The sequence below is a fragment of the Rana temporaria genome, chromosome 1, assembly GCF_905171775.1.
Source record: "Rana temporaria chromosome 1, aRanTem1.1, whole genome shotgun sequence".
Taxonomy (NCBI): Eukaryota; Metazoa; Chordata; class Amphibia; order Anura; family Ranidae; genus Rana; species Rana temporaria.
This window is the reverse complement of record NC_053489.1, coordinates 64,066,874-64,138,962: the sequence shown is the minus strand read 5'-3', so window position 1 is coordinate 64,138,962 and position 72,089 is coordinate 64,066,874. Positions and strand designations below refer to the sequence as shown.

The following is a 72,089-nucleotide window of genomic DNA, read 5'->3' as shown; positions in this document are numbered from 1 at the left end:
CATTTGACCTCAGAATCTTCAAGGTGCGTTTTGGCAAAGTTGAGTTGTGACTGCATGTGGCCTTTTTTTGAACAGTGGCTTTTTCTTGCAACCCTTACACGCCACATTTGTGGAGAATTTGTGATATTGTTGTCACAAGCACACAATGACCACTCTTTTTAATAAATTCCTGCAACTGCTTCAGAGTTGCTGTAGGCCTCTTAAAAGCCTCTCTGTCCAGTTTCCTCCGGGCTTTTTCATCCAGTTCGGACAGAATTCCTAACCTGGGGAGGGTCTGTGTTGTACCAAATAACTTCCACTTATTAATAATAGACTTCACTGTGCTTCTAGGCATTGATAAAGCCTTTGAATTTTTTTTGCATCCATCTCCTGACTTGTGCCTGTCCACAACTTTATCCTGAAGATCCCGGTGACAGTGCCTTGCCACCTATAGTTGATCGTGTGCTTCAGTTGCACTACCAGGAACTGAAATGCTCCAGGAAAGCTCTTTTCATGCTGAGCTAATCAAAATGACCACAGCTGATCACGGTTGAAAGTCAAATGGCTTTGCGTGCCATTAGAGAAGGTGATTAGCTACACCTGATTGAGTTTACAAGTCGTTTTTTTGGAGGGGCTGATCCTTTTTCCAACTGAGTAATTCTGTTTTTGATTTTGTTATATTTTATTAATTTAAAGAGGGATGATTCTTTACTATACCCACTGTATATCTCTTTTGTACCGGTAACAGGCATAGCACACACTGAGATGCAAAATAACATTCTTCCTCCAATAAAGCAGATCATAAATGACCATTTGAGAAAGCGATGTGCCTTTCACGAAAAACATGTAAGAATAGAACTTGTTCCTGCTGGCTATTTATTTAGAGGAAGAATATTGTTTTGCAGCTCAGTGTGTGGTATTACTATTGCTGGTGCAATTGATTGCTTTGGTGGAGATGAGCCAAGTCTGCACCTGAGACATGATCATGGAGTGTGTAGCCTGATCCCGCCTGGAGCATCATGTGAAATATTTGACATTGGATATATCCTAATCTTAGTTATATAATACTCCCCACCCTACATTCTCTTTGTACTAAAGATTGTGGAGAACCAGTAATACTTTCCTGAATCCAGTCAAATCCCCTGCCTATCTAGACCGGGACTAAGCAACCAATGGCAAGACAATGGTCACATGTTGAAGGCCTTAGGGAGATAATTTAAGGAAAAACCAGCTAGTTGCTTAGTTTACCAAAACAAGATTTTCCTGCCAGGGATCTCACACCCTGAACCATGCAGAACAAGAGGATCTGCTCCCAACAAATGCTCCATGTGTTACAAGATCAGAGTGATTTTCATTGACCTGTGCACTGTTACAATGCAGAGTTCCAGCTTGGCTAAGAATGTGTAAGCTGCAAAAATTCATTAAAAACACAGGTATGAAGTGTTGGATAATTGGGGCATAATGTTGGCATGCAATGATGTGGCCGTGGCATGTGTCCACCCGAGCATGGCTGCCTTTAAAGCTTAGGGGGACAGTTGGGATATGGCAAAAACACGTAAATCACCTGTTTTACTGCGCCTCCCTCCCCAACCGCAAATTTAAACTAGGTCTTAGGCCGGGTTCACACTGGTCCGACAAACGCTCCGACATTGGGAGCTCATGCCGCTTGACATGTGAAAATCAATGTTTCCCTATGAGAGCCGTCTTAACTGGTCCGACACATGCCGGTCCGACTTTGAAAATGCTCCCTGTACTACTTTGATCCTACTTCAGCCCATTCAATATCATTGAAGTCGGATCAAAGTAGGATCCTTGTCCTTACCATCCGACTTTTGACATCCGACATGGTGAATACAGCAGCAGTAAAAGGGATTTATCTCACTCTAGGATTGTTTTGATTGGTCAAAGAACAAGTCAGACTATCACAAAGTCAGATCAAAGTAGTATCCTGATCATGAAAGTCGGATGAATGTAGGACCAATGTAGGACCGATATCGCAGAGCAAAGTAGGATGAAAGTCGTACTACTGTCGTGTAGTATAGTGTGAACCCAGCCTGAGGGGTCTATTTATAAAGCAGTGACTGTGAATTTAACTTTCACCAAATGTGGTGGAGAACTTTAGGGCCATGTGTTGTAAATGTTAGTGATTGATTCTCCACCAGGAAAAAAGTTAGGTGAAAGTCATATTGACTGCTTTATAAATAGACCAATTAAAGTTGATAGAAATAGAGGTTTATGATATACCGCATTTATCGGCGTATATAGCGCACTTTTTTCCCCTTAAAATAAGGGGAAAATCGTGGGTGCGCGATATACGCCGATAGCCGCTTCCCGCGCTCAGTTTGAATGGAGCGCCGACATATACCGAGTGCAGTACACTCAGGTACATTCGGCTAGGCTCGGCTTCGCTCATGCTCACGCATAAACGTCACAGAGCGTGAGCACGAGCGAAGCCGAGCCTTGCCGAATGTACCCGAGTGTACTGTACTCGGTATATGTCGGCGGAGGCGTTCGAACTGAGCGCAGGAAGCGGGGACTCGACTTGAGGCGCGCGCTGGAGAAGCTGGGAGGACACCACCGAGGCCGCAGACGGACGCCGGACCGGACGATGGACGCTGGACAAGACACCAAAACTGTAAGTAATACAATCTTATAACATTTTTTTTTACAGGAATTTCGGGGCAACTTTAGGGGTGCGCGCTATACGCGGGAGCGCGCTATACCCCAATAAATACGGTATGTTCATTTAATTTAGATAAATATTAGTTCTGCACCATATAATATTCATTAATAAAACTGAACATTTTGATTCATAATTTAAAGTAATGAGTGCATATAACTAGCTTCTTGGTGTATTTAAGGTTAATTTGAACATTTTAGATGAGAGAAATTATTAGAGAGCTATATTGTATTTTGAGTGTAACGCACCTGCAGCTCTTCACTTCTGTAATTAATAGCAATATTTGCTCCATGTTGAAATGTCCCCCATTCACTGAATGTCTGCAATGAAGTGGTTTTTAGAACTAATGGAAATGCAAAGTCCTAAATAAAATAAAAACGTAATTTTCTTTGTAAATATAAAAGAGGAATCTGTGAGAACCCCTTACAGAGGATCTGTCAGGAGCCGACAGCTGGCGCCATTTACCACTGCCTACTCATTTTTTTTCCGTTTGCACAGGTCTATTATAACGTCAGTCTAATTTATGGGAGCACATAAAATTGCAAGCAGCCATAACACATAGATACAATAAAGGTTAAAGATGTAAAGTAGAATAATAAGACTATTTATAATTATATAGATAATTTGTATGGAAATGTGAGGCCTACGTGATGACAGGCAGCCACGGAGTTCGAAGAATAGGCTCCTATTTGACACACTTGCTGCATTAATCGCAATAGATTTTCCATTTTCTGCCACAAAAGGTTGTGAGGACCTATACTACATGCTTTAGTATAATATGATAATAATAGAATTTAAAGGTCAATTGCAATGCAACATTAAAGTGAAGTTTCAGATGATAACATTGTATTAGGCCCCTTGCACACTGGGCCCTTCAGCTGCTTTAGTTCAGTGTCCAGTCTTTACCACAGGGCAAAAGGGGAAGCTGCCCAGGGCCCTGTCATTGTTGAGGGGCCCAAAGCAGCTGCCCCTTGGCATGGGTAGTCCTGGACCTAGAGCAAGGGGAAGCGAGAGCCCGGGAGGAGAAAGAGTTCCCTGACCACCAGAATGTGAGGAGCGGTATGCGCAACCCCGATGCGTTGGCGCCACCCAGAGTCTGGATACCTGCAAGCTCCGACAGACAGGGACTGCTACTCTGCTCTCCCCTCCTCTCCAAGATCTGACAGCGGCCCGGAGGACAGGCGGATCAGGCCCCCCAAGGACCAGCATGCTGCCAGAGACTGATACCCTGCTCTCCCCTCCTCTGCAAGCTCTGACAGTGGCCTGGAGGACAGGCGGATCTGGCCCCCCCCAGGACCTGCGAGGGGTGCATGCTGCTAGGGACTGCTACCCTGCTCTGCCTTCCTCTCTAATCTCAGAGCGGCCCGGAGGACAGGCGGATCGGGCACCCCCAGGACCGGCGGGGTGTGCATGCTGCCAGGGACTGCTACCCTGCTCTGCCTTCCTCTGAAAGCTCTGACAGCAGCCTGGAGGACAGGTGGATTGCCCCCCCTACCCCCCCTGGACCAACGGGGGGTGCATGCTGCCAGGGACTGCTAGTGCTACCCGGTCCGTGGTCTAGGAAGGATCCGCTGGAAGGGTCAGAGCACCCCCGTCCGCTGGCCTATGGAATGAGGTACCAGGCAACATACACAACACCAATACACAGACTGACAGGGGGTGCACAGAAGGGACTGCAGCCTGGGCTAAGGCCCCCCTCTCATTCTCTATCCCCCTTCTCTCATCCCCCATTCCCCCCTCTCTCATCCCCCAATCCCCTCTCTCATCCCCCAATCCCCTCTTTCTCATCCCCAATCCCCTCTTTCTCCTCCCCAATCCCCCTTCTCTAATCCACAATCCCCCCTCTCTAATCCCCTCTCTCATCCCCAATCCCCTCTTTCTCATCCCCAATCCCCCCTCTCTTGTCCCCAATCCCCTCTCTCGTCCCCAATCCCCTCTTTCTCAAACCCCAATCCCCCCTCTCTAATCCTTAATTCCCCCTCTCTAATCCTCAATCCACCTCGCTAATCCCCAATCCTTTCTCTCATCCCAAATCCCCCCTCTCTCATCCCCAATACCCCCTCTCTCATCCCCAATCCCCTCTCTCATCCCCAATCCCCTCTCTCGTCTCCCAATCCCATCTCTCGTTCCCAATCCCCTCTCTCATCCCCCAATTCCCTCTTTCACATCCCCAATCCCCCCTCTCTAATCCTCAATCCCCCTCTCTAATCCCCAATCCTCCTCTATAATCCCCAATCCCCTCTTTCTCATCCCACAATCCCCTCTTTCTCATCCCCAATCCCCCTCTCTAATCCCCAATCCCCCCTCTCATCCCCAACCCCTCTCTCATTCTCAATCTCCTCTTTCTAATCCCCAATCCCCCTCTCTAATCCACAATCCCCTCTCTCATCCCCAATCCCCTCTCTCATTCCCAACCCCCTCTCTTATCCCCAATCCCCTCTCTTTCTCTCTCATCCCCAACACCCCTCACTCTCATCCCCCTTACTCTTCCATCCCCAATCCACCCCCTCTCTCATCCCCCTTTTCTTTCTCATCCCCAATCCCCCCTTTCTCTCATCCCCAATCCCCCTCTCTCATCCCCTCTTTCTCTCTCATCCCCAATCACCTCTCTTTCACCCACCCCCTCTCTTTCATCCCCCTCTCTCACCCTTCTCTCTTTCACCCACTTCTCTTTCTCACCACCCTAGCTCACCCTCTCTTTCTCTCTCTCTCTAACCCCCCCACTTACACTGATCACACCCTCCAATCCCCGCCCCCATGCCACTGATTCCAATCCACCCCTCACCACCACCACCGCCCACACCCCCCTTAGCCCTGGCAACCAATGGTTAATGATGTGCAGCAACCACCAAAACCAGCAGAAATGATGTGCTGAAACGAATCAGTGAGCAGTAATGTTATGCTTTAACCTCTGGCAACCAATCCCAATTGCTGCCTGATCTGCTGCACTAAACTGATTTGGAGTTTAGCTGCTATTTGCTGTTTTTCAAAGCAGGTGGAGAGCAAAATTGCATTGGGGGGCAAATAAAATGTTTGCCCAGGGCCCAATCAATATTAAAGACGGCCCTGGCTGCAGGTAGCCCATCAAATTCTATGGCAGGCTGCGACTGGATGATTCTGAACATTATACTGCATATTACCAGTGTTTGGGACCCCTGCTCTACGACATGCTGGCTATCTTTTCCAAGATACGAATCTGTAAGGCTTGGTGCTCTTTTTGTTTTGTTGCACATGAAATTTATTTACTGGATTTAAAGTGAAGGTTCGCTGGGCATTCTTAACCACTTGCCGCCTGCCCACGTCAAATGACGGCTGGGCGATGCAGCTCTGGTTCTGGGTGGACGTCATAAGACAGCCGCCCAGAACGACCACTCTGCCTCGCCTGCAGGGGCGTGCAGCACGGCGATCATGGCCGCGCCATGCTGCTAGCGCCACCCCGATCTCAGTAAGGAGCCATGGCTCTTTAACCATGTGATCGACTGTGTCCAATCACAGCCAGTCACATGTAAACACTGAGATGCCGGTAAGTGTCGCTCCTCGCCTCACACTGACAGAGTCATCTCCTCACAGGGGGACATCTAGGTATACGAGCATTGGTCATCAGTGATTGCAATTAAGTGCCACCAGTGCCAGCAATCAGTATCAACCAGTGCCCACAATTGGCACCAATCTGTACCCACAATTGCCAGCAATCGGTGCCCACAATTGCCAGCAATCAGTAGCCATTAGTGATGCCAGTCAGTGCTGGCTATCACTGCTGCCCATCAATGCACATCACTGCTGCCCATTAATGCCACTCCTCAGTGCCCACCAGTGCTGCCTATCTGTGCCTATCAGTGCCATGCATCAGTGCCGCCTATCAGTGCTCATCAGTGCCACCTATCAGTGCCCATAAGTGTGGCATATTCGTGCCTCCTCATCAGTGCCACCTCATCTGTGCCCATCAGTGCCACCTCATCAACGAAGGAGAAAAATTACTTATTTACAAAATTTACTGACAGAAACGAAGAAATATTTTGGTCTTTTCTTTTTCCTTTTTTTTGTTTTAGGAAAAAATGTAAAACCCAGAAGTGATTAAATACCACCGAAAGAAAGCTCTATTTGTGTGAAGGAAATGATAAAAATGTCACATGGTTACAGTGTATTTATTATTTCTTCCCTAAGGAGCCTGAAAGGCATTGCACCTGTGATCAGTGTATCAGGGGTGCAATACCAGACTCCTGCAAACAAGCCCACATACAGGCTGACTGTTTACCAGCTGCAGGGAATGAACTACAAGGCCGCTGCAAGGGCTGAGGGTACGTGTATTTCATGTCATTCAAATAGTGACAGCGGGTGCCACACTCGCTATCAGTGGGAGAGGGGAGAGGCTGCAGCTACTGGAGCACACATGTTCCACCCTAAGACCCCTTTCACATTGAGGAGTTTTTCAGGCGGTACAGCGCTAAAAATAGCGATGCTATACCGCCTGAAAAACTCCTTCACTGCAGACTCAATGTGAAAGCCCGAGGGCTTTAACACTGAGGCGATGCGCTGGCGGGAGATAAAAAAAATCTCCTGTCAGCAGCATGGAGCGGTGAGAGGAGCGGCGTGTATACCTCTCCTTCACCGCTCCTTCCCATTGAAAACAATGGGAAACCGCGGCAATACCGCCCGCAATGCCCCTTTATAGAGGCGCATTGCGGGCGGTATTAACCCTTTATCGGCCACTAGCGGGGGTTAATACCACACCGCTAGCGGCTGATTCCCGCGGCAATCCTGGCGGTATAGCGCCGCTATTTTTAGCGGCGTTATACCACCACCGCGGCTCCCGCCCCAGTCTGAAAGGGGCCTTAAAGGTGTAGAAGGTGTAACATATTCCAAAAGGTGAACTTATCCTTTAACACAGAAGATACAGTATGTGCAAATTGTTTTGCTGATGTACAGCACAGATACATCTTATAATGGAGCCATTTATACAGTTTGCAATTATTGGCTCTATAATATTAGGCTGTATCTATGTTGGAAAGCATATAATTATCATTGGTGATAGAATGATTTGCATGGATCTGCCCACTCTAATAAACTGAACAAATAAAGCAAATAAAGCGTACAATACTGCTACCACAATATGCCAAGATTTAGTTGACAAATGACAGCTGCTATATACCAATACCCAATGAGTATTAAGTTATAAATTACCACCTACAGTATGCAGCGCTACCTTGTGCTTATATGTCACATAATAAAACAACCAATAACCAAATGTCTTGTTTTCATTCTGGTATAAAATGTCTTTCAAAATGCTTCAAAGTGTCTGTGCTAATAAATAAATCCCCCCCCCAAAAAAGTGCTCTGTACTGTGCAAAATATCTCCAAATACATGTTAATCTATCAGAGCTTATGTGATCCTCCACCTTCACACCAGAGAACTCACCATCTTTCCATGACCAATTGAATAAGGTAAGTCATTAAAGGGTAACTCCAATTTTTTGGGAAAAAATATATAGCAAATATATAAAAAATAATAATAATATAGTATATACAATAGCAACTCAAGTCATGTTGTAATTGAATATTAAAAATGACCTTTCCTTTTCAATCTGCAGCTCTATAATTTTCTGTACAGAATATCCCCCCTCCCCGAAACATTGTTTCCTGCTTGTGTGATTTGTTCACTGATTTTCCCAAAAGTCTGCACTAAGACACAAGTCAGATTTTAGGTATCCTCTGCAACACAAATGTCATTTTTGGTAAGAAACTCCCAATAGGAAATCACATCTAAAGGGATGCAGACCCAGTAGCTTTCCTCATTAGAGCCCCACAGGTACAGCAGCTGATTTATAATTATGAAATCACTCCATAGACTCACTTTTACACATGGACACATACAAACACACAGGGATTTCCTCAGAATAGTAAAAGGTAGTACTCTGCAACAAAGTTTGTTGAAATCCTTGCAATGTACATAGATCACACAGAAGGGAATGTTTCTTTTCCCAGCAAACGTGGAGTTACTCTTCAAGAACTTATGTTTTTAGAGGGGTTTCCACCATCTAGATCCACTCAAGCCAGGCACTTCTACTCTCATCAATGTGTCAATAGGGGAAACAAGGAAAGTCCCTATGGTGTAGAACCTTTTATTTAAAATACCATTAAAATCCATATAAAAAATTCCCACTTGCAATGTCTTGCACAAAAGGTATAAATAGAATATAGTATTGCATGGGATACCTAGTCCACAGAGCGGCTCCCTTCATCTGACTTCCGGGTGTACGTCTGCGCCACTACCGGAAGCACCGATGACATCACTTCCTGCTCTGTCCCAATGCGTTTAATCGTCCTGATAAGCCAGATTCATGTACAATTCCGGCGGCGTAACGTATCCCATTTACGTTACACCGCCGCAAGTTTTCAGCGCAAGTGCTTGATTCACAAAGCACTTGCCTGTAAACTTGCGGTGGCGTAGCGTAAATCCGTCTGGCGCAAGCCCGCCTAATATCAAATGGGGCGTGTATCATTTAAATTAGGCCCGTTCCCGCTCCGAACGTACTGCGCATGCTCCGTTTTGTAATTTCCCGCCGTGCTTTGCGAGAAATGACGTCGCACCGACGTAATTTTTTGAATGGCGACGTGCGTTACGTCCTTTCCTATTCCCGGACGACTTACGCAAAAAAAAAGAAAAAATTTGACGCGGGAACGACGGCCATACTTTAACATGGCTAGTCTAAATATAAGCCATTGAAGTAGCATCCGTAACTTTACGACGGGAAAAGCCGACGTACGAGAATGCGGCGAGCGCGTAGCTTCGTGGATCGCCGTAAACAGCTAATTAGCATACCCGACGCGGAAAACGATGCAAACTCCACCCAGCGGGCACCGAAGTATTGCATCCTAAGATCCGAAGGCGTACGAAGCCGTACGTCTGCCGGATCTTACTCAAATGCCGTCGTATCTTGGTTTGAGGATTCAAACTAAAGATACGACGCGGGAAATTTGAAAATACGCCGGCGTATCAGTCGATACGCCGGCGTATTTCATCTGTGAATCTGGCCCGATGTTTTTAAGACCCGCCTAAAAGTCAGGTGATAGGAGAAACCCTAAATCCAATGTCACGGAGGAAACTCCTTCTTTCTGTGTCCACATCACTAATTGGGTGAGTGATCAGGGGTTTGGCTGTTACTCAGCTCTGCCAGCAGAGAGCTCAGAAGTGTAAGGATTATAAACAGCATCCTCACTTAGCGAAAAAGTTATTTTAAAGTACGTCGAAAGCAATAATCTGTTAAAAATGAAAACGTGGGGGTAGAGGACTGAAAAGCGATAAAAAGACACAAGACCTCAGTTAGGCTTTACATAATGAGATGTCAATACCTTCTCCTTTTAGAGGATAATGTTTTTCTGCACAAAATATGCAAATACAACTTGTTCAACAATATAATTTTATTGTGTTTCCCCGCTCTCCCCTGAAGCCCCCAAAAAACAAACTGTCAATACAATGGTTTTACAAATACAGATTCAGATTGCAATTACAATGAAGCAAGTCACTTGGCCACAGACAGAGCATGCTTGCTTGATGGTATTCCCTTAGTACTTTCTGCACAAGATTACCAAACACGCCAACCAAAAACCAATTAGTGCTTCGTTCGGCTGAATGAATAAGGAAGATGATGGGACATTTGTACTATCATAAACACTCATCTAAAATTAAGTAAAAATCTGTGCAAATTCAATATACCTGGAATTAAACAGCTAAAATGTAAACTGTTACTTAAAGCGGTAGTTCACCTTCCTTCACCCCATTATTCCATTACTTTCGGCATCGTAGCGCGAGCTACGGTATGCCGGTCTTAAATTTTTAATCCCCGTACTCACTGTGCTATTGTTGATTGAAGAATCCGACTCCCGCGGGGAATGGGCGTGCCTATGGAGAGGGAGGATGATTGACGGCCGGCTCTGGCACGTCACGCTCCCCGAAGACAGCCGGAGTAGGTCTCGGCTATTCACAGCGCCTGCGCACAGGCTATGCGCAGGCGCCGTGAATAGCCAAGCCTATTTCGGCTATTTCCGGAGAAGCGTGACGTGCCAGGGCCGGCCGTCAATCACCTTCTCTCACCATAGGAACGCCCATTCCCCGGATTCTTCAATCAACGATAGCACAGTGAGTACGGGGATTAAAAATTTAGGACCGGCATACCGTAGCTCGCGCTACGATGCCGAAAGTAATGGAATAATAAAAAAAAACATTTTTTTTTTTTTAACAGGGTGAACCCCCGCTTTAAAAGGGGTTGTGATTCTAATCCTCATAAGTATAAATACTGTATGTGTGTGAGTGTGTATATATATATATATATATATATATATATATATATATATATATATACTTAAGGCTAAGGATGAGACAGCCATAATAACCCCTGAATTAATATTTAAATGCAGCCTGTGTCTTCATAATAACCATGGTCTTAGAGCTTTTTCAAAAAAGTCTTGCAAAGAGGCCCTGTTCAAAGGGCAGAAATCAAGAGCAGCCAGTCAGATTGTAGATGTATGTCTCTTAGGCATGGCATAACATTGGACTACATGTCCCATGCTCCTTTGTGCTATTTCTGTGCAGGGCAGGCATGCATCAGCAGGGACTGTGGCCAGTAGTCCACACTGGGTGACAATGTTGCTCCTGCATTGACAGACAACCAAGGAGCATTGTCACCCAGGACAGGAAGTTTTTATAAATTCTCTTACTGGCAGGATTACCAGGAAAAATTCAAGTGGTTGTAAACCCTTAAAGACCACTTATACCTACAGTTAAGCCTAGATTAAGGCTTGCCTGTAGGTCACAACAAATATCTCCTAAACCTACACGGTTTAGGAGATATTTGCAAAAAAGACAGCACTAATGTCTACGGCGCATGCGCGCTGTAGACAATGGCGCAGACGCAATGAGCGTGCCGCCATTGAATGGGGTCATGCCGTTAGAGGTGGCTCTCGCGCGCACTCACAGCACTGGAGCCGGGATACCCGGAAGTCACTCCGGGAGACATGGTGGCTGCCGGGGCTTCGATCTCAGGTAAGTACTTCATAATGAGCCAGTATGCTGTGCAGGCTTTACTTCCTTTGTAAAAATGAAAAAGACTTGCAGAAAATAAAACCATACCCTGACCACACCTAATGAAGAGTAATCTACCTTACTTTGACCTTTGAGTTTAGATACACTTCCATATTCATGGCCACATTTGGTCACTGCAATTTTTTTAAAAGCCCACTTAGGTGCTTTAAAAATAAAACTAAGGTTGGTGGTTATGGGCTACTACGCTACTTTGTTCTACGGTTACAAAACCATATTATTGTATTTAAAAAAGCTCTTTGTTTGGTAACGGAATGCACAATACAAAGGTTATCCAAAGCAACCAACCATGGTTAACCCTTCTAGGCAACTCAATTGTGAAATGATTTAAGATCAGCTGGTAAGGTTTGGGTCATTGATGTTTGCATTACTTTATTGAATAAACCAGTTTATGTTTGTTTCCTGGTAGACTTAAAGGGCCAGATTCACAGAAAAAGTACGCCGGAGTATCTGCTGATACTCCGGCGTACTTTCAAATTTGCCGCGTCGTATCTTTAGTTTGAATTCTCAAACCAAGATACGATGGCTTCTGTCTTCGATCCGACAGGCGTAGGGCTTCGTACGCCTTCGGATCGTAGGTGTAATACTTCGGCGCCCGCTGGGTGGAGTTCGCGACGTTTTCCGAGTCGGGTATGCTAATTAGCTGCTTACGGCGATCCACGAAGGTACGCGCGGTCGTCGCATTCTCTTACGGCGTCGCTAGTCGGCTTTTCCCGGCGTAAAGTTACGGCTGCTATTTTGTGGCTTATATTTAGACTTGCCATGTTAAAGTATGGCCGTCGTTCCCGCGTCGAATTTTAAATTCGGGAAATTTCAAAACGGAAAATGCGCAGTACGTTCGGCGCGGGAACGCGCCTAATTTAAATGATACACGCCCCATTTGAATTAGGTGGGCTTGCGCCGGACAGATTTACGCTACCGCAAGTTTACAGGCAAGTGCTTTGTGAATCAAGCACTTGCCCGTAAAACTTGCGGCGGTGTAACGTAAATGCGATACGTTACGCCGCCGCAATTCTATGTGAATCTGGCCCAAAGAGTATCTTTCCCTAACTATTGGACCAGCTGCTTCTTCCAAGGTAAATGTCTCAACCCACAAAATGTCTCCTCTTTAGGGTTTTTAGGTGGCCGGTGTACTTCAGGCCAGTCAGTAGTACTTTTGTATATTATGCCTATAAAATATTATAACAATTCTTTCACAATATGAAAAAATGATATGATAAAATGTCCAGCAACAGTTTGATCACTTTTTTTTTTGCACAGATTTCACAATTGCATATTTTCACACATAATGTAGCAATAGAAATAAGCCAGTAATTCTTGCCTTCATGGATATTTTTAAGGCAACAAAAATAGTTTGTACATGGATACAAAAATATATTTCCCGACAACTACAAGTGTATGTTTTTAATTAAATTCCTTATATTTGTCCCTTCTATTTCCACAGCTGGAATGTCTCATCTGCTTAAAATAGACACATATAAGTGGGAAAAATGTTGGTCTTTGTGTCTAAGAATACATACTGTTTTGATGGGATACCTAGCACTGCCATATACTATACGTATACGTACGTATATAATGCCTTATTTTTTAATAATGTAAAGCTCGTGGAATTTCAATTACGGTACCTGGGTTTCCATAACATAAGGTCCTGGCTCAGGCACTTTATACTGGTATTGTTTAAGTTGTAGGGTGCCCTTTATTTAAGCCACTTTAAGTGTTTAAATCAAATGATGAAGCAGCTCTTTAAGTAATGAAGATGATCCTTTTCTAAAGATGAACTACAAGATAACATAAAAAATACACAAATGAAATGTATATAAAGGAGCTGTTTTTCCTTTCTAAAAATGTGTATTTCTGTCCAACAGGGCAGGAGACCTGGGTTCTCTCTGCTGCAGCTAAGAAACACTTACAGGTCTTGTCCCTCCCCCATATTATGACTAGACAGTTAAAGGAGAAGCAGCACACTAAAGCCCAGTACACACAATGAGATTATCAGACAAATGATCATCCCTTTTTTTTTTTTTTTTTTGCCTCAAAAACAAATAGGTTACTAAAGTACAAAAATTCTCGTACGACAGGATAAAAAATTCTAAAGTTATGTAATGTGTTTTTGGATGAAAACTGTACTGATTAAACAAAAATCGTACGATCTTATATTGTACGAGAAACATTTTTGTTTTAGTCCCTTCCGAAAATTTCGGACGAAATCTGTGTACTAACTATCAGATTATTGTACGATCGCTTTGAATGAATGAATGAATGAAAAACTTATATAGCGCGGCACATGCGAACTGAATCGCCTCTGGGCACGTGTTGTTCGTGTCTCATGACATCAAAAGAGCAGAGTTTTGATCTGTCTTCTGAAAGTCAGGTGGTTTTCCTCCAACCGAATGCTGGCTGGTAAAGCGTTCCATAGTCTAGGACCTTGAAAAGCAAACCTTCTTTCTCCTTTGGACTTGTATTTGGTTTTTGGAACCTTGACCAGATTAGAATTGTGAGGTTCTATCTTGTCGCAAAGATATTGCGGAGCCTTCCCATGGATGCACTTATGTGTCAGGCAGAGTGCTTTAAATGCAATTCTGTCTTTTACTGGCAACCAGTGAAGGGTTCTCAGCGAAGGTGAGATTGATTCCCATGTTTTTTTCCCAGTCACAAGTCTGGCGGCCGTATTCTGAACGACTTGCAGACGAGCGATTTGGTACTTTGGGAGTCCGAGGTAAAGGGCATTTGCATAGTCCAGTCTGGAATTCACGATTGTTCCCACTACGACTGCTACGTCTTCTTTGGGGATAAATGGAATAAGTCTGCGTAGTAGGCGCAACAAATGGTGCGATCCGCTGACTACTGACCCTATTTGTGCGTCCATTGTCATGAAGGTGTCGAAGATGACCCCGAGACTTTTGACTTTGGAGCTAGGGGCGATGATTTGGCCCAGAATGGGCGGCGGTATCCAGGTAGTTGCCAGATGACTCTTTCGGCTGGCGTCAAACATAAGAAGTTCTGTTTTGGAACTGTTGAGTTTAAGATAACTCTTAGGCCCCGTACACACGAGAGGATTTATCCGCAGATACGGTCCAGCGAACCGTTTCCACGGATAAATCCTCTCAAAGATTTCCGCTGATTTCGATGGGATGGAGTGTACACACCATCGCATTGAAATCCGCGCGGAAATCCTCTGCCGATGACGTGTCGCGCCGTCGCCGCGATTATGATGCGGCGACGGGCGCGACGCTGTCATATAAGGAATTCCACGCATGCGTCAAATCATTACGACGCGTGCGGGGAATCCCTTTGGACGAATGGATCCGGTAAGTCTGTACAGACGAGCGGATCCATCCGTTGGAATGGATTCCAGCAGATGGATTTGTTGTGCAGCACAGCAAATATCCGATCTGCTGGAATCCATCCCAGAGGAGATTTCTCCGCGGAAACAGATCCGCTGGCGTGTACACACCATAGGATCTATCCGCAGAAACCCATTTGCTGGGATTTATCTGCGGATGGATTCTATCGTGTGTACGGGGCCTAAGTCATCCAGTTTTCTATCGAAGAGAGACATTTCTCTAAACTGAGATGATGATCCTTTTTTTTGCAGATGCGAAAATACAGTTGCGTATCGTCTGCATAAGAGTGATAAAGTAGTTCTTGGCTACTGATAATATCAAAGAGATGGCGAAGATAGATGTTGAACTTTGAGCTTTGAAAGTGGTATTTTTTGTACAATATTCTGATTGTGTGTATGGGGCTTAATTAACTCATCTCTCATACATTGCTTTTTATCGCTATCAGCATGCCCCTTGTTAGCACATGAGCACTGCAGCATATCGAACTGGCACCTTTACTACTTCTTTCTTTCCTATTCTAAATTTTGCAATGCAGAGACTGAAAAAGGCGGATATCAGTTCAAATTCAGGTACTTACATTGCCTACATTTAAAATACATTTAATGATGTCTTAAAGCAGTGGTCTCCGAACTGTGGCCCAAGGGCCGGATGCGGCCCTCTACTTGCTTTTATCCGGCCCTTGGGGCACTGTCCCTCTCACTGATATGAGACACTATTCTGCCATCTGACACCAACAATGGAGCACCATTTCTCCCACTGACACCACTAATGGGACACTATTCCTCCCTATGATACCAACAATGGGGCACTATTACTCCCCCTAACACCAGATGTTTGCTCCCACTGATGCCAGGAAAATTTCCACTCTCGCTGGCCAAAGTCCGGCCCTCCAAGTGTCTGAAGGACAAAAAAGCGGCCCTTTGATTAGAATGTTTGGAGACCCCTGTCTTAAAGAATAGAAAGCTGCATCAATTTGTGTTTTTTTTTACATCTACTTGTAATTCAACTTTAAAGATTTTTCAGATGAACAGTTTAGGAAATGTATTCTATTACCACTATAACATGCTAAAAATTATGCAAAATACAAACATATTAGACAGAAATCAAATATTGTGTTTTTTCGCCTCTTTAGCCTGATCTCTTTCAGATTTATCATACTTTTTTCCTGCATTTGGAGTTTAACATGTTTGGCTAGCTGTTTTTATAGGTAAGATATGGGAAATATTTAATGGTGGCCAACAAACTATTAAAACAAATAAGAGGATTCATTATCAAAAACGATAGCTGTGATCAAAGATTGTAACCAGCATAATTTGTAGGCCCCTTTTAAAATGAAGTCCACATCTAAATCCCTCTTTTTACAATAAGTTAAATTCATTCCATGAGAGGAGGGACATTCATTGCTTAAAATACCTTAGCCCAACTTCCATTGCAAAGAGCTGTGTAAAGCATGAATCTTTATCTGAAGCTAGCCAGAAACAAACTGGTTGTTTTACGTACGGTAAGTTCTTTCCAAGTACCTACTCATTTCTATTAGTATTTTTGCCAGCCCCACCACCTCCATCTATCATTCCTTCTACCAATTTTAAATAAGGGCTCATATTTCACAAGGCTTTCTGCTGTGAAATTAAGTTAATGAACTAGAGTTTGTAATTAATTTAACAGACCCTTCCTATGTGCAAGTGGGAAGATTCTAAGGCACAGAGCAAATTTCTTTGCTGCAACCATGGGTTTAAGGAAAGAATTTTGTTCAATTCACCCATCAACACAGACAGTGTTGACAGGGGAATCCCTTCCACCAAGTCATTATTTTCCCCCAGTAGGGGGGGGGGGAGCCGTTCCTGGCAGGCTGGTTGTAACCATGTTGATCGACTCTGGTTACATGGTTGGTACATTTAGCCTGCCCATGCATGGTTTGAATCTCGGCTGGTTCCTGCTGAACCAACGGAGTTTCGAACCTTCTATGGCTGACCTAACCCCTTTAGTATAAGGGGTATAACTTTTCTTAGACACTTCATTGGGTCAGTCATCTAGTAAAGGACTAGGCACATCAATGCTGGGTGTTCCCATACTGGAGTGGTGGATTTGATGGAACCCGATTGTAATACTAGTGGGAGAAAAGAGCTGCATGAGTTACTATATGATCATCATAATATTTTGCCTTGGTTTTATTTCTAGAATTCCTGTATAGGAAAATGTTAAACATTCATATCAAAAAGGGTAAAGTTGGCCTTTATTTTTAACTAGCTTTACTTCTAGTGCCAACAGAACATTTGAAAACTGTATTACAGTGTTGACATGCACAAACTCTTTAATTGTCCATTACTGTCAATGCATATACCATCAATATTTTTCAATTTAGTGCAAAACTGTATAACAACATTAAAACAAAAGCTCCCTGGCAATATTTTCAAAAAAAAGAAAAAATTGCCTCTTAACTCTTTAGCTAAACCTTTAAAACTAGATACCTTCTCACAGAGAAGACAATAAATACATTGAAGATTTCATATACACACAGACATGGTAATCCATTAAAATTCACATTATTTAAAGCTTAGCTAGACACATCAACATTCATCATCTGTCGGACAAACTTGATTTGTCAAGAAGAAAGTGTTTGTGGTTGGAGAGGGAATCATAAGACACTTTATCTTCTGTCCCTCGAAAAGTAGGCAACTTCTAAGGAAAGTTGGCCTGTTCAGTCTTCAAAAGTGCCCGTAGAAGGTAGAAAAATATCACGAAAGTAAGAACACGCAGGATTGATATTTTCAATAAGCTGAATACTATTCTTCCATTGTATGCTTTGCGTTCTTTTAACAGCCCTCAGAAAGTTTAAATTTAGAGTACCACTCAATGAAGGGCTGGAGTTCTTGCACAACTATGTCCTTTTAAGTGGCATATCGTGTTCCTACTGTCAGCTAATAGTCTGTGCAACTGTAGAAACCAGAGTTACTATATACACTTTTCTGATAAATTCAATGTTTCATCTGGGAAAGTGACATGAAGTGGATTCCCCTTGGGCGAGTTGCCATTCTGAGTGACCCTTGCGGGGCGAGTCTCATTTACAAGCAGCAGCTGTTCAGAATCTGGACCCTGAGATGAAACAGACTGGTCAGAGCCACGTAACGTCCTGTCTGTAGCCCCAGGAAGGTTGATGGCCATGGTGGCTCCTGGTAAAATGGTGCTGCTTCTAAAGCTACCGTCACTCAGTTCGAGAGGGTACAATAAAGTCTGCGATGTTGAACTAATTTCTCGCAACTCCCTGGAAACAAAAGAGGGAGAATGACTAGACAAGGCTGAAGAGGCCCTCCTGCCGTCTGCGCAATGGAAACTTCCCGCAGAGCGTGGTCGCCTGCCACCGCCAATCCTACAAAACAGACACTTGATTTTCTCAATCACTTTGCTCAAGACAGTCTTCCGAAGAAGAATATAGATCCAGGGATCCAAGATGGGGTTCACAGAGGCAATGCGGATGGCTTTCAGGTCTAAGTTGCTTGATATATCCCTTTCTATAGGTGGTTGGTAGAGCTGGTTGATGAATATTCGCACCTGCAGAAGAGAAAAGGATGACACAAGGTAAGTTTTTCTTGAAAGCTAAGTGGCAACCTCCAATTGTGGAAAATAAGTTCTTTATTGTTGGTGATAGGAGGAAAGGAATTTGGAAGAACAATTAAGATAATATTGCAGATACATTATATTTACTTATGAGGTGTGAAGCACCATTATCTCTGGTGCAAAAACATTCCACCTATACATACACAACACAGCAAAGCCCAAGGTCTCTATGGAATGTATTAACTGTTTTTTTTTGATGGGTACATTACATGTTTTGAATGATATTGACTGGCATTATCCATGACCATCTGCTTGGATGACTTTATATGCCATAGACGAAACATACTGTTTATCCCGGTGGGCTGAAACAATATCACCTTTTCAACATAAATGAAATTCTGTCTGTAATCTAAATATAGATGAATGGAAAGGGCTCTAGGCATGTCTTTTAAGTACTAACAAATTCCAGACAGAGATGTATGCTCCAATCAGACTGGAAATTAAATTTGTGGCTAAAACTAGCTGAAAAAGATCTTTGTGCATCTGAAAACACAGGAGGAAGCAAATTACGTAACCAAACATTGTGAGTGAAGAGCACCTGTTGTCTGCTTACAATTGAAACGGCTGGGATGGCATTTTTCTACGTTAACTGTCAAGCCATGTATATAACCGCATGCATGCTTTCACACACATACCATGGACACGAGAACAATCTGTCTCTTGCAATATGCCACAGCATGTCATTAAACAATGAAACATACTGCAGAAGGTTTTAAGATTAGACAAAAGTTTGAAAAAAAAAACATTGTGTTGCCATGAAGAGCCACAGACATACTGATTCGACACCTAGGTGAACAAAGTGGACTTGACCTTGTTGCTTCATTTAATACGTCAATTTCAGTCCTATGCATGAAAGGGTCTACTGTTTCTAGGGTGGTCCATTGTTGCTGGCATGGGTCTTATGCTGCTGGGGGGGGGGGTTGTACTGTTGAAGGAGGGGTCTATTGAAGCTGGCTGCTGGGAGATTTATTGTTGATGACAGGGGTCTATTGTTGCTGGGGGGGATTTTGTTCCGGGGGTCTATTTTTGCTGGAAGGATCTATTGTTGCTGGCTGCTGGGTATCTATTTTACTGCTTTTCTTGTTAGTATTAACACATTCTATGCAAATTACTTAGCACCACAAAATTATACGTATTGCTATATTTTCTAAAAGGGACGGCACTGGGAGGTGGGCAGGTGGTGGAACCAAGGGATGATGATTGGAGATGGGTGGGTAGAGGAGACAAGGGGTGACTCAGAACAGGAGAGTACCTGCACCTATTCACTATGAAAAAATGCCCTGTTTGGGTCTGACCTGCAACACAAAATGTACTGAGGTGCCCCGCCGCTTCCCGGTCCTTTTCAAGCTTACCGGAGCCATCCGTTATGCCCGGAAAGGAACCGATGTGGAGGTTTGCTGGGCAGGAAGTTGAGTGAAGGCAAGATTCCTTAAAGTCTTTCGCTTTTAAAGGTAAATGAGAGATCTGGGGTCTTTTTGACCCCAGATCTCCCAAGAGGATCTGTCATGCTTATTTCTATTACAAGGAACGTTTACATTTATTGTAATAGGAATAAAAGTGATTAAATAAATAAATACATAAATAAAGGCACAGTGTAAAAATAAAAAGTAAAACAAATAAAAAAATTTAAAGCGCCCTATGCCTCCATGCTCGCGCACAGAAGTGAACGCATACGTAAGTTGGGCCCGCATATGTAAACGTTGTTCAAACCACACATATGAGGTATTGTCACGATCACTGGAGAGAGAGTAATAATTGTAGCACAATACCGCCTCTGTAACTCTTAACAGGTAACATGTAAAAAATAAATAAAACATTGCCTATGGAGATTTTTAGGTGCCGTAGTTTGTCGTCATTCCACAAGCGTGCGCAATTTCAAAGCATGACATGTTAGGTAGCTATTTACTCGGCATAACATCATCTTTCACATTATATAAAATAATTGGGGTAACTATAGTGTTTTTTAATTTTTTATTAATTAAAGTGTATTTTTTCCAAAGAAGACCACTGTGCAAATACAGTGACATAAAATATTGCAACGACCGCCATTTCATTCTTAAGGCAGTGTTGGCAAACCTTGGCACCCCAGATGTTTTGGAACTACAGTTCCCATGATGCTCTTGCACTCTGCAGTGTAATTGAGCACCATGGGAAATGTAGTTCCAAAACAACTGGTGTGCCAAGGTTCACCATCACTGAACTAGGGTCACTGCTAAAAAATATATATATAATGTTTGGGGGTTCTAAGTAAATTTCTAGCAAAAAAATACAGATTTTAACTTGTAAGCAACAAATGTCATAAATCGGCTGGGTCACGAAGTGGCTAGAGAGGGCAAGTTAATTATGGAAAGTTCCTGGGGAAGACTGTACATTTAAAGCAGCCATTGTACCTGAATCAAATTTATAGTACAGTAGATGGGTAGTTTAAGTAAAATGTTTAAAGAATACTTAGACGCGGCAGAGATTGTCATTGTGCTGCATGACTGATTAGCATTGGCAAAGTACAGGCCTAGTCTATGCTAACTATAAGGCCCCGTACACACGGTCGGTTTGGTCCGATGAGAATGAACCGAAGTTCAGTTTCATCGGACCAAACCGACCGTGTGTATAGGCCATCGGTCTGGTTTCCTTCGGTCCAAAATTTCTAAACATGCTTCAAAACCGAACCGATGGACCGCTGCCCGATCGGACCAAACCGATGGTTAGTACAGAAAAGCATCGGTTCAAAACCCGCACATGCTCAGAATCAAGTCGACGCATGCTTGGAAGCATTGAACTTAGTTTTTCTCTGCACGTCGTGTTTTACGTCACCGCGTTCTGACCCGATGGGTTTTTGAACTGATGGTGTGTACACACATCAGGCTGTACGGCCACTTCAGAGGTGAACCGATGAAAACGGTCCGACGGGCCAGTCTCATCGGTTTGGTCCGACCGTGTGTACAAGGCCTCAGGCCCCATACACACCATAGAATCTATCCGCAGATAAATCCCATCAAATGGGTTTCAGCGGATAGATTCTATGGTGTGTACACTCCTGCGGATATTTATCCTCGGATAAATCTCCCCTGGGATGGATTTCCAGCAGATGGATATTTGCTGACATGCTCAACAAATCCATCTGCTGAAGTCCATCCCAAAGGATGGATCCGCTCGTCTGTACAGACTCACCGGATCCATCCGTCCAAAGGGATTCCCTGCACGCGTCGTAATGATTTGACGCATGCGTGGAATTCCTTATATGACAGCGTCGCGCGACACGTCATCGCCAGAGGATTTCGGCGCGGATTTCAATGCGATGGTGTGTACACGCCATCGCATAGAAATCTGCTCAAATCCTCGAGAGGATTTATCCGCGGATACGGTCCGCTGGACCGTATCCGCGGATAAATCCTCTCGTGTGTATGGGGCCTCAGAGTTTTTTATATTGTATACTTCTAAAAAACATCTACCTGGGCCAGTTCTATTAACATGCCCAGAGATGCAACCGCTCAGAAATATTATTCTTGCGTCTCAGTTTATGAATCCCTTGCAAGTGCAGCCAGTTGAAACACGTTACATGAAGCTGCTACCAGTAGTAGACAATTGTCCTATATGTAGCGCTGTCCTTAACACCGTTTTATGACGAGTTTTATAGATATGACCTTATATAATCTCTATGAAGCAAAGAGTACAAAGTTTATGGAACCATAAAATAAAGTGTTAGGAGTTGTTTATTTTACCACTATAATAAAAAAAAAGGTAACTGTGAAATATAAAACATATGCTTTTTTTACATTTCTATATTTGAAACTTTATTTTTGTCTATATTTCAGCTTTGTAAAACTAAAAAAACTAAAATAAAAAAATGTGACGTACAATGTGATCCGAGTCACTATATCAAATGTGGTTTGGAAGATGTCACTATTGTTAAAACAGACAGATTGTCAATGCCAGAGAAGCATCAAAGTCAAGTCCTTATCTGCAGGAAGAATTGTCATGACAGCCAGACAACTAGCAATTTCAGAAGGATGAGTCAGCAATGGTAGTCTACAAATATTCGTGACATGTCATGAAGTTTGTTTTAAAGGCAACTAGTGTTAGTACCTGAATATGACCTTGTATCAGCCTCTTGCAATCAACGTATAGCAGAGCTTAAAGCGGAGGTTCACCCTAAAAAACAACTATGTACCATCTAATCGAGCATACTAGCGTCAGCTACAGTATGCCTTTTTTTTTTGCGCTGTACTTACTGTTTAATCCGTCACTTTCGTTTCAGACTCCCGCGGGGTAAGGCGTTCCTATGAAGAGGGGAACATGATTGACGTCCGGCTATGGCGCGTCACACGTTCTGAAAATAGCCAGAGTAGGACTCGGCTCTTCACGGCGCTATACTGCGCCTGCGCACAGACTAGGAGCTGACTGCGCAGACGCCGTATATGTCCACGTAGCCGGACGTCAATCATGTTCCCCTCTTCATAGGAACGCCCATTTCCCCGCCGGAGTCTGAAACGAAGGTGGACGATTAAACGGTAAGTACAGCGCAAGAAAAAAAAAAAGGCATACTGTAGCTGACACTAGTATGCTGGTTTGTATGGTAGATAAAGAAAAATGTTTTTTTAGGGTGAACCCCCGCTTTAAGCCCTGTACACACGGGCCAGAATCTTGTCAGGAAAAAAAGTTGTTTTTCCTGATGAGATTCTTGCCGGTCGAGTGTACACACATTCAATTCAAAAGAACCGCCGTTCTTTTGAATGGCAAGAACGCAGTGACGTCATCGAGTACGACGAGCATGCGCTCGTCACATTCAATGTCGTCGCCGCCATCTTGCTACACCCTGCACTGCCCTTGGAAGCTACCACGCGCATGCGTTAAAGTCATTTCGAGCATGCACGGGTTTCCACGGTGACAGGAAGTATACAGGAAAACACTGCCGAGAATCACGACAAAAAAAGTAGAGAGCAGGTTCTCTATTTTTCTCATCGAGATTCTGGGCAGTTTTCTTGACGAGAAACCTGAAAGCCTCGTACACACGCTCGGTTTACTCTTTAGGAAAGCTCTGCCAGCAGTTTTCTTGCTGTTTTTTTTTCAGAGAAAACCGTGCGTGTGTACGAGGCTTAAAGTGGAGGTTCACCCAAAAAATATAAATTTTTAACAGTAGATTTGGCCTAATTACGGGAAGCAGAATCGGGTGTTTTGATTAAAATCAATGCAGTACTTACCTTTTTTGAGATAGATGTTCTCCCGCCGCTTCCGGGTATGGGCTGCGGGACTGGGCGTTCCTATTTGGTTGACAGCCTTCCGACCGTCGCATACAGCGCGTCACCAGTTTCCGAAAGTAGCTGAACGTCGGTATGCAGGCGCCATATAGAGCCTCACCAACGTTCAGCAACTTCGTGACGCGCTGTATGCGACCGTCGGAAGGCTGTCAATCAAATAGGAATTCCCAGTCCCGAAGACCATACCCGGAAGCGGCGGGAGAACATCTATCTCAAAAAAGGTAAGTACTGCATTGATTTTAATCAAAACACCCGATTCTGCTTCCCGTAATAAGGCCCAATCTACTGTTAAATTTTTTTTTTTCGGGAGAACTCCCGCTTTAAGACTGGATAAGGGAGAAGCAGCTCTAGCAGCCTATCAGCTGGACAGCTGCTTCTCCTGCACTGTCCAATCATAGGCTGGGGGGAGGACAAGACCTGGTTGTGTTAGTTAACTGCAGCAGAGAAAAAATCCGATCTTCAGACTGGATTTGCTGTCTGACAAGGCCATGTAAATCTTAGAAATAAATGGACAGAATACAATTCCTTTGGCAGGCAAAGCAGCTCTCATCTATGTAACTTATTTGTGTATTTAGCTGTTTAGCTGTTTGCCTGGATTTCAAAATCCCTACCAAAATGTTGTCATGTGCTACTCTGACCATTAGGTGGCAGTTTCTACAAAACTATTTCTGTCCAGGATTTCAGAAAAATTCAAATAATATAATATATATATATCGTAGGTAAGCCAGGCTGCAGCACGCTCCGCAGTACAATTTATACCTTTGATAAACAAAGCATGTATCAGATATCATACCCCACCCATTTCAATGATGTTTAATTACAGATAGCAACCTCCTCTGACTACAGTATATTGTATTTTCTTTAATAATTTCCTCATTCATCACTTTATTATTGCTGTGAAGTGTTTTATGCGGCTGTAAAAGTTTGGAATTACGACTTTCAGAAAAGTGAAACTAAATCTCTAGATAAAAAAAAAAAATAGATACAAAATGTAAGTTTGGTATTTTTTTTTTTTTAATCAATAGATTTTTATTATATTTTAAGCATAACAGCCCCTTTAAGTTATTAAAGATGCAAGTTTTCAGGATCCCTTAGATCCCTTCATCAGGCTTTATCAAGCCTCCTCCTGCTCTCTAGCTGTCTTGTTGCCTCCTCCCATGCTAGCCTACAGGACTCCTCCAGAGCCTCTCCCATCCTCTGGAACTCCCTGCCCCTAGTATGTCCGGTCAGCTCCTACCCTGTCCGCATTTAGGCGATCCTTGAAAACTCACTTATTCAGGGGAAGCCTACCCCACCTCAGAACTGTACTTGAGTCATCCCCTGCAGCCATTACTTTTTGTACCACCTCCCCCTCCCTTGAACTGTATTGTAATTGTACTGTTCCCCTTTTTAGCCCAACTGTTGGCCCTATATAAACCCTGTATAATAATAATAATAAAGGTCATCACTTGAATTCCAAACGTTCTTCATTAACCAGTGAGTGGCTGACACGGTTCCATAGTCTACGATGACAATGGATAAAAATTTTTATTTTCGGAACATTCCTCACACTATGAATTGGGTGGGCTGAGTTTTGCAGAGTTCCTCCAGTGTCACATAACCTTCACCTCTCACATCCATGAAATTCTATCAGGCAACAAAAGATCACAGATCACCAGCCTGCCTGTTGACTTCAAGGAGATGATTTATGACCTTTGTTGATCTCATTAAGAGTGACGGTTTGGACATTTCCTGAGTTCCATCTGTCCATACCAAAACACAGAGTCCCTGGAGACCACGTGTTAGCTATACAATCCATCAGGCAATACAGAAGTAAAGAAAATCGCTCCAAAAATCGAATTAATTATAAAGGCTTTATTGACCATAATCTACATTGTACTTCCCCCCGCAGGCCACTACTTCACAAGGGAGTCACAGTGCCTGGCTCATTCCAAAGTGTTGGACGCAAGTGGCTGTTAGACCCCTTTATCCACTTAAGCCCCGGTCCTTTAGGCAGCTAAATGCCCAGGCCAGGTTTTGCGATTCGGCACTGCGCCGCTTTAACAGACAATTGCGCGGTCGTGCGACGTGGCTCCCAAACAAAATTGGCGTCCTTTTTTCCCCACAAATAGAGCTTTCTTTTGGTGGTATTTGATCACCTCTGCGGTTTTTATTTTTTGCACTATAAACAAAAATAGAGCGACAATTTTGAAAAAAATGCTATATTTTTTACTTTTTGTTATAATAAATATCGCCCAAAAACATATCTAAAAAAAAAATTTTCCCTCAGTTTAGGCCGATACGTATTCTTCGACCTATTTTTAGTAAAAAAAATCGCAATAAGCGTTTATCGATTGGTTTGCGCAAAATTTATAGCGTTTACAAAATAGGGGATAGTTTTATTGCATTTTTATTAATATTTTTTTTTTTTACTACTAATGGCGGCGATCAGCGATTTTTTTCGTGACTGCGACATTATGGCGGACACTTCGGACAATTTTGTCACATTTTTGGGACCATTGTCATTTTCACAGCAAAAAATGCATTTAAATTGCATTGTTTATTGTGAAAATGACAGTTGCAGTTTGGGAGTTAACCACAGGGGGCGCTGTAGGAGTTAGGGTTCACCTAGTGTGTGTTTACAACTGTAGGGGGGTGTGGCTGTAGGACTGACGTCATCGATCGAGTCTCCCTTATATAAGAGATCACTCGATCGATACGCCGCCACAGTGAAGCACGGGGAAGCCGTGTTTACATATGGCTCTCCCCGTTCTTCAGCTCCGGGGAGCGATCGCGACAGAGCGGCTATAAACAAATAGCCGCGCCGTCGTCCCGGATCGCTCCCCGAGGGAACCCGACCGCCGCATGTAGCGGGGGGTCCCGATCGGACACCCCACCCGCTAGAAGGCAGGGACGTATATATACGCCCATTTGCCTGTACGTGCCATTCTGTGGACGTACATATACATGCGGCGGTCGGGAAGTGGTTAACACTGAGGCAGTGATCAGGCGTTTTAGTGCTGGAAATAGTGCCTGTAAAGCACCTGAAAACTGCCTACTATTCATTGCAACGAGTGCCTTCACACCCGGGCGGTGCACTTGCGGGGCGTTAGAAAAAGTCACTAAAACGAGCAGCGCTTTACCGCGAACGCACAGGTGGCCCCAGTGTGAAAGGGGTCTTATAGATCTGCAAGAGAACAAAGAGTCACTGCCTTTCTTCTTTTGCAGGCTGCCCCTACTTCAATTATTTTCCCAGTGGCAAATGAGCCTTAATAAAATATAACTAAAGGCAAAACTTTTTTTTTTTTTAGTTTTGGATAGAGTGGAGAGGGATTAGAACATCTGTCAGTTTTTATTGCTGTCTGTGTCCCCATTAGGGAGATTAACCCTCTCTATTTGTGCTGTTTACCATTATCATTAAAAATGGACGTAAAAGAAAATCCCCAAATTTTGGGTTCTCTCCGGAAAAGTAAAAGAGGGGAAATCTTCCAATGGGGAGGTCCCCTGGGAATTCCTATAATTTGCAGGGATTTCCTTCCACTTCCTGTTTTGGCTATGGGACAGGAAGTGAAGGAAATCTCCCCAGTGGGGCACAGGTGGCGGAAAAAAACTCTGTCAGATGTTATACCCCTCCATTACTCTATGCAAAATGGAGAAAAAAGTTTGACCCCTAGTTCTAGTTTAAGCTAAATAAGGGATATATAATCAATTATAATTACGGTAATAAAGGTAAAAGCTACAGAGGCATTTTTTGTGTATGTCTGAATTGCTAAGGGATAATTTACACCTATGCACTTGCAGCAATGCATGTTATTACAACGCACATTGCTGTGCTATATATGTGCACTGCCATTTTTTCATAGGTACTCCAATGCACATATACAGTTAATCAATGTGTCTGCACTTTAACACCTGGCAACACATGTATATAGGCATATATGGTGGTTTATAAGTATGTTGTGGGGCATGCCTTGACCATAAAGAAGTTCAGGGGCTAGATACAGGTACGAGATACGACGGCGTATCTCTGAGTTCCCGGTTCCTATCTATGCGCCTGATTCTTAGAATCAGTTACGCATAGATTTGACTAAGATCCGACCGGCGTAAGTCTCTTACGCCGTCGTATCTTAGTTGCAATTTTACGCTGCCCACCAGGTGGCGCTTCCGTCGATTTACGCAAGGAATATGCTAATTAGGTAGAAACGCAGATTCAAGTATGGACGTCGTTCCCGCGTCAAATTTTGAAATTTTTACGTCGTTTGCGTAAGTCGTTCGCGAATAGGGCTGTACGTAAGTTACGTTCACGTCTAAAGCATTGACGATTTGCGCCGTAATTTCGAGCATGCGCACTGGGATTCTTTCACGAACAGCGCAAATACGTTGGGTCACACTAAATTTAAATAAAACACGCCCACATCATCCAAATTTGAATTAGGCGGGCTTACGCCGGAGCACATACATTACGCCGCCTTAACTTAGGGCGCAAGTTCTTTCTGAATACGGAACTTGCACCCTAATTTACGGCGGCGTAACGTATCGGAGATACGTTACGCCCGCACAACATTACACAGGGCTATCTGAATCTAGCCCCAGGTTTTTATTGGGCTGCTTTAGTGCAATGCATGTCAATGCACAAACAAATATACTGTTACATATATATAGGCATGCACGTTACAATGGTCACAAAGCAGATACAACAAATAGACCTCTATGGTGTAGCCCAGTGCTCTCCAAACTGCAGCCCCTGGGACTGGATGCAGCCCTTTGCTTGCCTTTACCCAGCCCTTAGGGCACTCTTCCTCCCACTGATATGAGACACTCTTCCTCTCCCAACAATGGGGCATATTTCCTGCCACTTACATCCACAGTGGGGCTATTCTTTTCACTGACACCAACAATGGGGCGCTATTTCTCTCACTGACACCAATGATGGGGCACTATTCCTCCCCCTAATACTAAAGATGTACTGTTAACTTTCACTGATGCTAGGTCAATTTCCACTCTTGCTGGCCACAGTCCGGCCCCCTTAAAGTCTGAAGGACACTAACTGGCCATTTACTGACCATTTGGTTTTAAAGTTTGGAGACCCCTGGTGTAGGCTACACGAGTAGAGACATAAGTCTGGGGAACGCAACGTTGTTGGGGACTTTCAGCTGGGAGACTCCTGAACAGAGCTTCGGGAACAAATAATGACTCCACAATAGGTGTGCGCATCCTATTGCATTGGGGCGTGCACCCCAAACCTCAAACCCACATGCCTTTCTCTGTAGCTGGTTAGGACAGTAAATGACAGGTCCCCAGGCACTGTGAAGCCACATAGTTACATATGTAATCTGGTTTCAAAAATGCAGAAATCCGTCCAGTTCAAACAAATGAATAGGAAGCGCTCTGTGCTGAGTGGCTTCCTGTTCATTCGAAAAACTAAAGCACAGTAAACACAGTTTACTGTGCTTCAGTTGTGAATGAGCACAGTGAGTGAGTGTGTTCATTTGGAAACGGAAGGGGCCAGTAAATAACATATTAACTAGCCCCTTCTTTCGCACTCCATCCTGTAACATCTCCCGCAGCAGCTCGAAGGGGAGGAGACGAGGGAAGGCAGCAGCACTACAGGGGGCGTAACACGTGGAGGAAGCCCGGGTAGTAGAGGGAATCTGCACTGCACAGAGTGATTAGGGTGTGCCCAGGCACACCTGGCACACCCCATGCGCATGCCTATGAGTAGAGCTTGCACACAATTGGAACACTGTGCTTATGCAAGACTTATCGCTACTACTTTTGCATTCTTTTGCCTTTTTATGAATCTGTCAGTTGATTTGCTATGATTAAAGTTGTAAAGGAAAAAGGTTTTAAGGTGAAAAAACTTCATAGTATACTGCCCCCCCCACCCTGGCCCCACACTATACTTACCTGACCTCTTGAAAGTTCCATGCTCAGTCCAGAGATCCTCTTCGCCGCTCAGCCTGACCGCTGATTGGCTGGTGCTGCTGTCAATCACATCCAGTGACGCGGCACGCTGAGGGGCGTGGGCGAGTGATACAGTGAGCGGCTATGGCCGATTGCTGTATCACAGGAGCGTGCCCGCAAGGACTACACACAATACGAGCGTTATCGCATGACTGTGTGTAGTTCTTGCGGGGAGGACCAGAGACAGCCGCCGAGGTACCCTAGAATACGTGGATCGGGGCCACACTGTGCAAAAACGAGCTGCACACTGGAGGTAAGTATAACATGTTTGTTATTTTTAAAAAATATATATATTTTTTGTTTACAACCCCTTTACCTGCTATCAATTTTATCAGTGTGGCTATGAAGATCCAACCTTATCCTGCGCAATAGACTGAGACCCAGATCCTCAAAGGAGATACGACGGCGTATCTCCAGATACGCCGTCGTATCTCTGAGTCTGAGCGGTCGTATCTATGCGCCCGATTCTTACAATCAGTTACGCATAGATTTCTATTAGATCCGACCGGCGTAAGTCTCTTACGCCGTCGGATCTTAACTGCATATTTACGCTGGCTGCTAGGGGCGTGTACGCTGATTTACGCCTAGAAATATGTAAATCTGCTAGATACGCATATTCACGAACGTACGCCCGGCCGACGCAGTACAGATACGCCGTTTACGTTAGGCTTTTCCCAGCGTAAAGTTACCCCTGCTATATGGTGGCGTACATGCGGCGTACCAATGTTAAGTATGGACGTCGTTCCCGCGTTAAATTTGAAAAATGTACGTCGTTTGCGTAAGTCGTCCGTGAATGGGGCTGGACGTCATTTACGTTCACGTCAAAACCAATACGTCCTTGCGGCGTACTTTGGAGCAATGCACACTGGTATATTCCACGGACGGCGCATGCGCCATTCGTGAAAAACGTCAATCACGTCGGGTCATGGTTAATTTACATAACACACGCCCACCTCTTCACAATTTTAATTAGGCGGGCTTACGCCGGCCTATTTACGCTACGCCGCCGCAACTTTCTTTTGAGAATACGACACTTGCCTGTAAAAATTTGTGAAGGCGTAACGTAAATAGGATACGTTACGCCCGCACAAAGTTACGCGCATCTACGTGAATCCGGGCCTGAATCTTTAGACCTTTGCATGTGGGAAATCCTGTCCGGTTCTCTTTAAATGCAGCCCTTATATTTATAATACTGTCTCTTATCATCTATGAACAGCAATAGATGTGCAGATGTTTAGGTAATCATGGGATCTGCTGAACCTCAAACCAGTTACCTCGCACCAGCGGCCCCCTCACTTGGGGAACTATTTCATAGCCCAACGATCATTCCCTAAGCCGCTGAAGCGTTAGTAAGAATCATGCGATGACAGCGTGTTTACAACAATAGAGACCAAAGCTAATAAAAATATCATCAGGGAGCCAATAAGGATTACTATTTTAATGTCACTTTAATTCCGCTTTTCTCCGCAAGTTTCAGAAATAAGCATGAAACAACAACAGTTTCTGTTCTGTACTCGGCGCCCCTGGGCATATTTTCGAAGGAAATATATATTTACAATGAAAAGGAAAGCAGATGAAGAAATTAGGATAGCAGACACATCACAGACAAATGCAATTATCCTCCCAGATGCCAAGGATGCATTTCCAGATCGTTCTCTAAATTCAGGAAATATAGATTCCTGCTCTGGTTTTGACTGTCATTAAATGCATATTGTGAATCTAAAGTCTGCAAGGACATGAGACTCAAGAGGGAAGATTTCAATTCCACCTGTGGAGACATATTACAGGGTTTCTGTGTTCTTCCATGCAGGTTAAAGTGTACCTGTCATACTAAAGCCTCGTACACACGATCGGATTTCCATTGGACACATTTTTGTCCAAAGGGCGTTGGCTGTGAACTTGTTCTGCATACAGACGGCAGAAAATTTTCAGTCAACATACACAAAACGACGTGGTTTTTCAGCTCTTTAGCGCCACCCTTTGGGCAAATTCTGCTAATGTTGTCTTATGGTTAGCATTGCTACTGAGCATGCATGTTTGTACTTTGGATTTTAGTCCGACGGATTGGTACACATGATTGGATAATCCGACAGAACACATTTGTTGTCGGACAATTTGAGAGCATGGCTAACCAACATTTGTTGTCGGAAATTCCGGCAGCAATTGTCAGATGGAGCATACAGACGGTTGGATTATCCGACAAAACACGTCCATCACACAATTGTGGTCAGAATATCCGATCGTGTGTACGGGCCTTTAAGGCCCTGTACCCACAAGTGGATATCCGATGAAAACGGACTGTTTCTAGCGGACATTTCTGCTCCCGATTTTGATCTGATGGGCTGTACACACCATCAGATCAAAATCCTCGCGGAAAACATACGCGGTGACGTGGCCGCGCCGTCGCCGCGACGATGACGTGGCAACGTGCGCGACCCTGGAAGGTAAATACTTCCACGCATGCGTTGAATCACTTCAACGCATGCGAGGGATGGGGATCGCTTGGACTTATCCGGTGAGTCTGTACAGACGACCGGATCAGTCCGACAGACAGGTTTCCAGCGGATAGATTTCTTAGCATGCTAAGAAATTTTTATCCGCTTGAAAACCGGTCGGCTGGACAAATGTCCGCCGAAAAATGTCCGCTAGGCCGTACACACGACCGGATTTGTCTGCTGGAACTGATCCGCGGATAAATCCCAACGGACATCCGGCCGTGTGTACTGGGCCTTAGTGGTTGTAAACCCATACAGACCACTTTAACCTACAGGTAAGCCTAGATTAAGGCTTACCTGTAGGTGCAACAAATATCTCCTAGCTACATGGTTTAGGAGATATTTGCAGAAAATAGTTTACCGATGTGAACTGTCGCAGGCACACTGAGCGTGCTGTTAGTGAGGGCGATCGTGCCGTCACTGCTGGCTCACACGCACATGTGCGGGAGTAACGTCGTTGCGGCTCCGGCCAATCACAGCGACGGAGCTGCGATACCCGGAAATAACTTGGGTATCAATGGCGGAGGTTTGGGACGAGCGTCGCTTCGGGGGCTTCGATCTCAGGTAAGTAATTCATAATGAGCTAGTATGCTATGCATACAACTCAATTTCATCAAGGACCGCATCGGCATTATGATTGCCCTCAAAAGGGCCGGTTGTATCTGTAAGATTAGATGTCCAGCCCATCCCCTACCCTTACATTAGATGTCAAGAGCCACCCCACCATCAAAAGTTGAATCCCCCGCCCTCCCTTACATCACAGTGCACCCCCCTTTCCTTATGCTGCTGCTGGGAAGAAGCTGGATGCATTGCTTGAAAGCAGAAAGTAAGGTTCTGGAGGAGGACCAGAGGAGGGCTGGAGCTCTCCTGCAGCTGCAGGAGAGGTGAGAGCAGGGGCAGACTGACCATTGGGACTCTCAGGCACTGCCCGGGGGCCCCATCAGGGTTGCCAGGCTCAATAAAACCAGGGACAGTATGTAAAAATCTGTGTTTTTTTTACATCTGTCCCTGATATGTCCAAAACCGACATGCTTTTGATGTGAAAATCCAGAGATTTTTAGCTGCCCTGCCTATGCAATGCCTCCTGGCATGGTGGCCATCTGTAAGCCCGGGGGCCCCATAATCTTCTATTGCCCGGGGGATCCATGAGTTGTCAGTCCACCCCTGGGTGTGAGGGCCACAAAAAATGTCCTTAAGGGCCTGATTCGGCCCGCGGGCCTTGTGTTTGACACATGTGCTCTATGTGGTTTACTTCCTCTTTAAAGCGGGGGTTCACCCTGTTAAAAAAAAAATAAATGTTTTTTTTTATTAGACCATTACATTCGGCATCGTAGCGCGAGCTACGGTATGCCGGTCTTACATTTTTTATCCCCGTACTCACTGTGCTATCGATGATTGAAGAATCCGGGGAATGGGCGTTCCTATGGTGAGAGAAGGTGATTGACGGCCGGCCCTGGCACGTCACGCTTCTCCGGAAATAGCCGAAATAGGCTTGGCTATTCACGGCGCCTGCGCATAGCCTGTGCGCAGGCGCCGTGAATAGCCGAGACCTACTCCGGCTGTCTTCGGGGAGCGTGACGTGCCAGAGCCGGCCGTCAATCATCCTCCCTCTCCATAGGCACGCCCATTCCCCGCGGGAGTCAGAATCTTCAATCATCGATAGCACAGTGAGTACGGGGATTAAAAATTTAAGACCGGCATACCGTAGCTCGCGCTACGATGCCGAAAGTAATGGTCTAATGCTGTGAAGGAGGGTGAACTACCGCTTTAAGAGAGCAAAGGCAACATAGGCTGCACTGGATAAGCAACAGGGGATTGCAGAGAAAGTAACTTCTAACAGTTCCATGGCCCAGAGGGAAGTCCTGGAACCTCATACTAGAGTGTCAATCACAGATCTCATGTCCTTATCTTTGTCTCAGAGAAGGCCAGCTCTGGTATTTATGACGATATGGATAAAGATCTATGGCAGGAGAATACTCAATAACCGATCATGCAAAACAGGAGCTTTGCTTTATTTTAAGACCATTAGACACCTTTGATGAATTGTGGGTTGATTTACTAAAGGCAAAAAGGTTGTTCACTTTGCAAGGGAATTTTCTTTCTAGAGCTTAGTGAAGCTCTGCTGACTGTTTTTTAATTTTTATTTTCCTTGCACATAATTGGGCATTCTGAAAGTTGACCACATTCATTAAGCTTTTGGGTAAATGACCTTGCAAAGTGAATTTGCCTTTAGTAAATCAACGGCATTGTCTAAATCTGTTAAGATTTCAGCTGACTCCTGATGAACTGGACAAAGTTAGCATAGTGGGTGGCCCCGTTGGCCCCCTTCACATTGACCTCCTTCAGAGTAAAGCTGGCCATACACCATACAGTTTTCTTATTATAATGTCTTTAGATTTACCTTTAACTATGTAGTTCAAGGGCCAGCCTGATTGCATACAAATTTAAATAGCTAGATTCACGTAGGGTGTCCTAACTTTGCGGCGGCGTAGCTTAGCGTGTTTACACTATGCCGCCGTAAGTTAGCGAGGCAAGTACATGATTCACAAAGTACTTGCCTGCTAAGTTACGGCGTCGTAGCGTAAATGCGGCGGGCGCAGGCGCGCCTAATTCAAATTCGGCTAAGGGGGCGTGTTTTATGTTAATGGAGCTTGACCTGACGTGATTGACGTTTTTTTGGAACGGCGCATGCGCCGTCCGCCTTCATTTCCCAGTATGCATTGCGGCAACGTACGCCGCACAGGCCTATTGATTTCGACGTGGACGTAAATGACGTAAATCCCTATTCACGGGCGACTTACGCAAACGACGTAAAATTTTTGAATTTCGACGCGGGAACGGCGGCCATACTTGACATTACTATTCCATCTATTTGATGGAATAAATTTAGGCCTGCTAATGCGTTACGTAAACGGCGTATCTGTACTGCGTCGGCCGGGTGTACGTTCGTGAATAGGCGTATCTACTGATTTACATATTCTACGCCGACCGCAATGGAAGCGCCACCTAGCGGTCAGCCTAAAAATTACACTTTAGGATACGAGGGTGTAAGACACTTACGCCGCTCGTATCTGAGCCTAATTTAAGCGTATCTGGTTACCAGAATACGCTTAAATTAGCGCTGATGCAAATTCTGACTTAGGCTGGCGTATCTACGGATACGCCAGCCTAAGTCTCTCTGAATCTAGCTAAAAGTGTTTAGGTTTGACCTCATATTATATGGTTTTGGTAAATCTAAAGGAAAGTTGTACAGGAAAATTGTATAATGTGTGGCCAGCCTAAGACCCGATACACACTATTAGATTATCTTCAGGTTTTGTCTTCAGTTTTACCAAAATCATGTAGTGCAAGGGCCTGCCCGATTGCATACAAATTAAAACTCTTAAAGCGGTGGTCCCGTGAAAAAAAAAATTAAAAGCCAGCAGCTAAAAATATGGCAGCTGCTGACTTTTAATAAATAGACACTTACCTGTCCAGCGCGCCCGCGATGTCGGTAGCAAAAAACGAGCAATCGCTCAGCTCTATGCTGCCCCCACCGCCATCCTCAGTGAGGGAATCAGGAAGTAAAGCCTTGCGGCTTAACTGCCCGATTCCCTATTGCGCATGCGCGAGTAGTGCCGGCTTTCCCAGTGGTTTCCCAGAAGGCAGCGGGGGGGTGAAGTGGAGTGACTGCAGAAAATCTAATAGTGTGTATTGGGTCTAAAGCCTCGTACACACAATAGGATTTCCATCGGACAAATCCGTAGAATTTTGTGTGAAGGGCGTTGGCCGTGAACTTGTTTTGCATACAGATGGCAGAACCTTTTCAGCCAACATACACAAAACTACATGTTTTTTCTGCTCTTTAGCGCCACCCTTTGGGCAAATTCTGCTAATGTTGTCTTATGGTTAGCAGTGGTTCGGAGCATGCGTATTTGTACTTTGGATTTTAGTTTGACGGACTTGTGTACACGGATAATCCGATGGCAAACATTTGTTGTCGGACCATACAGAGGTTGGATTATCCGACAAAACCCGTCCATCACACAATTGTTTTCGGAATATCTGATCGTGATTATTTTATTTTTTAATTAAGCCTATCAGCCTGGCCAGCTTAAAGCGGGAGTTCACCCAAAAAACAATTTTTCCCCTTAGATGGATGCTCGTTCGGTCTAGGGGAATCGGCTAGTTGTTTTAAAATATGAGCCGTACTTACCGTTTTCGAGATGCATCTTCTTCCGCCGCTTCCGGGTATGGGTCTTCGGGAGCGGGCGTTCCTTCTTGATTGACAGTCTTCCGAGAGGCTTCCGACGGTCGCATCCATCGCGTCACTAGTAGCCGAAAGAAGCCGAACGTCGGTGCGGCTCTATACTGCGCCTGCGCACCGACGTTCGGCTTCTTTCAGAAAATCGTGACGCGATGGATGCGACCGTCGGAAGCCTCTCGGAAGACTTTCAATCAAAATAGGAACGCCCAGTCCCGCAGCCCATACCCGGAAGCGGCAGAGAAGATGCATCTCGTAAACGGTAAGTACGGATCATATTTTAAAACAACTAGCTGATTCCCCTAGACAAAACGAGCATCCAGCTAAGGGGAAAAAGTGTTCTGTACGGGTGAACCCCCACTTTAAGCTCTGATGACGGGGGGGTTCTTGGCCCCAAAGTTCATTGGTTATTTTTTTGCTTTCCTGTTGGAAAAAATAAAGGAGTTTGGATTCTTGATGTGTTTGGAGCTGTTTTTCGGCTCTGCACACAATCTGAGAAGTTCTAGTGCTCAAATAGTAAGGTGAAAATACCTGCATAGATCTAGGACATTTACATAATTAGCAACCCAATAAACGCCCTTCTTGTACAAACACGACGAACTCTGTTCCTGCTTCTCTAACAATAATACAATTACAGTGAAGACTCCACTTAAAGGCCTGTCATGTCAAGATGTCATTTACCTCCAAGCCCGTTCTTTCGGAGAGGCTTATTGCACGTGTCTCTGTATCTCCAGCATGGGCCACTTATCTCCCCATCAGTGCCTGGGGGGGTTCTCGCCTATCTGGTTTAACTTGCAACTATTTTATCACTGGGATCACTGGTTGTACAGAATAAGATCTGTCTTCAGGTATTAGGTTTATGTTTTCTTTTGTACCTGATATCGTGGTGGATAAGTGGCTTTTAGGTCCAAACAGACATGATGCTATTAGACTATCCCCAAGCTAAAAGGGGCAATAAAAGGTCTCATGCTTCTCATATAAACAGACTGACACATATGGGCTCTGTAACCATGTGCAGCATTCTTATGGAGGACACAAACCTCCTCCAAAAGAGTTATCACTGAAATGTTCCTGCTTGCTGTAACAAGGTAGTTGTTTAGTTGGGAAGTTGTATGCTACGTGAGTAGGCATTATTAACTTTTGTGACCTACCTATAAATCATTTTTATATTCTTGCTTGTCATATCTGAATGTCAGGCAGCAGTCTGCGGATAGTGATAAAACCAGTGGCAAATTAAAGCAAACTAAAGCCGGCCAGCCGGGAGTACACACAGTGGGCTGGATTCAGGTACCTTCGCGCTTTTTTTGCGGAGGCGCAGGGCAACGTTTTTGCCCTGCGCCCCCGCAAATTTACTGCGCTACCCGCGATTCACGGAGCAGTAGCTCCGTAAATTGCATGTGCGCTCTTTAAAATTGCCCGGCGTAAGCGCGCGCAATTTAAATGATCCCGTAGGGGGAGTGGATCATTTAAATTAGGCACGTTCCCGCGCCGAACGTAGTGCGCATGCTCCGTCGGGAAACTTTCCTGACGTGCATTGCGGCAAATGACGTCGCAAGGACGTCATTTGCTTCAAAGTGAACGTGAATGGCGTCCAGCGATATTCACTTACGCAAACTACGTAAAATTCAAATTTCGCGACGCGGGAACGACAGGTATATGTAACATTGGCTGCCCCTGCTAATAGCAGGAGCAGCCTTACGCGAAACCCGACGTACGCAAACTACGTAAACTGCGTACGCAGGGCTCGCGTAGGGTTGTGAATCGGCGTTAGTATGCAATTTTCATACTATACGCTGACCACAATGGGAACGCCCCCTAGCGGTCAACGTAAGAATGCAGCCTACGATATGACTGGCATAAGGAGCCTTATGCCAGTCATTTCTTAGGCTGCAGTCGGCGTAACGAGGTTCCTAAATCAGGAGCATTCGTAACGCCGGCACAGGTAAGCAATTGCGCTGCGTAACTATGATTACGCAGACGCAATTGCTCTTTGAATCTACCCCAGTGATAATCGCATGAAAAATCAGACAGGCAGGTTGATCGATCAACTTGGGTAAAATGAGCCTGCCTAAACATGGTTCGAATCTTGGCCAGTCCCTGCTGAACCAGCAGAGATTCGAACTGTCTATGGCCGACTTTAGATCTAATGCTAACAGAGTTAATGAATGAATCTCTACTGCTAGCCATATGATAGGATGCAGTCACTGTTCGGCTGATCATTTTCCTCCAGGATTGAAAATAGTTGATATAAAAATTGACGGAGCCAGGTGGAAAATTGCAGGAATTGGAAAAAAATGTACGGTAGTCATCTATAACCATCCAAAGTGGATGACAATGTATGTCAAGTCATCTAACGCCATCTTGACAAAGCATGTTGAGATGTCTATGGCCATCTTAACTGACTTACAATGTATGTTGAACCGTCAATGGCCATCTTAACTTGATGACATGTATGTTGTGCACCTATGGCCATCTTAACTTGATGACATGTATGTTGTGCACCTATGGCCATCTTAACATGATGACAATGTATGTTGGGCCACCAATGGCCATCTTAACTTGATGACATGTATGTTGTGCACCAATGGCCATCTTAACTTGATGACATGTATGTTGTGCACCTATGGCCATCTTAACATGATGACAATGTATGTTGGGCCACCAATGGCCATCTTAACTTGATGACAATGGATGTTGTGCACCTATGGCCATCTTAACTTGATGACAATGTATGTTGAACCACCTATGTCAATGTATGTTGGGCCACCAATGGCCATCTTAACATGATGACAATGTATGTTGAGCCACCAATGGCCATCTTAACTTTATGACAATGTATGTTAAGCCACCTATGGCCATCTTAACTTGATGACATGTATGTGGGGCCACCAATGGCCATCTTAACTTGATGACATGTATGTTGTGCACCTATGGCCATCTTAACATGATGACAATGTATGTTGAGCCACCAATGGTCATCTTAACATGATGACAATGTATGTTGAGCCACCTATGGCCATCTTAACTTGATGACAATGTATGTTGGCCCACCAATGGCCATCTTAAGTTGATGACATGTATGTTGTGCACCTATGGCCATCTTAACTTGATGACATGTATGTTGTGCACCTATGGCCATCTTAACTTGATGACATGTATGTTGTGCACCTACTGTATGGCCATCTTAACTTGATGACAATGGATGTTGGGCCACCAATGGCCATCTTAACTTGATGACAATGTATGTTGGGCCACCAATGGCCATCTTAACTTGATGACAATGTATGTTGGGCCACCAATGGCCATCTTAACTTGATGACAATGGATGTTGGGCCACCAATGGCCATCTTAACTTGATGACAATGTATGTTGAGCCACCAATGGCCATCTTAACTTTATGACAATGTATGTTAAGCCACCTATGGCCATCTTAACTTGATGACAATGTATGTTGGGCCACCAATGGCCATCTTAACTGGATGGTAATGTATGTTAAGCCACCTATGGCCATCTTAACTTGATGACAATATATGTTAAGCTGTCTATGACCATCTTAACTAGATGACAATGTATGTTATAAACTATTGACATTTTCACCTTTTTTCAACTTGATGTTGCTGATCTCAAACCTTTTCAGCCACTTCCTGTCTACATGCACTCTCTCCAGCATTAGCTGCACACTGTTGCTCTGGATTGGCTTCCTGACAGTGACAACATCGGACCATGCCTGTGTAATGCCACTTGCATTTTATTCATCAGGGTTTCATGCGACAGGTGGACAATGCAGGAACACAACCAGAAGGCAGTTGTGACTTTAAACAGGAAGTGCCTGAACAAGGGCCATTGTGGCAGGATCATTACCTATTATTATAGCTTGGCCACCTAATGAAATTCAAAATACTAACAACATACACACATTATCAGCCTCGTCTTAAAATATCAGTGGCTAATTCCTACTCTGTGTTCCTGTAGATCAGGGGTGCCCAACCTTTTGAAGAGCGAGGGCCACTAATGCGACTTGGTAACCGGTCGCGGGCCACAATGAGCAGAGCAGGCGGATGACAGGTCCATGTCCGCTCTGCATATGCAGAGCGGACACGGCCCACTCTACGGGTCCTCTGATTTGATACGCCCAAATAGAAGAGGAATGATCCATTTGGGGAATGATCCATGATCTGGGCTTGCCAATCCGCCATCCCCGAGAAGGAGGTAGCGGGCCACATCAGAGGGCTCCGCGGGCCACATGTGACCCCCGGGCCACTGGTTGGGCACGCCTGCTGTAGATGAACCCTGAGAACTCATCTCTTCAGGAAAGCCTATCACGCCCCTTTTTTTAAAACTGGACCTTGATATACATATGATATTGGTTTCTGGGACTGCTCCTATTACATTGTTATTAGTTGAAGCCTGCTGATATCTCTTATGCCGATTGCTCATGCTACTCTTGGAATCAATTTTCTTGCCCTTTTGTTTGGGCTTTTTTGCCGGGTTTCAACTTTTTGTATCACTTGCACCTCGCTCTCAACTGTTTCCCTTCATATTATGAAGTGCAAATTGTTGGAGCCACACGTAGATCCTGAATAATAATAGTAATAACAACAATTATTTTTAAAACATAAACACTCCAGATCCAGCAGTGATCCAACTTGTAACATCTAAAAATGACTTTAACAGTAAATTTGGCAAGAACACAGCAGATGAATGGAGACATGGGGGCAGATTCATCAAGGGGATACGACGGCGGATCTCTTGATCCGCCGTCGTATCTCTGAGTCCAGCTGGTTGGATCTATGTGACTGATTCATAAGAATCAGTTCCGCATAGATCCTCCTTAGATCCGACTGGTGTAAGTGTCTTACACCAGTCGGATCTTAGGCTGCAATCTACCGCCGGCCGCTAGGTGTCGTCGCAGTTTTCTACGCGTCGGATATGCAAATGAGGAGAACCGCCGTTTCAAGACCGAACGCCCGCCCGTCGCTTTTTTTTTACGTCGTTTGCGTTCGGCTTTTTTCCGGCGGATAGTTACCTCTGCTATATGAGGGGTAGCTAATGTTTAGTATGGCTGTCGTTCCCGCGCCGAGATTCAAATTTTTACGTTGTTTGCGTAAGTCGATACGGATGGCCGGAATTTACGTAGCCGCCGAAAACATTGACGTCCTAGCGACGTCATTTGGAGCATGTGCACTGGCAAATTTCGCCGGCGACGTATGTGTAGTTAAATCGGCGCGGGAACGCGCCTGATTTAAATTGTACACTCCCCCTAGCCGCGGAATTTAAATTCCGCCAGGGGGAGTTACGATCCGACGGTGCAATTTTCGAGGTAAGTGCTTGGTGAATCATGCACTAGCCTCGCTAAATTGGACCGGCGGATCGTAAATCAGATAGATTACGCGGATCTAAAGATCCGCTAATCTATGTGAATCTGGCCCACGGTGTGACTTCCCTTTACTGGACTTATTGGACTTATCAGCAGTGGCAGGAGTGCAAATATAATGCAGCATCATCTGCATTGCCGGCAGGAAACAAGCATGTCATCTGCATTGCCGGCAAGAAAACAAGCATGATGTTTCACCGCTCTTCAAAGATATTCATGAGAAAAAAGTCAGATAAGAGCAGTTTGGCACCAGGCTATGTCACGTTGGGCTCCGTTCAATTCCAGATATTCACAGGAAAATGTTAAACCGTCCCTTGAGGTGTCCAAGGCTAAGCGTGGACACCAGCCCATGGATTAAACTCTCTCCCCTGCAATGTTTGATTACAGAATATTTCTTCAGGGTAGAAGCAATCATACTTACGCGCTCTGACAAAGAAATACATTGACACAGCTGTCACAGCTGGCAGCCTGCGTGTGTGTGTGAGTAAACACAATGCTAAGGACATGTACGGGTCCTATCAGACTACGCACTGCCTCTATTATTAATCACATCAATAAATGGGGCGATCGGTAAGCCGCTTTCTTATCACTTGGCTGAGTTAATATTTGTAGGAGAAGTCACAGAACGGTCATATAGGCAATCTGTGGGATGGATCCCAGTGAACTTGTGACTTCTCATTAAGGAAATTTTTTGCGGTATTGTTATCAGGATTACGCAATTCCCTTAAGTGGGCAAAAATAACTGAAAAGGAGCTGCATGTGTTCCAATAAAGGAGGTGTGTTACCACAAAACTCTCACCGGTGTATCTAATGCCGCGTACACACGATCATTTTTCAGCATGAAAAAAAAAACGTAGTTTTTCAGAATGTTTAATTAACCACTTAAGCCCCGGACCAATATGCAGCTAAATGCCCAGAGGTGTTTTTACAATTTGGCAATGCGCTGCTTTAACTGGTAATTGCGCGGTCATGCAATGTTGTACCGAAACGAAATTTGCGTCCTTTTCTTCCCACAAATAGAGCTTTCTTTTGGTGGTATTTGATCACCTCTGCGGTTTTTATTTTTTGTGCTATAAACAAAAATAGAGCGACAATTTTGAAAAAAATGCAATAATTTTTACTTTTTCCTATAATAAATATCCCCCAAAAACATATATAAAACATATTTTTTTCCTCAGTTTAGGCCAATACGTATTATTCTACATATTTTTGGTAAAAAAAATCGCAATAGGCGTTTATCGGTTGGTTTGCGCAAAATTTATAGCGTTTACAAAATAGGGGATAGTTTTATTGCATTTTTATTAATTTTTTTTTTTTTTACTACTAATGGCGGCGATCAGCGATTTTTTTCGTGACTGCGACATTATGGCGGACACTCAGACAATTTTGACACATTTTCAGGACCATTGTCATTTTCACAACAAAAAATGCATTTAAATTGCATTGTTTATTGTGAAAATGACAGTTGCAGTTTGGGAGTTAACCACAGGAGGCGCTGTAGGAGTGTGTGTGTTTACAACTGTAGGGGGGTGTGGCTGTAGGTCTGACGTCATCGATTGTGTCTCCCTATAAAAGGTATGACATGATCGATGCAGCCGCCACAGTGAAGCACGGGGAAGCCGTGTTTACATACGGCTCTCCCCGTTCTTCAGCTCCGGGAGCGATCGTGAGGGGGCGGCTAGAAATGAATAGCCGCGCCCTCATCCCGGATCGCTCCCAGAGGCTTACCGACCGCCGTTTGTACTGGGGGGGTCCCGATCGGACCCCCGACCCACGTCTAGGCAGCGACGTGCGGGCACGTCGTTCTGCCTGTCCGTGCCATTCTGCCGACGTATATGTACATGCGGCGGTCGTTAAGCCGTTAAAAGACAATGTTTTTCCAACTTCATCATTAAAACAACGTTGCCCACACACCATCGTTTTTAAAAAATGATCTAGCAAAGCGCGGTGACGTACAACACGGGTTGTGGGTGGATCCCGACCAGGGCTGATCCTAGGGTCACAGGCACCTGGGCCTTTACTAACTCCTCCCCTTTACAAATGTTTCCATGGCAATGACTTAACCACAGAGATGCTCCCCCACAAAGTCTTCATTACCCTGGGATCCTTACATGATCTCTTAACAATTAACAAAATACAGGAAGAGAAGCAGAGTACTTTATTGGGACCTGGAGGGGGGCCTCTGTGATGGACAAAGAGAGGGCTTATGTTAGAGAGCCTGTTAGATGTTCGGCGCCCCCACCTCTGCAGGCGCCTGGATGCAATGCACCCTGCCTAGGATCGGCCCTGATCCCGACTTTATTGTCGCAATCTTGCCCCAGCCTGGAACGGCTCTGTCAAAATCATATGACAGTGGGCTTCAGCTTTCTGCCAAAAAACTGGTCACAGGAGTGCAAAATGGACTTCACTCCTGTGATCCATAGAATAAGTACAGCCAAACACAAGCTTTGGCTGTACTTCTCATTTAAAGAAGTATTAAATCCAAAAGCAAACATTTATTATATTGCAGCTTATCAATTCTTAGATGTGATGGCTGCATTTCTTTTCTTTTTATAGGCTTTCTTTCCTTTTTTTCCCCCACCTGGTGATCCAGCCAGTAAATCTGTTGTTTTTCAATAGAACAAGCTCCCCTCAATCCAGGACTATGCTGGAGTGCAGCAGATCTCTCCCTGTTCACACGGCACATTGGTTCACCCTGCTGTCAATCAAATCCTGTGACGAGGAAGCTGGGAGCGGAGCTGAACCACACTGTCTGTACCTATAGGCGCAGGCAGCACGGCTTTGGATCAAGCCCACATTACTTCTCCCACCGGAAGTAGTTTCCTATGGGGGCGCTCGATGAAGTGGTGGAGCCAGGAGTGTCAGCAGAGGGAACCCTAGAAGAGGAGGATTGCACAGAGCAGGTAAGTATGACAGGTTTATTATTAAAAAAAAAAAGAAGGTTTACAATGACTTTAAAAAGAAAATGAATGCAGCCACCACATCTAATGATTGGTAAGCTGAAATATATGGTTTTGGGTTTAATACGGAGGGGGATGGAGAGTTATGTTTATTAAAATTAACCCTACCTTTTCATGGGATGGCAGATCTTCATTATCAGTTGTAAACCACATGTGTAGACTAACCTAACAAAGGTTTAAAGCTTTCAAGACTTGGGTGGTACATTATATCTTAATACATTCTAAAACCAACTTGTCCCTCTCTCTGTTGCAAGCTATTCTACAAAGAAGCTGCCTATAGAGTTCTATGTATAAACCTGCTCCAAAGAAACGACTAAGAAGATCAGAACTTTATTTTACATTATTTTTAGGTATGCTGTGTGAATGGGAACACATAACATACATAGAGTACATGCTGCACCACACAGCAATGGCGCAAATAATGAGCCTAATGGCTTGATGGCGGCACTTCAAGGTGTTGTAATGACTATAGAGCTGCTATGTCCCAGTGCTGAGGTTTTGTTTCTGTCTTGTTGTCATGGCGCTCAAATATTTTGTATTTTAATTCCAATGGCAAAAACAGGGCTAACGTGACTCGACATTTGGTTTCTACAACGAACTACTAGAAAAAAATATTATGTTGCTGTAATTAGTACAAAAACATTTGCTTCTCGAATATTCCTGAGCTGACGGGTTTCTTTTTTTCTGGTTCTTTAAAGGGGTTGTAAATGTACATTTTTTTTCCCCCTAAATAGCTTCCTTTACCTTAGGGGGGAGGGGGCGAGCAGGCAAGTCAGGACACTCTCTACTTTGCAGATAGAGAAAGGAGCTGTGTGTTAGTGGGCATCCTGACACTCCTACTCGCCCCCTCCCCCCTCAAGAGGCTTTCTTCACACCAGAAAGAAAGCCTTGCATTACTGTGTGGAGTTACAGACAGAAGAACAGGAAGTGAGGATTTCTCAGAAGAAATAAGGACATTTAAAAGCAAAATTGAAGGATGAGGTGAAGGAGGACTGCAATAAGGTAAAGGAAGCTATTTAGGGGGAAAAAAATACCTTTACAACCCCTTTAAGTAACCCTGAGTGAAATACAGGAGCTCACATTACTGTTCTAGGAATACTAGTCGCCTGGCTTCAACTAACCCAGAACTACATGCATTGGAAATTCAGAGCTAAGTTACGATCCCTGATCAGAATTCTTGCTGCAGGTCTGTGCCTCAAAAAGACACTGGATGGAAATGATGGGGGATGTAGAGAGTAGGGTAATGGGGAGTGTAATCAGTAGGGTAATGGGGAATGTAGAACATAGGGTAATGGGGAATGGAGAGAGTAGGGTAATGGTAATAGGGAATGCAGAGAGTAGGATAATGGGGAATGTAGAGAGTAGGGTAATGGGGAATGTAGAGAGTAGGGTAATGGGGGATGTAGAGTGTAGGGTAATGGGGGATGTAGAGTGTAGGGTAATGGGGAATGTAGAGAGTAGGGTAATGGGGGATGTAGAGTGTAGGGTAATGGGGAATGCAGAGTGTAGGGTAATGGGGGATGTAAACCCTAGTGTAATTGGGGGATGCAGAGTGTAGGGTAATGGGGGATGTAAAGGGTGGGGTAATGGGGGATGCAGAGCGTAGGGAAATGGGGGATGCAGAGCGTAGGATAATGGGGGATGCAGAGCGTAGGGTAATGGGGGATGTAGAGAGTAGGGTAATGGTAATGGTAATGGGGGATGTAGAGCGTAGGGTAATGGGGAATGTAAAGCATAGGCTAATGGGGAATGTAAAGAGTAGGGGAATGGGGAATGTAAAGAGTAGGGTAATGGTAATGGGGAATGCAGAGCGTAGGGTAATGGGGAATGTAGAATATAGGGTAATGGTAATAGGGAATGCAGAATGTAGGGTAATGGGGGATGTAGAGCCTACGATAATGGGGGATGTAGAGCCTAGGGTAATGGGGGATGCAGAGTGTAGGGAAATGGGGGATGCAAAGCATAGGGTAATGGGGGATGCAGAACATAGGGTAATAGGGCATGTAAAGGGTGGGGTAATGGGGGATGCAGAGCGTAGGGAAATGGGGGATGCAGAGCGTAGGATAATGGGGATGCAGAGCGTAGGATAATGGGGGATGCAGAGCGTAGGGTAATGGGGGATGCAGAGCGTAGGGTAATGGGGGGGGGGGATGTAGACCATAGGGTAATTGGGGGATGCAGAGTGTAGCGTAATAGGGGATGTAAAAGGTGGGGTAATGGGGGATGTAGATAGTGGGGAATGCAAAGCTTAGGGTAATGGGGGATGCAGAGCATAGGGAAATGGGGGATGCAGAGCGTAGGGTAATGGGGGATGCAGAGCGTAGGGTAATGGGGGATGCAGAGCGTAGGGTAATGGGGGATGCAGAGCGTAGGGTAATGGGGGATGCAGAGCGTAGGGTAATTGGCATACATAGAGAGTGGGGTAATGGGGAATGCAGAGCGTAGGGTAATATGGGATGCAGGGTCTGCAGAGTGTTAGGTACTAGAGGGAGAGAAGGTATACAAGTGAGGTGAAACACCGGTACAGATAACGTTTTGGGAGATGCAGGTAGTACAGAGTCCTGGGTGATGCGGTACGCAGGGTGTACAGGGCACGGTTTAAGGGGAATGCAGAGAGGGAAACAATGGGGGGCCGTGCAGGGGGTACAGAGTGTGGGGTAGTGGGCAGGGCTGCTGATAGGGGGTACGGGGGGGCCATCAGGTGAGCTGTATGGGGCCCCATGATTTCTAATGATGGGAGTATGCCTAAAAACTGACCAAATCGCTGTCCACGGACAAGCATGTACAACAGATGTCCTACAACTTTACATACACACGTCAGAGGTCAGTGACTCACCATGTAGAGAAGGCAGGACCACGCCAGGAACAAGAACTGTTAATAATAGGCAGCTTTTGAAGCTCCAAATTCAGCTCCATAACAGACAGAAGAAAATGCTGGCCTGGGATATTCCTCTATCACGGGGGCTCCAATAACCATACCAAGTGTAGATGACAACCAGCCAATGCATTTGGCACATGGCCGTGACTTACTCGAAAAATCATTAATCCTTCTTGGATTCCACATTGGGTATATCCATACAAAATACACTCCACTAAAGCAAAGAACAACACAAATAATCTAGTCCTGGCAGGGAACTCTGCGGAGGCAGGAGAAAGTCAGACTAATGGAATCCTATGACAGCTAGATATATATGAATGGAAGCATTGTGGCCGACTTCGTCATGTTTGTACATTCTCAAAGGAAAAGATAACGGCAAAAAAGCATGCAGAAACCAAATCTATGTGACAATCACTACTATCACAAATGTCACATAAAAAAGCAACATGGGAAAATTGTACTGTGTTCAAAATGAAATGCATCTGGTAAATACAGACCTTGTGGGAAACTTACAAGAAAACAGTTTTAGAACCTACGCAAGCCCAGGGAGAACACGCAGACTCCAAAACTGGGGTGTTTGGGTCAAATCCTGGCCAGGGCACTATCTGCATGGAGTGTGAGGCAGCACAGTGGCTGAGTAGTTAGCATGTCTGCAGTGGCGTCACTAGGGTTAGTGTCACCCGGTGCGGTAAAACATGGTGTCACCAGCCCCTGTAAATGATAGTATAGGGCAGTATAGTGGCAGGTTAGGGTAGTATAGAGTGGTATAGTGGCAGGTTGGTGTAGTGGGGTGGTATAGGACAGGTTAAGGTGGTATAGGGCATGTTGGGGTGATATAGGGTAGTTTGGGGTGGTATAGGGCAAGTTAGGGTTGCATAGGGCAGGTTGGGGTGGTATAGGGCAAGTTAGGGTGGTACAGGACAGGTTGGGGTGGTACAGGGCAGGCTGGGGTGGTACATGGCTGTTTGGGGGGTACAGGGCAGGCTGGGGTGGTATAGGGCTGTTTGGGGTGGTACAGGGCAGGCTGGGGTGGTACAGGGCAGGCTGCGGTGGCACAGGGCAGGGTTGGTGGTACAGGGCAGACTGGGGTGGTATAGGGCTGTTTGGGGTGGTACAGGGCAGGCTGGGGTGGTACAGGGCTGGTTGTGGTGGCACAGGGCAGGGTGGGTGGTACAGGGCAGACTGGGGTGGTACAGGGCAGGCTGGGGTGGTACAGGGCAGGCTGGGGTGGTACAGGGCAGGCTGGGGTGGTACAGGGCAGGCTGGGTGATACAGGGCAGACTGGGGTGGCACAGAGCAGCCTGGGGTGGTACAGGGCAGGCTGAGATTGCACAGGGCAGGCTGGGCATGTCAGCTTAAAAAAAAAAACAAAAAAAAACGGGATGGTGTCACCCCTCTAGCGGGTGTCACCCGGTGCGGACCGCACCCCCCGCACCCCCCTAGCAACGCCTCTGCATGTCTGCCTTGCAGCACTGGGGTCCTCATCTTAGATCCCGGCCAGATCACTACCTGCATAGATCCCTCTCCACTATATCCAAAACTAAAAAACAAAGTTTGACCTTTCAGTTACACTGTAAATAACAGTGAAAAATAATCTTCTGATGTCTGAATCAGCATTGTCTGGCCCCATTCTTGGATATCTGTATTCAGAAAATGTGTTCTCCCTGCCCCGAGCTGTCAGACCCAATTAGTGCGATCCCAAATTCGCCTACACCTCTGCTGATCTGTAGGAGGAGCGCCGTCACTGTCAATTATTTTGGCAAACTGGCAGAACAGGGAAGTCGATTCTACAATCACATTATGTGAACAGGCTGTTGCTGCTGTTTACCAACCGGAGGAGCCAGTTTGGCGGTTTGGCTGAAGGCAAATCACAGGTCTTCTCAAGCCACTACTTGTCTGTGATTATAGCTCAGCTACTTGCTATAGAACCTGACACAGAACTCCTTGTTTTATGCATGTTGTACACTATACAAAAGAATCAGATTTCTATATAAATTTATGTAATGCCCATTTAAAAAAAAAAACATGGTGTCAGGATGCCACTAGTGTTGGTATCTGAGAGAGCTAGCCAGAGTATCTTGGCTGGATAGGTGAGTATGCAAATAGTAGGCAGCATTAAGGTATCCAACAATGGCTAAACAAGAGAAAATCAACTAAACAAGAGAAAATCACCTGTGCTAACAGCGTGAATGTGGGAATCCCCACCGCAGGCTCTTGTATTCAGCAGCCACGGCACCATCAACTACCTGAACACAATGGCGCTGCTGGACAGTAACTGCATCCGATAGGACACTATTCAGTCAAGAATTTTCCATCCAGCACATTCTGATTTGAAATCAACTTTTGACAAATACTTGCAGGGCTACCCCCGACTCGAATTTCTGCCGATTCAGCAGAAATCCGACAACATTCAAGCCATCTATGTTAGAAGAAGAGTTACGGTTAGTCTTATGCCGTGTACACACAACCATTATTCATGCCATGGAAAAAAATGACGTTCTTCTCGACGTGATTCTTGTCAAGCCGGCCTTGCATACACAAGATCGTGATAAAAAATGCTCGAGCAAAGCGCGGTGACGTACAACATGTACAACGGCACTATAAAGGGGAAGTTCCATTCGAATGGCGCCACCCTTTGGGCTGATTATGCAATTTTCCCTTCTCATAACTTGCTTCTTTTTTGCCCCATCGTTAAAGCCTACACACGACCGTTTTTCATGACCAATTAAAAAAATTGCATTTTTCTCATCATGAAAAACGTGTGTACGCGTCATTAGGGTTATAGGAATTACTAGAGTTAAAAGGTGGGTTTGTGTAATGCCGTGTACACACAATCATTTTTCGGCATGAAAAAAACATAGTTTTTAAAAAATGTCATTTAAAATTATCGTGTGTGGGCTTCACATCATTTTTCGGGTTCTGAAAAACTACAATTTTTTTTTCCGAACATGCTGCATTTTTTAACGACGTTTTAAACTATGTCATTTTTCGGGTTGTAAAAAATGATCGTGTGTGGGCTAAAACGATGTTAAAAACCTGCGCATGCTCAGAAGCAAGTTATGAGACGGGATCACTCGTTCTGGTAAAACTACCATTCGTAATGGAGTAAGCACATTCATCACGCTGTAACAGACAGAAAATCGCAAATCGTCTTTTAATAACAGGAATTCAGATAAAGCAGCCCAAAGGGTGGCGTCATCCGCATGGAACTTCCTCTCTATAGTGCCGTTGTACGTGTTGTACGTCACCGCGCTTTGCTAGAGCATTTTTTAAAAACGACCATGTGTGGGCAACGTCGTTTTAATGATGAAGTTGGAAAAACTTTGTTTTTTTCTACATGCCGAAAAACTTAGTTTTTTTTTCATGCCGAAAAATGATCGTGTGTATGCGGCATTAGGCTTTGTGTTAGCAATTACGGGAAGGGTTAATTTTTAGGGTAGAGTTAAAGGGAGGGTTATGGCGCGTACACACGATCGGAAATTCCGACAACAAAACCGTGGATTTTTTTCCGATGGAATTTTGGCTCAAACTTGTCTTGCATACACACGGTCTCAAAAATCTTGTCGGAAATTCCGAACGTCAAGAACGCGGTGACGTACAACACTACGACGAGCCGAGAAAAATTAAGTTCAATGTTTCCGAGCATGCGTCAAATCTATTCCGAGCATGCGGCATCAGTGTTAGGTTTACAGGGAAGGTTAGTTTGAGGGTAAGTGTTAGTGTCATAAGAAGGGTTAGCTACAGGGACAGATAATGTTAGGCGTACAGGGAAAATTTGGGGTTAGAGTTACAGAAAAGGTTAGGGTTACAGGGATGGTTAGTATTAAGGTTACAGTAAAGGTTAGAGTTAAGTAGAGATATATTAGAAATACATCTTAGTGTTTTACTTTCTGTAGATTGTATATATTGTGCGCACAACTTCTTAAACATCTAAGGCCTTGGATAGGAAGCTTCATCAGGGGGCACCCAACATGCATTGCTTAGGCTCACCAGTGATAAAGAAAGGTCTCCCTGTAGCTGCACATCCGTATCATCCCTGGGATGAGTGTGTGAGTGGCAACCTCAGCCTGGACTCTGACCAGGTCACGCCCCAAATGCATTTTGCTCCACCACAAGTGGAGCGAAACGTGTTTAGGGAGGGGCCTAGTCGGAGTCCAGACTGAGGTTGCCACTCACACACTCATCCCAGGGATAATACAGATGTGCAGCTAGAGGGAGACCTTTCTTTTTTTCTATTCATTACAGGAGCTGTGAGGAGCTCCCTCCCGAACCAGCACTACCAGTCGCAGATGTTTAGGACTTACACCCATCCAGAGAGTCTGATCGTCACACTATGCAGGGGTTTTTCGGCTCACCAGTGCCAGTCCAGCTCCGGGCCAGAAACAATAATGTGTTAAATGCAATAGTTCAGTGCACACAAGAAACTATGTGAAGTTTTGCACTGCGGCGTGCCAAAGTGCATGTAGCATCCTGGGTTTTGGTTGCATCTGACTATACATAACATATGACTCCCTGGCAGGTTTCTACCCACTGGGTGAGCTTCAGGACGAGTCCTGAAATTCCCACATCTAGCGCTGTGTGTACAAAGCTTTAATGAGTAAATGATTATCTTTTGGTGTCTTGGTTAACCAAAAAATGTTAAAACTTCATTCTGATGTAATAAGTCATAGTAAGTTTAATCCTCACCACCCAGCTTCCTGCATCTGTGCGATTAGTCACCCCAGCAATGGAAAACAAGCTCTTATAATGTGACCTTACCAGGAAAGAGGCACCGCACTGCCTAAAAAGCAGGTCATTGGCTCTCATTATGAAAGTAAAAAAATTCTGACCCTTATGTGGGTTATGGCACTCCTGTGTGCAAGGACACTGGTCTCAGCTTGTTGCAGCACTAAGCCGGTATAGGACAGCCAGGCTTACCAAATAAATCACAGTGCAATAAATAATGGTTTCTTCAAACTGAAATGGGATTGCACCATCCTATTAAATAAAGCCAGAAGTACTGAAATGTGCTCAGCTATGTCCTTGTGAGGCACCGCTGCTTGGAGCGGGCGCTGCCAGTGACGTCTGTAGGTATGTAGTGTGAATTGTAGCATAGGTGAGAATTTACGATGACCAAACAAGCCAGGTGGCTGCAGCCAGGAAGTGAAGACAGCAGAAACGCAGGGCAACGAGCAAAGTAGACCCTGCATAGAAGGGTGCATTGTGTGTCAGTAAGGTAATGAACTTGTGTTCCTCAGACTGTTACTGTGCAGTTACCTTTCCCAGGGCATGCTGTGACTTGTAGCTCCACAGCGGGCAGATGCCATGCCAGTCCTGGGGCACAAATAAAGTTGCCATATCAGATATGGAAATTCTAAATCTCAACAGGCAACTCATTTGTTAAGTTATTTAAGCTTCATTCACACCTGAGCGTAGCGATTTACTAGTCTTTTTCAGGCGTTTTTTTTAGTGTTTTTTGCACGTTTTTTTTTTTACTTTCCAGAAGCGTATTCCAAGCGTTTTTCAGTTTCAGGTGATTTTGTTTTATCCAATAGAAAGCGCTAGGGGGAGGAGAGGGAGAGAAAATTAGGGGTGAAGAGTGTCTGTTTAATCTTAAACATGCAAAACATGCATGAAAACATTTGTAAGTCGGGTGTTTCTATTGAAGTCTATGGGGCCAAAACGCTTGTAATCTGACAAAAAGAAGCTCACGTACTTTTATGAGCGACACGTGTTTTTCTCCAGGTGACAGAACGCTCATACAGTAGGTAAACAGGGGCCATTGAAATGAATGGCTTGTTGAGCGTTTTAGAGCTACAAGCATAAAATTGCTCAGGTGTGAATGGGGCCCTATGGCCCTGATCTGTGCTAAGCTGGGACTTGTAGTTCCACATTGGCTAGACAAAATCTGATCATTGCTGCAAGTGACAATTCAAGAGCATAAAAAATGATACCTATATCTGGTGCACATGGGACATTAGGGTATAACAATTGTTATTTGTAGATTATTTTCTGCACTGACAGCCAATAAAAGACATTACATGATCGATATGGCAAATAGCCCAATAGTACACACTGGACCCCTGTGCGTCCAATCCTGGTGTTTTCATGAGCCTGGGTGGCACAGGTGCTGCCTGCAGCCTGCCAAAGTCTATGACAAGGCTAGGGACTGGATGCTGCACCTATGCCTCCCAGGCGCATGAAAAACGCTGGGATTGGACGCACGGGGGCTAAATGCCCAGTACACATCACTCAATGAATTGGGATATAGACTGAATGAGTACAGGAGGCAGATAGTTTTCTACTTTGAAAAATATTTCTGGAAACATACAGAAGCTACACTCCCACCATATCATGCTGTACTGTACATACAATTGTTGCATTATAACTGATACAATGAATCCATGTAGTTTTTTGGAAAAAAATAGATTTTACTTGCAGTGGCTCAGTGTTGCAAACCTGGGGTTTTTCAAGTACACAAGATTTTATGGGAGAAATCTCCAATCCTGGAAAGTGGGGACAGCTGGCAGCTATGCCATAAAAAGTTGGCGCTGTTCTACATCTACGGGTCCCAGTATGTCGCACTTGCTGGGATTTGTTCTATGAGAGAAGAACCTAAGCAGTGGTTGTCACCTTACAAGGTAAGTAGGGTCGCAAATGTGGCCCCCTGATGTCACCAACGTCTGGGTGCCGCCCCCCTAATCCATGCGCCCGGCCCCTAATCTACATGCAGGGGGCATGGATTCCAATGTTTTTTTTTTTTTAAGAAGCACGTGATTAGAGCCTGCCCCCCGAGCCCACCCAGTTGTGTGACAATAACAAATTAATATTCACCATTGTCTTCCTTATTCTCCCCCTGGCCAATTAGGAAGCGGGTCCTGAGACCCGTCACCTGATTGGCCGAGAGGCGAAGCGATCCTATTGGCTGCCAAGAAGGAGGAGGGGGAGACACAGGGGAGCCGCCAAAGTGGAGGAGAAGGGGACGCAGGGTGAAGTCACTACCCGCGACCTAGATGGGGTAGGTGCAGGGCTGGTGACCGACCTGTGACCCAACAGACCGAAATATACCACCAGCCGCCCCTGTCTATAATGCTCAGGGCCGTTTGAAGGAATTTGGGGGCCCCAAGCAAAATGGGGGCCCCCAAGCACCCCCCCCCGCATGCAAAGCCTACCTTAACGCTACACAATTTTTTTTTCTATTCTTACCTCCCCTTCTTCCTTGTAGGCTGCCGCTGTAGCGTGGCCGAGCTCCTCTTCCCCCTGCCTCTTCCCCAGTCCCCTATCAGATAGTGCCCGGGCCGGGTACCGTGCGGTACAGGAGATTCAGTTTCCTGTCTTCCCTGACTGAAAGGAAGTGAGCACTCAGTGTGCACTTCCTGTCAGTCCGGCCGGGAACAGGAAACTGAATCTCCTGTACCACGCGCGGTACCCGGCCGGACTGACAGGACACCAGGTGGAAGGAAGAGGAGCTCGGCCACGCTACATCCTGGGAAGGAGAAGTTGGGGGCCCCAGGCCAGCTCGGGGCCCCAAGCAATTGTTTGTTTTGCCTGTGCTGTAGCGACGGGCCTGATAATGCTACAAATGACTATCATAGGCTCAAGACAAACACTTGGCCATACATTAGTATGCTCAAAAAAAAAAAATATTTTTTAGAACATTTGTTTAATTTGCAAATTGTTAATGGTGTCAAATCAAAGTTTGATTTTAACTGTAGTTACAAAAAGATTTAAATGTGCAGCATGAAAATTCTCTCCCGAAGGAACACATTTCTAGAAATGTATGTGGTTTGCGTTCAGGAAATTTCATTCATAGCAAAATTGATTGTTAAAAGCAAATGACATTTTGATGTTCTTGAATGACATTCGTCAAGTCTCACAGGCAATATCCAATGTACTGGGGGGAGGGGGGGGGGAGATTTTTTGTTTGTTAGAAGTTCTACCTGTATGTCCAGCTTTACTAGAGGAGATGGTCTGAGGAGACTGTCCTATAGGAGTTGGTTGGAGACTGAAGCCCTGTTCTCAGGCTCAGTTCATTGCAAATTGCTTGCAACTTGAAACCACTTCAATGCAACTTTCATGTGGCTTTGGCAAAATCATAACAATACAAAATGGGACACATATTACCAAGCTTACAAAATACTCTAAAGTCAGAGCAAAAGTCGCAAAGATAAGACAAAAAAAGGCTTCCTTGCAACTTTTGTGATTTTAACATTGCATTCTTTGGCACTCATGTCACAAGCAAGATGCATAAAAGTAGCGCAGAAACTATTTTTTTTGTTGTCCCGACTTGGGTCGCAGCAATTAATACGGCACCCATTGAAATGAATGTGTTTTAACTTGTCATGTGACTTTGTGTTGAATGTAGCAGCAAGTTAAATGCGAAGTCGCAGCAGTGCGAACCAGGGCTGAGACAATCAGAAACAGAGGGGGTGTTACAAAAGCAAAGCTCCCATTACTAACTGCTGGGGTCTGAGGGTCACAATGCAAACGCCAAAGGGCCACATGTGGGCACCAGAAATCAAAATAATAATCCAATAAAGGCAAGAGATAAAGAGCCTACACTATATCATTATTACATTTATCATCACTAATTTATAAAGCTACAGCATATTATAAAAAAAAACATTCATCACTTTTATAGCGTTGCATAATAAGTCAGGGTTTTATAAATTAGTGATGATAAATATAATAATAATATAGTGCAGGTTCTTTAGCTGTTGTATAGACACAAGTACAAGCATGTGAAAGCACAAAGTACCGGTAGGCACTCACTTATTTGGCACAATATTATATTATGAATGTTTTTTTTACGCATAGGGGTTGTTCAACATATTAGAATGCTGAAATCCAGCATGCAGGGTATATATTAGAATGCTGAAATCCAGCATGCAGGGTATATATTAGAATACTGAAATCCAGCATGCAGGGTATATATTAGAATGCTGAAATCCAGCATGCAGGGTATATATTAGAATAATGAAATTCAGCAGGCAGGGTATATATTTGAATACTGAAATTCAGCATGCAGGGTATATATTAGAATGCTGAAATCCAGCATGCAGGGTATATATTAGAATGCTGAAATCCAGCATGCAGGGTATATATTAGAATATGGAAATCCAGCATGCAGGGTATATATTAGAATACTGAAATCCAGCATGCGGGGTATATATTAGAATACTGAAATCCAGCATGCAGGGTATATATTAGAATGCTGAAATCCAGCATGCAGGGTATATATTAGAATAATGAAATTCAGCAGGCAGGGTATATATTTGAATACTGAAATTCAGCATGCAGGGTATATATTAGAATGCTGAAATCCAGCATGCAGGGTATATATTAGAATGCTGAAATCCAGCATGCAGGGTATATATTAGAATATGGAAATCCAGCATGCAGGGTATATATTAGAATACTGAAATCCAGCATGCAGGGTATATATTAGAATACTGAAATCCAGCATGCAGGGTATATATTAGAATGCTGAAATCCAGCATGCAGGGTATATATTAGAATGCTGAAACCAAGCATGCAGGGTATATATTAGAATGCTGAAATCAAGCATGCAGGGTATATATTAGAATACTGAAATCCAGCATGCAGGGTATATATTAGAATGCTGAATTCCAGCATGCAGGGTAAATATTAGAATAATGAAATCCAGCATGCAGGGTATATATTAGAATAATGAAATCCAGCATGCAGGGTATATATTAAAATGCTGATATCCAGCATGCAGGGTATATATTAGAATGCTGAAATTCAGCATGCAGGATATATATTCTAATTCTGAAATTCAGCATGCAGGGTATATATTAGAATACTGAAATTCAGCATGCAGGGTATATATTAGAATACTGAAATTCAGCATGCAGGGTATATATTAGAATGCTGAAATTCAGCATGCAGGATATATATTCTAATACTGAAATTCAGCATGCAGGGTATATATTAGAATACTGAAATACAGCATGCAGGGTATATACCGTATTAGAATGCTGAAATTCAGCATGCAGGGTATATATTAGAATGCTGAAATCCAGCATGCGGGGTATATATTAGAATACTGAAATCCAGCATGCAGGGTATATATTAGAATACTGAAATCAATCACAGTACATATAATGCTATCGATCAAACTCAGCAGAGGATCGACTCTTGAAATAAAGGATCCTAAATACTAGACTGTGCAGAAAAGCAATGATGGACCTAATATACCAAGTCAAAAATTAAGGGAAGGCAAAGCGATATTCAATGCAAATTTCAATCTCCTCCACACAGGATTGAAGTGAACACAGGTTTACTTTATATAGATTGGATCTAGTTTCATCTCCTTTTACACCTTAATCAGACCCAACATTTGTATTACTGATAGGTCAGTTTTAGATCCCTTGTTGTTTTGCAACAGCGAGCACCAACCAGCCTGTCCTGCCATAAGCTGCTTTGATCTGAAGGTCTACTCTAGGAAAAGAAAAGCATATGGCATGCTATTTGTGGAACTCAACATAAAGGATCAACATGACGGTGTCAGCGCAGGGATTATTGATAGGTCATTTGTCTTTGGCTCTCTAGTAGTTCTGCACCAACAAGTGGCACCTGTAGTTCTACTACACCCAGCAATCAGGAAAGACAAGCACATGGCACGCCATTCCTGAAACACAACATAAATGAATCAACATTGGAATTGTAAAGTCAGAGCTGAGCTCAGCGATTGGTTATCTTTGCTCCCCCCTAGAAGCTCTGCAGTAACATATGTCATCCTGCTCTGCCTTGACCTGCTGGGACCTGTAGTTCTACTCATTCATTTACATCCTGTGCTCTCCTACCACCCTGGGATCTCTATTTCTACAGCTGTGGCAGCCACCTTCTCATGCCTTGGCACACTGGGATCTCTTGTTCTACAGCTATTATAATCACCTTCTCTTACTCTCCCGTGATGTGGTCTTTAGTTCTACAGCTGCAGTACCCATCCTCTCTTCCCCGGAATACTGGGCTCACTAGTTCTCCAACTACAATAGTCTGCCACCTTCTCTTGCCCTGACATGCTGGGCTTTCTAGTTCTGCAGCTACAATAGTCTCCTGCTTCTTCTCCTGCCCTGCCATGCTAGGCACTTCAGTTCTACAGCTACCATAGCTACCTTCTCCTGCCCTGTCATGCTGGGCTCTCCAGTTCTGCCATACCCCCTTCTTCTCCCCTGACATGCTGGGCTCTCCACTTCTGCAATACCCCCTTCTTCTCCCCTGACATGCTGGGCTCTCCACTTCTGCAATACCCCCTTCTTTTACCCTGGCATGCTGGGCTCTCCAGTTCTGCCATACCCCCTTCTTCTCCCCTGACATGCTAGGCTCTCCACTTCTGCAATACCCCCTTCTTTTACCCTGTCATGCTGGGCTCTCCAGTTCTGCCATACCCCCTTCTTCTCCCCTGACATGCTGGGCTCTCCACTTCTGCAATACCCCCTTCTTCTCCCCTGACATGCTGGACTCTCCAGTTCTGCAATACCCCCTTCTTTTACCCGGACATGCTGGGCTCTCCACTTCTGCCATACCCCCTTCTTTTCCCCTGGCATGCTGGGCTCTCCACTTCTGCAATACCCCCTTCTTTTCCCCTGGCATGCTGGGCTCTCCACTTCTGCAATACCCCCTTCTTTTCCCCTGGCATGTTGGGCTCTCCACTTCTGCCATACCCCCTTCTTCTCCCCTGACATGCTGGGCTCTCCACTTCTGCAATACCCCCTTCTTCTCCCCTGACATGCTGGACTCTCCAGTTCTGCAATACCCCCTTCTTTTACCCGGACATGCTGGGCTCTCCACTTCTGCCATACCCCCTTCTTTTCCCCTGGCATGCTGGGCTCTCCACTTCTGCAATACCCCCTTCTTTTCCCCTGGCATGCTGGGCTCTCCACTTCTGCAATACCCCCTTCTTTTCCCCTGGCATGCTGGGCTCTCCACTTCTGCAATACCCCCTTCTTTTCCCCTGGCATGTTGGGCTCTCCACTTCTGCAATACCCCCTTCTTCTCCCCTGACATGCTGGACTCTCCAGTTCTGCAACACCCCCTTCTTCTCTCCAGACATGCTGGCAGGGTTGCCAACTGTCAGTAAATTCACAGACAGTTTGGGAAATCTGTGATATTTTAATATCTGTCCCTGACAGGGGCGGACTGACCATTGAGGCACTCGGGGACTACCCAAGGGCCCCATACCATCAGGGTTGCCAGGCTCATTAAAACCAGGGACAGTATGCAAAAATCTGTGTTTTTTTTACATCTGATATGTCCAAAACCGACATGCTTTTGATGTGAAAATCCTGAGATTTTAGCTGCCCCGCCTCTGTAATGCCTCCTGGCTTGGTGGCCATCTGTAAGCCCGGGGGCCCCATAATCTTCTATTGCCCGGGGGATCCATGAGTTGTCAGTCCACCCCTGGTCCCTGAATGTCCATTACTGACATGAAGACTGCATGTCCGTAAAGGACATTCACAGACAGATGTAAAAATCGTGGATTTCACAACCTGTCCGTGAATTTGGAGTTAGCAAACCTGCATGCTGGACCCTGCAATTCTGCAATACCCTCTTCTTCTTCTTCCCGGACATGCTGGACCCTGCAATTCTGCAATACCCCCTTCTTCCCAGACATGCTGGACCCTGCAATTCTGCAATACCCCCTTCTTCTTCCCAGACATGCTGGACCCTGCAATTCTGCAATACCCCCTTCTTCTTCCCTGACATGCTGGGCTCTCCAGTTCTGCAATACTCCATTCTTCCCCCCTGACATGCTGGACTCTCCAGTTCTGCAATACCCCCTTCTTCTCCCCTGACATGCTGGACTCTCCATTTCTCCCCTGACATGCTGGACTCTCCAGTTCTGTAATACCCCCTTCTTCTTCCCTGACATGCTGGGCTCTCCAGTTCTGTAACACCCCTCTCTTCTCCCATGACATGCTGGGCTCTCCATTTCTCCCCTGACATGCTGGACTCTCCAGTTCTGTAATACCCCCTTCTTTTCCCCTGACATGCTGGGCTCTCCAGTTCTGTAGTACCCCCCTCTTCTCCCCTGACATGCTGGACTCTCCAGTTCTGTAATACCCCCCTCTTCTCCCCTGACATGCTGGGCTCTCCAGTTCTGTAATACCCCCTCTTCTCCCCTGACATGCTGGGCTCTCCAGTTCTGTAATACCCCCCTCTTCTCCCCTGACATGCTGGGCTCTCCAGTTCTGCAATACCCTCTTCTTCTCCCCTGACATTCTGGGCTCTCCAGTTCTGTAATACCCCCCTCTTCTCCCCTGACATGCTGGGCTCTCCAGTTCTGTAATACCCCCCTCTTCTCCCCTGACATGCTGGGCTCTCCAGTTCTGTAATACCCCCCTCTTCTCCCCTGACATGCTGGGCTTTCCAGTTCTTCTCCCCTGACATGCTGGGCTCTCCAGTTCTGTAATACCCCCCTCTTCTCCCCTGACATGCTGGGCTCTCCAGTTCTGTAATACCCCCCTCTTCTCCCCTGACATGCTGGGCTTTCCAGTTCTTCTCCCCTGACATGCTGGGCTCTCCAGTTCTGTAATACCCCCCTATTCTCCCCCGACATGTTGGGCTCTCCAGTTCTGTAATACCCCCCTCTTCTCCCCTGACATGATGGGCTCTCCAGTTCTGTAATACCCCCCTCTTCTCCCCTGACATGTTGGACTCTCCAGTTCTTCTCCCCTGACATGCTGGACTCTCCAGTTCTGTAATACCCCCCTCCTCTCCCCTGACATGCTGGGCTCCCCAGTTCTGTAATACCCCCATCTTCTCCCCTGACATGCTGGGCTCTCCAGTTCTGCAATACCCACTCTTCTCCCCTGACATGCTGGGCTCTCCAGTTCTGTAATACCCCCCTCTTCTCCCCTGACATGCTGGGCTCTCCAGTTCTGTAGTACCGCCCTCTTCTCCCCTGACATGCTGGGCTCTCCAGTTCTGTAATACCCCCCTCTTCTCCCCTGACATGCTGGGCTCTCCAGTTCTGTAATACCCCCCTCTTCTCCCCTGACATGCTGGACTCTTCAGTTCCGTAATACCCCCCTCTTCTCCCCTGACATGTTGGGCTCTCCAGTTCTTCAATACCCCCTCTTCTCCCCTGACATGTTGGGCTCTCCAGTTCTTCAATACCCCCTCTTCTCCCCTGACATGCTGGGCTCCCTAGTCCCGCACAAGTCCGCACAAGTCCCGCACTAGTCTCTCACACACACAGACAGGCACTTCCCGGGACTTACCACTAGAGGGGTGGAGCAGATGAGAACCACCACGGAGGTTCCGATGAGGACGATGACCATCTGGATCTCAGCCCCGGCGATCCTCCTGAAGCTCCTCCGCCTCCTGAAGTCGGAGATTCGGTTGTCGGTGCCCAGGGAGGTCCTCCGCACGAACTGTCGGTGCATCCTGATGAGGGCCACACAGACCATGACGTTGCAGATGACGGTGACCAGGATGAGGAAGGAGTTGAAGCCGGCGTACATGTAGGAGTAGGCGGCATAGATAGAGACGTTGGTTCGGAGGTCCAAGAAGCACCATGTCCAGGGGTACTGCAGGGCGCTCCTCCCCATGCCCATGCTGGGCAGGGCACAGAAGAGGACATTGGACACATAGATGGCACACAGGGTGAGGCCGGCCAGCTTCTTGTCCACATAGTGGTTGTAGAAGTAGGCATGGTTGATGGCCAGGTAGCGCTCGATGGACATGGCACAGATGATGCTCAGCCCGGCCAGCCCGAAGAACAACAGAATGAACGAGCTGTATTCGCACAGCGCTGGCCCGCCCGGCCACTTGTTCTGCAGGTAGGTGGCGATGGTAACCGGGCTGATCAGGCAGGTGCCCAGCAGGTCGGTGACTGCCAGTCCGCACACCAGGGTGTAGAAGGTGCTCTCCTTCTGCTCCTTGCGGGACTTACACAGGACTATAATGGCGATCAGGTTCCCCACCACCCCGAAGATGAACATGACGGACGGGATGGTCGGGGGACGGCCGGTTACCGAGCTACCGGTGCTGTTCAGGAGGGTCGTGTTCAGAGAGGAGAGCATGGTGGTGATATTCTCTGGGGTCATCATCAGATGTGGAGGCTTGGCATCATACACAACCAAACTAAAATACAAAAAAACCTGCCCTAGGTGTGGGCAGGTAAGTCACTCAGCAAGTCCTCAAGGTTTATCTCCAGGTATGTGCTCAGTCCTTAGACAGGGGCCAACCAGGACTTCCAGGTGAGAGCAGTTGGTGGGATCCAAGACTGGCACAGCTAAGGAGGTGAGGACCTCTAGAACTTGTGCAGGTGGGAGAATGAGGACTTGTAGAACTGGCACAGGGGAGGCAATCACAACTTTTCACCAGCTGGCTCAGTTGAGGAGATCAATCTTTCCCAAAATGACACAGGACTCCTCAGGTGAGATCAGGACTTCTAAGACTGGCAAAGGGTAGAAAACCAAGACTTGTAAGACTGGTACAGATGAGGAGGTCAGGTCTTCTCAGACTGGCAAAGGGTAGAAAACTAAGACTGGTACAGATGAGGAGGTCAGGTCTTCTCAGACAGGCAAAGGGTAGAAAACTAAGACTGGTACAGATCAGGAGGTCAGGTCTTCTCAGACTGGCAAAGGGTAGAAAACTAAGACTGGTACAGATGAGGAGGTCAGGTCTTCTCAGACTGGCAAAGGGTAGAAAACTAAGACTGGTACAGATCAGGAGGTCAGGTCTTCTCAGACTGGTATAGGTGAGATCAGGACTTCTCAAACTGGTACAGGAGAGGAGATCAGGACTTGTAGACTGGTACAGGAGAGATCAGGACTTGTAGACTGGTACAGGAGAGATCAGGACTTGTAGACTGGTACAGGAGAGGGGATCAGGACTTGTAGACTGGTACAGGAGAGGGGATCAGGACTTGTAGACTGGTACAGGAGAGGGGATCAGGACTTGTAGACTGGTACAGGAGAGGGGATCAGGACTTGTAGACTGGTACAGGAGAGGGGATCAGGACTTGTAGAAGGGTACAGGTGAGGAGATCAGGACTTCATAGGTTTGCACAGTTGAGATCAAAACTTCCAAAACTGGTACTGGTGAGGTGATTAGGACTTGAATGGATGGTGCAGATGAGATTAAGACTTTTAAGACTGATGCATGTGAGGTGATCAGGACTTCTTAGTGTGGCACTGGTGAGATCAGAACTTCCCAGACTGGTACAGGTGAAAAGATTAGCACTTACTTCTAAGACTGGTTCAGGTGAAGAAATCAGGTCTTCCCAGACTGGCACTGGTGAGATCAGGATTTTAAAACTGGTGCAGGTGAGGAAATCAGAACTTCTTAAAGTTGCACTGGCAAGCTCAGAACTTTTCAGACTGGTACAGGTAAGGATATCAGAACTTCTCAGACTGGCACTGATGAGATCAGAACTTCTCAGACTGGCACTGATGAGATCAGAACTTCTCAGACTGGCACTGATGAGATCAGAACTTCTCAGACTGGCACTGATGAGATCAGAACTTCTCAGACTGGCACTGATGAGATCAGAACTTCTCAGACTGGTACAGGTAAGGAGATCAGAAGTTCCCAGACTGGCACTGATAAAATCAGGACTTCTCAGACCGGTAGGACTTGATATGGCTGCTTGCCAGGACTAGTGATGATGGAAGGCAGAGAGCAGCTCTGAGTCCACTCATTGTTGCAGGCTGTCAGTGGTGCTCATGTCCTCCACACTGTCAGTGCTGACACTTCTGAGCTGCTTGCTCTAAGTTTCCTCTGGTGAAGTTTGTGGGGAGGGAGGGGTGAGGTTTGCTGTGCTCTCCTCCCTCCCCCTGATCTGATTGGTGCTGCTGATGTCAGTGATGAGGTTATAGAGATCTCTGCTGTCGGAAGAGCTCCTGGGGGCAGAAGTGTGAGCTGAGTGTCCATGCGTGCCGTGTCTGTTTTCCAAGCCCACGAACACCTCTGTTCAGGAAAGTGACAAAATGTTGTGCAATTTTATACAGTATCCCGCTTAATGTGAGTTTAGTTTTTTAATATTATTGTTTACAGTTAATAAAAAGAGTTGTATTGCAAAAAATAAATAAATACAATAAAAAACAAAATAAAATATAATAAACACAAGAATAAAAAGTAAATTATTTTTTCCTATTTTAATGAGCCACACAATCAGTAACACATCTTCTATAGTAGTAAAATAACCCCCAGAGTGTTGCATTTTTAAAAACTCTTGTTTGCTGCATCTTCGGTGTGTTTTGGTAAAAACATGGAGTCAGCGGCAACTCATGGAAAAACAATTTTTATTAGTGCATTCCCAAGTCGCATGTCCATATTTCCCAGGCACTGGAATGCAAAATGCATAAAAAACATGTGCTGCATTATAATTTAACGGGATGCACATTATATGCATTGAGTAAAGCTGCCCATCAAACATGGCAAGTTAAACAAAGCAAAACATTGCAACTTTGCAACTTTCCAGGCGACTTGCATTGACTTCAATACAGAAGTCATTTTGCAAGTCGCCTCTGAAGTCGTGGGCAGATCGCCTTGTCGAGTCGCTCGGCAAGTTTTTCCGCCCCTGTGTGAACCGGCTCTGACTGTCACTGTTTATTTTAGTGTGTTTTAGATAACAAAAAGGAAATATTGTTTCTGCCCCCCCACCCCATACCGGCCGCAGACAACAAATAATATGCACATACCGTATTTATCGGCGTATAACACAAACCCTAACTTTAAGAGGGAAGTTTCAGGTAAAAATAAATCCACAACCCCCTGCGTATAACACACAGGCACAGTTATACCTCTATTTTCAGGGTAAAAAAGTGAGTGTTATACGCCAATAAATACAGTAATTCTGGTACCGAAACCGAAAATTTAGGGCGACATTGGCCAAAACCGAAATTGAATTTCTAAAAAAAATATATATTTTTTTGATAAATAATTGTATTATATTCGACTTTTTAAATATTATCATGAATTTCACTTAATATGAATTTATTGTTGGCATTATTGGCACCTTTTGAAGCGGTGTTAAAAATCCTGTTTGCTGCATTTTTGATGCATATTTGGTCAGTTAAAAAAAAAAAAAAAAAACACGCACCTCCCCATTAAAATGCAGTGAAAACGCAGCAAGAGCACATACAAAATTCACCCGTTTTGCGTTTTTGATGCATTTTTTTTAGTTACTTGACCTATGAAGAACAAACCATAAGCACGGTCAAATCACGGCAAAATCGCATTTTTTTTTCTTTCAGCAAAACTCTAAATACCCTGGGCCAGATTCAGGTAGACTTACGATGGGCGTATCAGTAGATACGCCGTCGTAAGTCCGAATCCCCACCGTCGTATATTTAAGCGTATTCTCAAGCTGAGATACGCTTAAATATTGCTAAGATACGACCGGCGTAAGTCTCCTACGCCTACGTATCTTAACTGCATATTTACGCTGGCCGCTAGGGGGCGTGTACGCTGATTTATATGTAAATCAGTTAGATACGCCTATTCACGAACGTACGCCCGGCCGTCGCAGTACAGATACGCCGTTTACGTAAGGCTTTTTCCGGTGTAAAGTTACTCCTGCTATATGAGGCGTAGCCAATGTTAAATATGGACGTCGGGCCAGCGTCTAATTTTCCGTCGATTACGTTGTTTGTGTAAGTCGTTCGCGAATAGGGCTGTGCGTAATTTACGTTCACGTTGAAAGCATTGACTATTTGTGGGTTAATTTGGAGCATGCACACTGGGATACGTTCACGGACGGCGCAAGCGTCATTTACGTGGGGTCACGATGATTTTACATAAAACACGCCCACATCTTACACATTTGAATTAGGCGGGCTTACGCCGGCCAATTTACGCTACGCCTCCACAACTTACGGAGCAAGTGCTTTGTGAATAATGCACTTGCCTGTCAAAGTTGCGGAGGCGTAGCGTAAATAGGATACGCTACGCCCTCACAGAGTTACGCGCTCCCTGCCTGAATCTGGCCCCCTATTTTTAGCTGATAATTTTCGGCGGCTAAAAATTTTGGTGCATCGCTAGTGGTATCCCACATGCATGTCAAGAGTGGGAGAGTTTATTTTGGGTTGTTCATTGGTGGTGGGTCATGGTAATTGCAGGAAAGGTATAGCTAACATTTCGATTTGTTTACTATTTTGGGCCAGTTTTGCTTTGACAATAATAATAATAATAATAATAAAAAAAAATTCTGATGATATCCATTCACATTTATAACCAATTAAAGGCCTAATTTGTCCTAATAAAAAAATGCACCTGCATACACCGGGTGGGTAGTAAATAAAAGACATGGACAGTTTTACTAACACATGCCAAACTGCATATTGCAATTAGGGGATTTCTTACCGCTCTGCATTAAGGGTAAAAAAAAAAGTGTTGGGGGATCTTGCACTTTGTTCTTAGTAAATACGTGTTATTTCCGCCAAGAATGACTGGCATTCAGTGAACTTTGTACTCGTGTTGTTTAAGATTCCTGGTCAGACGTAGAAATTGTTATGATATGGTAACTAGATAACATGGGGGAAATACTGCACATAGGAAAATTACATTTCACCTGTCACAGTGATACTGAAAATCTGTGACCTAAAAGAAAATTCCTCCTTGCAGATCTGTCCACATGTGTATAGAGAGACGATATGACGTTTCCATGTGTGCGCTGCTGTCATACAGACATGGGGAGTGCTGTCACAAAGTGATAGGGTGTGATGTCATAGGGATGTGAGGTGTGATGTCATAGAGATGTGGGGAGTGCTGTCACAGAGGCAAGTAGGGAGTGTTGTCACAAAGATGTGAGGTGTGATGTCATAGGGATGTGGGAAAAGTTCTGTCACAAAGATGTAGGGTGTGATGTCATAGGGATGTGAGGTGTGATGTCATAGGGATGTGGGGAATGCTGTCACAAAGATGTAGGGTGTGATGTCATAGGGATGTGAGGTTACATAGTTAGTCAGGTTGAAAAAAGACACAAGTCCATCCAGTTCAACCACAAAAAAATAAACAAACAAAATAAAAAACACAATACAATCCCATACACCCAACTCCATACCCACAGTTGATCCAGAGGAAGGCAAAAAACCCCAGCAGAGCATGATCCAATTTGCTACAGCAGGGGAAAAAATTCCCTCCTGATCCCCCGAGAGGCAATCGGATTTACCCTGGATCAACTTTACCTACAAATCTTAGTACCCAGTTATATTCTGTACATTTAGGAAAGAATCCAGGCCTTTCTTAAAGCAATCTACTGAGCTGGCCAGAACCACCTCTGGAAGGAGTCTGTTCCACATTTTCACAGCTCTTACTGTGAAAAAACCTTTCCGTATTTGGAGGTGAAATCTCTTTTCCTCTAGACGTAAAGAGTGCCCCCTTGTCCTCAGTGCTGACCGTAAAGTGAACAACTCAACACCAAGTACACTGTATGGACCTCTTATATATTTGTACATGTTGATCATATCCCCCCTTATTCTCCTCTTCTCCAGAGTGAATAAATTCAGTTCCTCTAATCTTTCCTCATAGCTGAGCTCCTCCATGCCTCTTATCAGTTTGGTTGCTCTTCTCTGCACTTTCTCCAGTTCTCCGATATCCTTTTTGAGAACTGGGGCCCAAAACTGAACTGCATATTCCAGATGAGGTCTTACTAATGATTTGTACAGGGGCAAAATTATATCTCTGTCTCTGGAGTCCATACCTCTCTTAATACAAGAAAGGACTTTGCTCGCTTTGGAAACCGCAGCTTGGCATTGCATGCCATTATTGAGCTTATGATCAACTAAAACCCCCAGATCCTTCTCCACTACAGATCCCCCCAGTTGTACTCCCCCTAGTATGTATGACGCATGCATATTCTTAGCCCCCAAGTGCATAACTTTACATTTATCAACATTAAACCTCATCTGCCACTCAGTCGCCCAATTAGACAGAGCATTGAGGTCGGCTTGTAAATTGGCGACATCCTGCAAGGACGTTATTCCACTGCATAGCTTGGTGTCATCTGCAAAGACAGAAATGTTACTTTTGATCCCAGACCCAATATCATTTATAAATATATTGAAAAGTAAGGGTCCCAGCACTGAACCTTGGGGTACACCACTGATAACCTTGGACCATTGTGTGATGTCATAGGGATGTGGGGAGTGCTGTCACAAAGATGTAGGGTGTGATGTCATAGGGATGTGAGGTGTGATGTCATAGGGATGTGGGGAGTGCTGTCACAAAGATGTAGGGTGTGATGTCATAGGGGTGTGAGGTGTGATGTGACAGGGATGTGGGGAGTGCTGTCACAAAGACGTAGGGTGTGATGTCATAGGGATGTGAGGTGTGATGTCATAGGGATGTGAGGTGTGATGTCATAGAGATGTGGGGAGTGCTGTCACAGAGGCATGTAGGGAGTGTTGTCACAAAGATGTGAGGTGTGATGTCATAGGGATGTGGGGAGTGCTGTCACAAAGATGTAGGGTGTGATGTCATAGGGATGTGAGGTGTAATGTCATAGGGATGTGGGGAATGCTGTCACAAAGATGTAGGGTGTGATGTCATAGGGATGTGAGGTGTGATGTCATAGGGATGTGGGGAGTGCTGTCACAAAGATGTAGGGTGTGATGTCATAGGGATGTGAGGTGTAATGTCATAGGGATGTGGGGAGTGCTGTCACAAAGATGTAGGGTGTGATGTCATAGGGGTGTGAGGTGTGATGTGACAGGGATGTGGGGAGTGCTGTCACAAAGATGTAGGGTGTTATGTCATAGGGATGTGAGGTGTGATGTCATAGGGATGTGGGGAGTGCTGTCACAGAGGCATGTAGGGAGAGTTGTCACAAAGATGTGAGGTGTGATGTCATAGGGATGTGGGGAGGGCTGTCACAGAGGCATGTAGGGAGTGTTTTCACAAAGATGTGAGGTGTGATGTCATAGAGATGTGGGGAGTGCTGTCACAAAGATGTAGGGTGTGACGTCATAGGGATGTGAGGTGTGATGTCATAGGGATGTGGGGAGTGCTGTCACAGAGGCATGTAGGGAGTGTTGTGACAAAGATGTGAGGTGTGATGTCATAGGGATGTGAGGTGTGATGTCATAGGGATGTGGGCTGTGATGTCATAGGGATGTGGGGAGTGCTGTCACAGAGGCATGTAGGGAGTGTTGTGACAAAGATGTGAGGTGTGATGTCATAGGGATGTGGGCTGTGATGTCATAGGGATGTGGGCTGTGATGTCACAGGGACAGGGATAGTATAGTATATACTGCCAGGAAAACACAAGTTTTTTTTTCCCTTTACCAACTTCAACCCTGGAAGATTTTACCCCCTGCATGACCAGGCCATTGTTTGCTATTTAACACTGCGCTACTTTAACTGGCAATTGCGCAGTCATGTAACACTGTACTCAAATTAAATTTGTATAATTTATTTAACACAAATAGTGCTTCCTTTTGGTGGTATTTGATCATCACTGATGCCCGTCCGAAACTGCGCATGCGCAAAACAGACCTTCAGAACAGCTGAGTTTAAGATCAGCTGTTGTCTTGCGTTACCGAGGCACATTCATGTAGGAGAGGGGTGGATATTTACATGAAGGCAGGGCTGTGGAGTCGGTAGATAAATGTTCCGACTCCGACTCCTCAGTTTTATGTACTTCCGACTCCGACTCCTCTGTATTAATATGCGAATGTATTTTATACATTCCTTGAGGGAAAGAAATGCAACCTACCACAGGACTACTGGCTGGGAAGCCAACAGTCTACTGTATTGCACAGTTTAAGCAAAAGACAAACACAATGAAAACAATCAAGTGGCTGGATAGTAGCAGCAGGCATAAACATCAAGAACAGGATTTTTACCAGTTCAAAGATACAAACCACATTATTTGGTTGTTTTAGAACAAAAACAAAGCTTATCTATAATGAACCAAAAACAAAATCTGTAAAACCTAGAAATGGTTTATATTAATCTTGAAATGTAGTTATAGGCTTAGCAAATGCAAATCAGTTCAATGTAGAGTTCTAAGGAAGAGAATTGCCTCTGCCAGATCCTCTTTCATAGAAGCTCTTAAGTCAGACTGAGCCTAGGTTCACACTGCTGCGAATTCAAAATCGCGGTAAAATGCGCAATTTTACCGCGATTTTGCGGCTGCGATTTTGCCGCGATTTTGCCACGATTTCGGCCACAATTTAATGTAAATCGCGGCCCGAAATCGCAAAAAAGTAGTACAGGAACTACTTTTTGAAATCGCAGATGCGGCGTCGCACTGATTAGGACAGTGCCATTGCCGACAATTGCCGCCGATTTGAGATGCGATTTGACATGTCAAATCGCATCTCAAATCGTTCCAAATCGTACCCAGTGTGAACCAGGGCTTTATTATTTTTAGGGCTGAAAATAATCTTTCGACACTGACTTGGGTGGGTGGCATTGCAGTAACTATTCTGGCCACATCACTAACCATCTCTGGATAAACAAGGATGGCTTCTTCAACAGTAAGTTTTGATGAGCGATCATACTTTTCAACTTATTTTAGTGCTTTATAAAACTCCTGTTGGAATTTTTTTATTTGGACACTTACTGGTTCTCTAACATGCGTTCCCTGTAAAAGCAGAACACAACACTATGGAAAGTATAAGTATTGCAGCTCCTAATTGTGCGGTGCGTGCCATATAGTGAAGCACATGAAAAGCGTGCTTCTTCACGGTCACTTAACGTGTTCGTTTTGCGGTTACGTGAGGCACTGCATGCATTGGTCTTTATTCTTACAGTAGAGAAGTCATTAATTATAACTTTTTGTGAATTGGGACATTTAAACTTGCTTTTTTTTTTTTTTTTATTCCAATCTAAATTTAGTAGGAGTCGGAGTCGGAGTCGGTGCATTGTTTGCCGACTCCGACTCCAGGTACCCAAAATTTCCCCCGACTCCTCGACTCCGACTCCACAGCCCTGCATGAAGGGGGCGGATATTTACATGATGGGCAGTGCTGGGGGCGGAATTTTTATCGACTTACAATCTTCTAAAGAAATCTTTATCTAATATAGAAACAGCCGCCCTTCAGTTGACTGAACACGCCCCGCAAGCGTTCAAAAGGAATAGCAGATAAAGATTTATTTTGTAGATTTCTTTGGCCATCGATAAAAATTCCGCCCCCGGCACTGCCCATTATTGCAAAATCCGACCCCTTCTTCTAAATATCTGCCCCTCACCTACAGGAACGTGTCTCGGCCACACGAGACAACAGCCGATCGTAAACTCAGCTGTTCTGCGGCTCCGTGTGGC

General features: G+C 45.0%; 1 protein-coding gene across 1 annotated transcript; it reads right to left on the bottom strand.

Annotated features, from left to right (window-relative positions):
• Nucleotides 1-16,246: 16,246 nt before the first annotated feature.
• On the bottom strand, nucleotides 16,247-64,790 carry PTGER4 (prostaglandin E receptor 4). The gene is made up of 2 exons (XM_040338741.1): nucleotides 62,092-64,790; nucleotides 16,247-18,649 (listed from the first exon to the last, which is right to left on the bottom strand). The coding sequence occupies exons 1-2, from the start codon at nucleotides 62,920-62,922 to the stop codon at nucleotides 18,053-18,055; spliced, it is 1,428 nt and encodes a 475-aa protein (XP_040194675.1). The 5' UTR covers nucleotides 62,923-64,790; the 3' UTR covers nucleotides 16,247-18,052.
• Between the last annotated feature and the right edge of the window lie 7,299 nt (nucleotides 64,791-72,089).

What these genes read in the sequence shown, in the direction of transcription:
- PTGER4 (XM_040338741.1), bottom strand. Translation starts at nt 62,922, where the DNA reads ATGATGACCCCAGAGAATATCACCACCATGCTCTCCTCTCTGAACACG. An exon ending in TCTGCTCCACCCCTCTAGTG is followed by an intron (nt 18,650 to 62,091) that starts GTAAGTCCCGGG and finishes TCTCTTCTGCAG; the next exon opens with GTGCGAATATTCATCAACCA.